Raw genomic sequence first — 60,948 nt, 5'->3', positions numbered from 1 at the left:
TGGAGAATAAAATAAAACGACCGTCATCTGCTCGTCGTTTTTACACACACGAAAAACCGGAGGAAGCGAGGCGCATGACTTCTTCTTGAACAAAAATGAATCATCATCATCATCATCTAGCAAAAGTATCTATGCAGAGAGGTACAAGCATGAGTGAGGCAACACGCAACGAAAAGAAAAAACTTTTGGAAAATGTTTTTGTTTTTTTTTTGTTTTTTGTTCTTTTCTTTTTCTTTTAATTCTTTCTCTTTTTCCAGGTTGCTGTTTCACGTTGCTCGGCTTTTTGACGGTTTGTATGTAAAGTAGAGATTTTTTTTTAATTATAAGAAACACACAGACGCAAAGGAATTTGAAAAATAAAAACCAAAGAATAATTAGAAATGACGCTGTGTAGAAGAAGAAAAAAATAAGAAATTCAATTACAATTTGAAGAAAAAAAAAAGGTGAATATAATAATTAAACGGCGATAATATTTGCATTTAAACAAGCCTGTCTCTTTTATATTATTCCTTCCATTTTTGGTTCCTTCAATCATTGGCCTGTTATTTTTTATTTGTTATGCATATGCTGGAGTGAATCGACCGTACGTGACTGGATAACTATCGCCGGAGCTATTGAGAAACGGGCCGGGCGTCTCTATGGCGACGAGACCAGCAGCATATCATGTCGTCTTTTTTGCGGTTCTGGTTTTTCATGATGGAGAGGAAAAAAGAAATCAAACTAAACGCGATTTTTTGTTTTTTCGGGTGTGTGTAGGCACTTTTTTTTTCTTTCTTTCTTATATGTATTCGTCATCATCGCCATTGATTCCTTTTTTTCCCCCATCCGTTTGAAATTCAAATAATGCGGGAGAATTTGAATTTTTAATTTCGGAAATAACCTGCAAAGACATTTTCCAATGTACTTTTTTTTTCTTCCAAGAATCTAACATAGACTCTCAAAATTCTTTTCATTCCAAAGTGAATGAGGAATGATAAAGTTAACAACTTGGGGGGAATTTCACTGGTTCACTAAAAAAATTCCTTCTTCTTCCTGTTATTGCGATGAGTAAAAACAAAATTAAAAATTCGTCAAAGTGCAGGGAATTAAAAAAACAAAAACATCAATCGATAAAAGATCTATCCTGTGAACTTTTCATCTGTGTAGTTCTTTGTATCCATCTGTGAAGAGCTTAATTCCCTTTGACTATTCTTATACGGTTCAGCGTCGCCGTTCTTATTCTCAATCATTTGAAGAAGGAGCTCATGATTATTGACAGAACAAACGAACTCGTCTTCATCTTCGTCCCATAAGAAATCAAGAAACGCTAATTCCTCAACTTCCGGTCAGACTATTTGGATGTTGCCTCTCAACCGGATGTGGAACCCCAGAGAAAAATAATCACCAAAAAGAAAATAACTTGAAAAAGAAAAAAAACACGGGCTTATTTAAGTGCAAAATATCGCTCGATTAATTACGAAACCAACTATTAATTAATTAATTATTATTATTTTATGTAGTAATTGGATGAAGGGAGACTTTTTTTTTGTTTAATAATAATATTTTTTCGGGAGGTTTGTTCTTTCAACTCGAGGAAGATGTTGTTTTTAACGGAAGTAGATGTCAGGAAGTATAGACGGAAGTTGTTGTAACGTCAAATAAGTCGAATTGCGTTTCGGTTATAAATTCGACGAATATATCTTACTCTTATCGTTTTCCAGGTTCTAAAAATTTGGCGTCGCTATTTCTCACGCGGGAGAGCGGGGTCTCAGACGTGCTGGACGAATTCGGGATTGAGGAAGGAGAATCCGAAGAACTCGTTCTGATCCAAGTTCATCATGAACAGCTTGTCGGTGGGCGTCAGGTCCAACTTCTCGGACGTGAATTGCTTGTCAAAGTTGCTGACGTCTTTGCGGTGTTTCTGCTCACGCCGGACCCCGACCGGGCATCAACACAGCACCAGCACAGCAGTAGCGGCGGCAGCCAACATAATCCCGGTGAGAGCGGATACGGACACGGGCCAAATAATCAAGATCGCAAAGCGCCAGCCAAGTCGAGTAGTCGCGAGAGAGAAAGTCAAACAGATGGATATAGTTCCAAGAGAGAGAGAAAGATAAATAGAGAACGAATTAGAACACGAGGTCCGCACAAATCAAAATCAATAAGTTAAATGGACGTCAGCGCAAAAGTAAATGGAGGGGAAATGAATAACTAAAACGGTTGGGTTGAATAAATCAAATTTTTATTCATTTTGTTATTCGAAATATAATTGTTGTGTATAGGTAGGTAAAAGGGGAAATGTTGTTTTTTTAGAGTGGGGCTAATAATGGAATATTTTTCGAAAAATCAACAAAACAAATCGAAAAAAAGGAAAGTGAATAACAAACATTTAGCAAAACCTTGAAACCGACACGCAGAAAAAAATTAGAGAAATCATTACAAATTACAAGCCAAAAAAGAAACGGAGAAAATATGGTGGTGTGTGTGTGTGGATTGCACATACTTATTCGACAGGCTGTAAAATGAAATCATAGCAGTTGCAGAGGGCAGCAGCAGCAAAATTGCGTCTGTAGAGTGCCTGTTTCTTTCCTTTTTTTATCACCAGGTGTGTAAATAATAAATTTATGGGAAAAAAAAATTACAAACAAAATGACGTGCAGCAAGCCAGCAGGGAATCCAAACACAACAAAACTGGTTAGAAAAATATTACACAGGCCAATAAACCCATAATTCTTTTTAATAGGAAATATATAAATCAGGAGGGGGAAAAAAATTAATAATAAAGGCTAATTGAAAAAATAAACAAAAAAAGGGGAAAATTATTATTAAGAATCACAAATTGGCACGATCGTACGTCATGGATTCGCACTGGTGTCATCAACGATATATAATAGGCTATAAAGACGACCGAGGGATTCCTACTACGACGTGGAAGGCACAGCAGCAGTCAACTATTTATAATATTATCTAATCATTTTTTTTTCTTTGAAATTATTGATTTTTTAAAGAGTGTAGTTTTTTTTTAAACTGGGAAGACTACCGAGGAGGAAAAAATATTTTGTCCACCTCGATGGATAGAGAATTATTATCATCAAAAAAGAGAAAAAAAAATTGTTTAGATAATCGCGGTACGCTTCGTGCAAGTCGCAATCAGCTAATCGAACCGTCAAAAAATTCGGTTGACGGTTCGATTTGCTTTTTTTTCTTTAGTTTACAACACAACATAAAAGTCGGTGATTTCTCCTGACATGGGGATTATAGTATCATCATCATCAATTTATTAGAGAGTCCTGTCAATTTTCTTGTCTTTTCTGTTGTTTTTTTTTAGCTTCTCAAAGAAAATCGTTTGGTGAAATGTCGTTCGGTTTGTCTTGGGTAGTAGCGGACGGATTCGGGTGGGGTTTGGGGGTGGGGGGAATATTTTTTTCGAGGGTGGAGTTAGTACAACTGGAATATTACGATGGCTGTTGTTCTCGTCTCTATTCATTTCTTGCTTTTGTCAAGACTGTAGGCCTTGATTGCGGCTTTGACTTCTTTCGTGATTGGGAGGGTCGAGGTGGATGTCGACGTCGGGTGTCGAGCCGAGCTAGTGCCCTGCTGGCGCAACGACGACGTGATTGAGAGTTGCTCAATGCTGAGGGGCGGGTCGACAATCGGCTCGTAGTGCGGGTTGACCCAATCAAATTCGGCGAATTCGGCCGGGTTCATGTGCTTCAGGATCATGATCGCGTTGCGGTCGGGTGGCGTCAGCTCGACCTTGGCCCGCGTGAAAATCGGATCGAAGTTCTCAGCCATCCGCGGATTTTTCTGTACGCGCAGCAGCCCATGCACATTAACAACAGCAACAACAACAACACAAAAGATAAAAAAAAAAACTAAAGAAACATAAAACAAAAATGTACCGAAATGAAAAATAAATAACAAATCAATGACGATGAATTCCACGTAATCAGAGAACAAACGACGCTGGCGCTAGCACTCGCCACCGCCGCCGCAGCTATACCGGCGAACGATAATGATAACAGACAGCTGTGGCGCTGATTTCCGCCCCTGTCGCTCCTCTTTTTTTATTTTATTTTTTTGTTCGTTCTCTTAGGCGTTCACGCGCGCTCGCTCTCTCAATCAAAGTGACGTTGATGACGAAGGATATGCCCCGAGAATTAAAAGGAAACCGTCTGCGACCGACCTGATATCGTCGCCTTATATACACACACCGCTATATATAATCGAGCTGCGTGCAGAGCCGCCGCCGCCTGTCAAACATTTTTATTTTTCTTCGCTCCCGCAAAATAAAAAACGGGAAAGAGCGGCGAGATTTTCTGATGGAGATTCATAGTCTTCTTCTTCTTCCCCCCCGAGGGCTGTCACTTACTAATAATGTGGAACTGTTTTGTGCGCTAGTTAATTAGCCGCTTGAACCACTAATCACGCCGCCACGCAAGTGCGGGCCAATGAAGCAAAAATGGGGAGAAGCTGAACTGGCTGCTGCAGAGTATTTTGGTGAACTATTAGATCTTGACATCGGCTCCTGACGATGTGGTGGGAGGTGACAGGAAATGAACTCTGGAGGAAGGATGTCAGTTGGAACTGCAAAAGAAGGTGGGGGGAGGTGGGGGAGAAGATGACTGGGAAACTCTGGGGAGAAGGTCCCAATCCAATTCGAACCAATCCAATCGGAAAAAAATAAAAAAGTCGTTCTCGTCTTCTTTTTTTTCTTTGTTTCCTTGACGTCAGACGGAGGGGGAGGGGGAATATGAACACCGAGACGTACGACAACGGCCGTCTTTTTTTTTTTTACGAATGAGCGATAATAAAACAGATTTGTCAAAATCAATGGATTTGAAAATTCGCGCGCAAAACAAACCAAATTTAATGATTTAAAAAAATATAAAAAAGAGGGAGAGAGAAACGAGCAAAATACCATTCGACTGTCAGTTGTTTTTTTTGTGAGCATGCTCTAAAACTACTCGCTACGATGCCATTCATTCGATAAAATCAAAACTGTGGAATATTATGCCGGGATTTAAAAAAAGGAAAAATTCGTTTTGGTCTGAAAAGTAAACTGAATAAGAGATGATGATGCCGGAACCAGCATTTTTTTTTGTGTCGGTTGTTATATAACAGATATATGTATCCGCCAAATAATAATTGCGCTTTGGTGTGAATGAAACGATACGTGATGCGTGTAACATCCGAGTTAAAAGAAAAACGATCGAAGCCAAAAGAAAAGAAGATAAAAGAAAATATAAAAAGGAAATGCTTGAAAACATTTCGACGTACGATTTTGGGCTTGAAGGGCGGCTGGACTTCCCTCGACTCGATCTTGAGCCAATCGATCCGCCGGAAGAACGGGTGAGTGCGGACGTCTTCTTCGCCTTTGGCAGTGCACCCCAGCCGCTTGACTGGCTGCTTGGTCAGGAGCTACACGAACGAATCGGAATAAACGGATCAGAATAAAAACAAAAAAGAACATTTTTCAATTCACATTCCCCATCTCATCCCTGGGAATCAATTGTCAAATAAAAAAGTGAACTGACTCCTTTGCAGATTTCCTTGGCCTCCTTGGACAGGGCTTTCGGGTAGGAAACATTCTGATCCGTGATGGCGGCAAAGAGTTCCTCTTCATCCTCGCCGTCGAACGGCGGCTGGCCGACCAGCATCTCGTAGAGAAGGACGCCATAGGCCCACCAGTCGACACTCTTTCCGTACGGCTGGTACAGGATGATCTGTGTAAAGACAAGGAGAGAGAGAGAGACGGAAATAAATCACAAAAAAGAAAGATGGCCGACACGGTATTATTATTAGCGAGAGAGAGAGAGGAAGGAAGGACTAATCCAGCCAACAGACACAAAAGCTTGCACACCGTATCTGCTAGCCTTTCGATCCTGCTGGGGGGGAAACGGAACAATAAAAAAGAATGAAAAACCCGGGACGCGCTAGGTTGTGTGTGTCGACTGAGAGGAGAGATAAGAGAGTGCTGCGGGTGATTATAGACAAAAGCTGGGGCGTTCAATACAAGTGGAGAGAGAGAGAGATTCAAGATTGACAGAGAGAAATCCGATTGCCGGTTACGGCGGGCAAAGACGGAAATGACCGACAAGAGGGAAGCTAAATTTACGCACAAAGAACAACCACCCCACCCCAGTTTTGGGCGTGTGTGTGTGTCGTCCATCGATCGATCTAACGACAAGACAGTCAGCAGAAATGATAGTTCTATTTCTTCTTCTCTCTCTCTCTTCCGTTTTCCAAGAAATCTACAAGATGTTGTTTTTTGGGTTCCCCTAGCTCCGTTTCCAACAAGTAAAAACTGGCGGTACATCAACTCGGGCCATTAATCCGCGGCCTTTTATAACCCCAGTCTCACTTGCACCAGCTGCTGTCGCATGTACATCCAGCCAGACGAGACTGTTGTGTGTTGTTGCTCTTTTTCTTTTATCCACGCCCCGAAAACTGATTACAAGCGCCAGTAGGACGACCAACTTTTTTGTTCTTGGATTTGTTGTCGCTTCGCTAGAGAGAGTAGAGCGTTCTAATTAGAACACATAAATCCCTCCCCGATTTATGTAGCCTGAGGGAAGCGGGGTGAGGGGAGTTAAGTTCTGTATATAGTACCAACCTCGGGAGCGATGTAGTCGGGAGTACCGCAAAATGTTTTGGTCACTTTCTCGCCGTTGATTCCTTCCTTGCACATGCCGAAATCGGCGATCTTGATGTGTCCGTCCTGGTCGAGCAGGATGTTGTCCAATTTCAAATCGCGGTAAATGATCCCGCGGCTGTGCAGGAAAAAAAGGCCCACGGCAATTTCGGCTGCGTAGAATCTGGATAAAAAAGAAGAAAATGATGTTCATCATTATTATATGGCGTCGGTAGGTCCGTAGGTGTTATGCAAATCGTAAAAAAATAATAAGGGGAAGAACGCATGTAGTTTAATAAGGTGGTGGTGGTGGTGGGGGAGATGATAGAGACATACACGGCGACTGGCTCCTTGAACTTGCCGCATTGCTGTATCTGGAACATGAGGTCGCCACCGTTGACGTACTCCATGACAAAGTAGAGCCGGTCCATCGTCTGGAAGCAGGAATGCAGCTGGACGAGGAATGGCGGCTTGCTGGCCAACGCCAGGACGTGTTTCTCCACCAGAGTGCATTCGACGTCATCGTCCTGGATAATGATATCCTTCTTGAGGATTTTGATGGCGTAGAGCTCGTCAGTTCCTTTGCGCTCGGCCAGCATCACCTAGAAAAATGAAACAAAACCAAAGAGGATTGCCTTCGTTATAGAGTCTAGCCCGGCACAACTTTGTGTGTCCGGATGAGCGGGCGGAATTGAAATGGCTGGATCGATCGATGGATGATGGATCTCACCTTGCCAAAACTGCCTTTGCCGAGGACCATGAGGAAATTGAAATCAGTGGCACGGATGATGTCCTTGCGGCTCATGTTGTGCGGAATTTCAGTGTCGAATCGCGACGGCTCCTTGGGCTTGGCAATGCTGATGACGGAGGCCTTTTGGCGGATCTGCTTGCGGAACACTTCCGTGTCGATGCCATCGGTGACGGGCACATTGTAGAACTCGCCTTCCTCCTCAGAGAGCAACTTGAACCAGCCCTCCACCGGCGATTTGATGATCTCCGAGATGCCAAACGACAGCGAGCCCATAAAATCGTTGCCAGAAAGCCGATCCCAATCCCAAACTTCCACCAGAATGCGCCTGTCCTTGTCTTCCGCTTTCAATTCACTTTAAAAATAAAAATAAGAAAATAAAAAAAAACAGATTTGAGCGTTTGCAAGGATCGTTTTCAGACTGGAATCTTTTGGGTTTCGTTTTTTTACAATGTCAGCGTTTCATTCCATTCGGGATTGAGCGACGCCTTGATGGTTTTCGTCTTCATTTTGACGTTGTCCTTGTCCGTGGTGGGGATGAGTCGAGCTTTGACGAAGGGATCTGACAGACCGTTGGGATCCATGGGCATCAAATTCTTGCCCTGGCACACTGCCAACGATATAAATACATCAGAATTTCGTCATAGAAGAAAAAAAGAAGAAGATAAGAAAAAAAGTATCAAATCATTTGATCCATCGCTAATGGAACATTACGGAAGAAAAAAAAAAAACCCTGACTGGATGGGCCTTTGGATGAGTGACGTTTAGGGATTCCGGAAATGTCTAAAAGCCGACAAAAGAATTGAATTCACTTGCGCAATCCAATTAGAGCCAACAGACGGAAATCTCCATGAACTCGATAAACTTTTGTTAGGAAAAAGAGAACCCAGCCAGGATCGATCGATACTTTTTAACAAGGTTACATTTATATCCATCCGCCTCCTTCCCCCCAGAAAAGAAGATCTCTTCTACATATGCGGAATTTATACGCCAGGCAAACTTTTGCATGGCCAACAGATAGTACAGTAGACTATACATTATGTATGTATATGTCTCGACACAAAAGGATAGTTGATACACACGGGCCGAAACAGCTGGCACAGTTGCAAACTTTTCTAACGTTCAAATATAAAAACCCAAATAAATAAAATAAAATGTATTCCCCAAGAGGGGGTTAGTAGTAGCAGTATATAGAGTTAGTTTCCGCTCTGCTTGCAACTAGTTGCCCGGGCCACCTTAATTGGGTAAGGAGCGCGGCTGTTGTATTCCCATGTCAAAGCCGGGTTGTCCCCCCCCCCCCCCCTCTTTCCCCGCTCCTGGCGGATCGATCCAGCATACATAGCCTCCGGCACGCGAAACTCTTTACTTTTCATCAAAATGGGAAAGAGAGAGATAGAGAGAAAAAGGAAATGGTGGGTGGGAGCGAGAAAACATTTGTTGTGTGCGTCTTACCTTCTAGGAGCAGCTTGTCGCGCGTGCACGAGATCTTGATCTCAATCCGCCCGCGTCTCTCCGTGTGGTCGCATCCGCACAAATGGGGGACGCTCTCGGTGCAGCGCTTGTGCACGTTCATATCACACGCTGGACAGACCAATCAATCAATCAGAAATCTCACATTAGTTTTCGTTTCAACTTTCAAATAATTTTAGGATTTATATTTTTGAAAGAAAATTCCGAATTCCGGAATTTTTATTCCGCCGGAAGAGTTCCGGCGATCGATGTGCAGGTTTTTTTTTCTCGCAAACTCAAATGGATGGAGATTGGAGACTCTTTTTATGTACATATATCTCCGCTTTTTATGTTATTTGGTGTGTGTGTGGGGGGTGCGGACGTCGGTGTTGTTGTTTCTTACCGTCACATTTCATTCCCTGATGGATGACACCGTAGAGGAGCGAGCCGCAATGGTCGCAGAAGGTCGGGCTGCTGTACGTGTACGGCTTGAATTTATGTGTCGTCCGGGAATCCTACGCACAGGAATAAAAACAGCAAAACATGTGAAATGAAATGGGCGTATTTGTGATGGGCATAGATAGACAACTACTACAATTTATTCAAATTTCTTATTATTTTATAACGACACTTGTTGGGAATTTAAATATTATTCCACGAGAAAATCTTCCGTTTTATTTGCCGTGCGCCACAGAGACCGTGTCGTCCGTCTTTTTTTAAAGACGACAGCACGTGCCCGGCAGGAAGAAAGAATAACAAAGAGGCAAAAGCCATAACAAACAGAAAAGGAGACGAGAATCTATTTCTTCCTTCCTGTGTCCGGCTCTTCAACTGCTGCTGCCCACCAGCAGTCGCAGTACACAAGCGCACAGCTTAAGGCTCATCATCATTTTCCTACGACGACGACGACGTTTTCTCATTCCTCCGCGTAGTACATTTTCGGTGGAGTATCTCATCTTCACGGTACTCATCATCATCAAGGAGAAAAGAAGAAGAAGAAGGGAGACTGTAACTCGTTCGTTCGTAAGGAGCCGGACGCTTATTTCAGATATAGACCCCCCCCACTCTTTATCTTTATCTTTTCTTTTCGTCGTTATAAAAGCCCAGCTGCGTCCAGGTCCCGGTTTCTTTTTGGTTTTTTTTACTTGTTTACGACCTGTCCATCTCTCCACGGTCACGCTCCACTAAATTGGATGTGTATAACTCGAGCAGCAGCAGTCTCAGTCTGGTTATGTACACACGAGACAACGTGCTGAAGAGCGCAAGGATATGACGCAATAAGCCAACAGCAGAGAGAGAAAAGACTTCGTTTTGATGATTAGCGCATTTAATGCGAGTGGACATGGGGGTTCCTTTTCAACATGTTAATTGGCTACTTTTGATTTCATCCGAGATGATAATAAAATTTAAATGAAATAAAATAAAATAATAAAACGGGTCGGGAATCTTTTCGGGCGTCAGCTGTTGAATTCGTGGAACGGTTTCAATCAACTATTCCCCACACAAGCGTAAAATTTATATTTCAAAAAGTTAAAAGCCCAATCCCCCCCTCCCCCATTTCCTATTTATACACGAGCAGCTTCTCCTTCTTCTCTATACGCTCCATGACATTTCCACAGCCTTTTTCTTACTCCCCTGGTGGGTAGCGGCAAAAGAAAAGTTTGTTGAGCCGTTGCGGAATCGTTTGAGCGAACGAACGAACGAACGAACGAACGAACGGTGTAGTATAAATATCAAATGCCAGAGATTCGAGACGATGCGTCGTTTGACGCAATAAGCTTCCCCCTTCTTTTTTCTCCCTTGCGTTATATTACCCCCCGTCAATTCGCTTACGTATATCATGGTTTTTTTTCTTTTCTTTTTTGAATGGAAAATTTTTATTTTATATTTGTTTCTTTATTTCCTTTCCTATTTTTTCCTTTTTAAATAAAATACAATATAATGGCAATAAAGACTTCCGCTGGCTTTTTTCAGTTATTGCCCGACTGGCGGCGTGACTTGAATATTACACATAGAAATATGGGCCGTTTTTTTTTTCTTATTTCAAAAGATAAATTTATTTTCTCGAATTTTTTCTCTCGAATCAACCGCGGCCTTTTTATTTTTGAAAAACAATTTTTTTCAATGGCGGGAAAACCGCAAACCGAGCTAGAGAAAACAGTTGCAAATATAATAAAAAAGAGAGATATGAAAAACGGGAATAATATATGTTTCAAGGCAACATGTTGATACTAAAAATATCATCAACCAGCGATTATTGCGTTGTAAGACATCAAACATTTGACCACATATCGAGATCGCCGCGCGCGTTCCCAATCGATCGAGGCCGAAAATGGCGTAATCGACAGACGAATTTTTTTTATTAGTGGTCAAACCATCATCACAGATATGATCAATAGAAGAACAAAAGCAAACGGGGCTTTACCGCAAGTGAGATATATATATAATATGGATCAAGTCCTCGACATACAAATTCCCTTCTCTCTCTTATCTGTTATCCATCGTCCTGGCAATGGGATTAAACAGCTATAATTGAATAGCCACCACGTATACATACACAGCTATAGACTGTTACTTATTTTCTTCTCCCCCTCCCCGCTTATTAGACATGCCGATATGTTGCCGAGTGAAACACAAAGAGAAATCTATTATCGCAAATCTCCAGCAAAGGATATATACAGAGTAATAATAATGGACTTTGGTTTGGAGGGGGTTGCCTTAGTAATGAACTAGATACATCACATCCCCTCCACCATTGGCGTTTTCATTAAGAGGAAACTTTGGATGGATCGGAATGCGAATGGCGACCCATCGCTTTGATTATAATAGAAAGTCCAAGGGAGACTGCAATATATTTGGCTGACCATTCCATCGATCGACGTGTAGGTTTTTAATAACCCATAATAGATAGATCCAGGGACACATTAATACAAGCCTTAAGAAGTTATTTTGATCAAATTGCGTTTGCACACAGAAACACACACAAAGAGCTGGCGAGATGATTCGTGAAAGTAGGTTGTGGCTGTTTTGTTATAGAGTTGTTGTTGTTTGGTAGAGCTCGTGAGAATTGGACAAGCCTTTCGAAATAACCAACAAAAAAAGGCAAGGGGCCAACAACAACAACAACAACTACAGCGCACTGCTACTACTATGTATGTATATGTACATGCATACGTGCCCGACGCTAGCCATTAGATCGGTGGGAACTTTCTAAAATATCTAAATTGGAACGGCGAGAAAATGGGCAGCGATCGCCGGCAATGTGTTTTTAAAAGCGCTCAACCTTGAAATGAATTAGTAACAAACAATGGACCCAACAACAACGGGGACATGGGAGAGAGCAATCAGTACATATTGTTACACAAACTGCCAATAAACCAAAAAAAAAGAGAAGGCCCTCGGCCGAAAAAGAATTTGTAAATTCAATTATGAAATTTGTTTCACATCGATTCAGGTGGGGGGGGGGAAACAAGTTTTTTTCACGCTAGACGGGAGGCAAAATGGCCAAACATCAAAAGGCTTTTCCCAACTCAATTTCATCGGGAATTCCCTCAATTTTTATTTGATGGTCAAAATTTAAAACACCTGGGGCTAAATGCCAAATAATTCCTCCAAGGTACATCAAATCTGGCCGACATGTAATAAAATAAATTGAAGATGATGCAGTAACAGATTGTCGGGTATTGATCGGCGGGCGTATCGAGGTTTTTGTCGTCTCTTTGATTTCTTTTGTTAAACGCTTTGACAATGCCTGACATTTTCCCAAGAAGCCAATTGATGTCGGGAAGGTGGGCAGAGACAAGAGTGATACATGGCGCAGGTGCTACTGGGCCAATCTTTTGATAGATGTATCGCTGAAAGCTTTTCATATCTAAAGGGCCTTTCCTCCTTCACACCGAAACTCACGAAAGAAAAAAACCAAGTACGAAAGGGACTTTGATGGATCATGGCGAAATTAGGACAGATTTTCCAGAGGAAGAAAAAAAATATAAGAAAATAAATTTGTTTCGTTTTCTTATTTTGGCCGTTTGACGTCACGAAATTCTTCTTTTCAAAATAATAATTTAATAATAAATATATACGGATCCCTTGGAGAATTTCGCCAGATGAATAACCGTAACTCAGAAAAAAGTAAATAGCGGTGTGTGGGTCTGCCCAGCAGGTGTCTATCGGCACGTGGCGTCGTTCAAAGCCCAGCAGATGTTCGTGACGCTCCGTTCGATTTGGGGAGGGAATGCCTAGTTGATTATTGCCAATTACCCAAAGAGCCCGTGTCAATCAAACGGGTTTTCAAGCATCAGAACCCGTCGTCGGAATTTTTTGATTTTTTCTACTCGACCCGTCAAATCTCATTACATTCAAGGATCATTGGGCATTGTCCTCGGCATTCCCTTTTCTCTCTCAGAAACTCTGGACGGCATTGACGCAAAGGAAACCTCCAATGGCTCCGGTTGGAAATTTGAATCTCTCAAGTTGTCGAGAGCTACAAAAGTAACCCGATTCGACTGGCGGTCGTCTCAACCGACACCTTTCGGGGCAGATCCCGTCACCTTTCGGGTTATGTGTGTGCAGGGGGGGATACAATAACAAGGTGGGCGGCAGCTTCTCTTTCGGGCCCGCTGCATCTTTGATAATATAATAACGCCATCCAGCCAGCCATATAAGACCAACCGCGTAAAGAACTATAAGACAAAGGCGCATCAATCCATCCAGGTTTTTATGGAAGATGATGCGGCCCTTGCACAAAGCATCAAACATAAATATTTTATTTTTCTATTCCACCAACGCCCGTCCAGTTGTCTGCTGTCCCAACTACCGGACTAAGGCCGGAAATATATATACGCCGAGACGGCCAGCCTAGTATGTATGCAACACTGGCCGTCTCCAAGAGAAATAAAAAATAATAAACTTTCATGGCGAAAAAATAAAAATGGAACCACGACCCGTCGTCCGTGATGTTGAAGGCGACCTTTAACGTGACGACTGATGTCCCAATTGTGTGTGTGTCTATATACGTTATAATACACGCTGCGTGAGTGACATTTGTCCACAAACAACGAAATAAGTCTCGATTACAAACGACATGCTGCCGTGTTCGTGACACACGTGTAAGGCCAACAACTATTCCCGTTGCTGTTTTTTGGACTTGCTTTCCACGATTCGGCATTGAATGATTCTATGGCAAATATAGAATAGGAAGGAGGAAATGACAAATTGGACAATGTCCATTTTTTTGGTTATTTTTCGGCCGAAAGTTTGAAACGATTGGCGCAAGCGCGTGGATGCGCTGCCTCACTAACGAAATTCGATTCGTATATACCAAAGCTCATTTCGAGGGCTGATGGGGCTCATAGGGGGGTCTTTCTCTCTCTCCCGGACACAAGGCAAAAGCAATTATCCGCAACGGCGTCCGTCCCTCGGCCAGTTCAGGACTTTAGCATCAGAATAAAGAGAGAGCCTTTTGTTTGTTTTAGAAAAAGGGAAGAGCTTTTGCATCCAGCAGCGCTAGTCAGGCAGAAGAATAACCAATTGAAGGCCAATGATTGAAAGTAATAAAAATGTGACGAGCTGCGAGTGGCAAGAGTCAAACGAATCGCCGCACGAATACAAATTAAAAAGGAGAGAGAGAGAAAAGGCCAATCGCTCAACAAGCGCAGCAAGAGAGCAGCCATTTTTGACAAGTCCATCGTCCGGGATCAATAGATTTTCATGCAGGACATTATTACAGCCAATGAAAAAAAAAAGGCCTCCCGAAAAAAAAATATTAATAAAAGTAAAATTTCAAAAGAAAAAGTTTGAATTACAAACATAGTCAAGCGGAATGATTTTCAATTTGAAAAGAAAAAGAAGTGATAAACTTTCGCAAATAAACCCGTGAGATTTTTACATTTTACTTTTCCCTCCGGATTATTAATATTGACGTAATATTGTTTTCAAACTTTCCAGTAAATTACAGAAAATTAATTTAAAAAAAAAGGATAAACTAGTCAATTTAAACCAGTCGACTTGGGGTTTTCATATCGGTGCGAAATTTGAGGATTCGCATGTCGACTTGGTAAAAATTGCGCGAAATATTTAATTTTAGCGCTACCGCACAATTGATGGCGACACAAAAGGAAGAAAGAAAAGAAAGATGTGCCATATTGCGAGCCTACTATATATATATATATTCCGCCCCTCAGATTCTTGCGGCCGTCAATTTTTTTGATATATAAAAAGGCCACGGGGGGTTGTGCTGTTAGCCGCCGCGCGGGCGTCGTCGTCGTCGTAATCAACGCGCTGTTTACAAATATCGACCGCTTGGCTCTTGGTTCGTTCCACAAGAAGGAGGAGGAGGAGGTTCTGGTGTATAAGCCTTCCTTCCTTCCTTCCTTTGTTCGACAGCTTTTCCTGCTTCCGTTCCGATTCCCCCCTCACTAGAAATCTTCTTGTTTGACGGCCTTCCAACCCAACCAAAAAGAGAAAGAAAAGAATATGTTGGGCTTACCTCGCATTCGACGCCTTTCTCGACGCCCGGGCAGGTAAATGAGACGTACTCGTGGCATCGTTTGTGAACGACGAAACTGCAAACTAGACGGTAAAGAGAAAATAAATAAATTAAAATAAATAAAATCAGAAAATATTCCAGCGATTTTTAAAAATTAGTTGGACAATGTTTGAAAAAGGAAAATTTCATTTCATCAAATGCCAGCTGAAAGTATTCACTCCGGGTCGATACCTTTGATTTGCCAGTCAGGGGGGCGCTGCGTACAATCAAAGTATTGGCTCAAGGGATACACAGACAGTCCGTGTGTGTGTGTGTATACGCAAAGGTATATATACGGAAGAAGAAAAGGAAGGAGAGGCCATTTTTAGACGAACGAGATTGTGCTCGAATGCACACACACACACACAGCAGACACGACACAAGGTGGTCTGTGCGTGTGTACCGCCTCTATCTCGGTACGACAAGCAGAGAGAAAAGAGTTGCCGTGCGGAAGACATGCCCGGGAGAAGATCCAATCTAAACAAATCCCTCCCCATCTTAGAAAAAGAAGAGGAGCTAAAGGAATGCCTCCTGATACATCCGAATAATTGGGAGCAATACAATAGTACAGTTGAATTCGTCAAAAAGCCAGAGAGAGCTACGAATTTGGGCCATTTCCTTTTGGCGCTTTTTTTAAATTTTGATTTACGACGACGGGGGAGAGAAAATTTTCTAAGTGATTGAAACTCTTAAAAGGCCATTTCGTTCGTTATTAGCCAATGGCAGTTATACATCCTTAGCTCTATGCGATGGACAGCCTTTTTTCTTCTTTCCCCCCTTTGAAGATGCAAGCAGAGTTTTATCGATTTAGGACGGGCAAATGTTGTTTTTCTTTATTTTCCTGTCGAATCAAACGAGTAAAATGCAGCCGTACATAAAAGGGGAAGTCTACCAGGAAGTCAAGAATTCCACTTGGGTCTTCCTCCCGCATTTCTAATATATTCGTCCCGATGCACGACCGCATATTGACACACACACATATCGCCCAAACAGTTTGCGGGCTTCCCGAGCTTCTACCGCCCCCATCAGCAGCAGCAGCACGTGGATGTCTATATATTTAAATAAAATGAAGTAGTCAAAAAGTGGCCAACTTACTGTGACATTGATAGCCTTGCTTGCCGAATCCCCTGCAAAATCAAATAATAAAATAAGATGAAAAATAGATTTTTAATGGATCAGAGATATCGTGACGATAAGAGACAATGGTAAAATACACACACACAAAGAGCTATTTGGAGTTTGATGTCTAAAGTGCGTCCCGTTGGTTTTGGGTTTTGTCTTTGATAAGAGACAACAACAAAAAAAAAAGGAAAGTTGCGTGACCAGTTTTCGGGAGGAGGACGCCCCCAAGCATCGTAAAAATATAAAAAAAAAACCATTTTTATTATTTTTCGAAAAAAAAAAAAATAAAATCATCTCGCTTTTTAAATATTATTTGCATCACAAGTCGAATATTGTGCAACCCCCCCCCCCCCCTCAGGGTGCTGCTCACGTCACAGTTCACATTTTCTTTTTTTCCGGCGTGACTAACAGGATTGGCAGAGTGTTGACAGATGAAAAAAAAAAGAAACAAAATTTTTTAGTTTTTCTTGTTTTTCCAAATCCTCTTCCAACTTCCAATATGCCATTCGAGAGACCACCTTTGACTCTGTGCACCACTTTTACGTTATCTCTTTCCATCACTGTCGGATAACGGAATGTTCTGTGACCCCCTCACGAACGAACGAAACAAAAAATCAATGGCGCCGGGAATGTCCAAAAAAGAACATTTTTAACAGGGTGATATTTCATTTTCCTTCTCGTTTGTGAAACATTCCTTGAGGACAGGTGTTGTATGCCCCTCCCACTCACACGAAACAAAATAACACCTTTCGTTCTTTTTATTTTTTGGTGGGAAAAAAAAAACTTCTTTTTTCCTCCCGTTGGCACACGAAAGAAAATACGTGAGCTGCTGCGCCAGCCTCCGAAATATAAACAAAGAACACAACTGGCCGTTTTTAATTTTTTTTCGTCTTTTCTTCTTAACTTGTTCATCTTCGTGTCGGAAGAGATAAACAATGTCGGTAGTACGGGACAAGACCCCTGGCAAAAACTGATGTTGGTGGACGTGGTGGGGGGAAAACTGAACTGACCAGATAAAATCTTTGCAGTGACTGCAGAATGTCGGCTGCTTGAAGAAGCGCGGAATGAACTTGTGGTCCTTGACGATGTAAATGTTCTTTTTCTTGAGAGCTCCTTTACGTCCGCGCTGTTTCATGCCAAAAACCGTGTTCAAATCGCCCGTGCCCGGGCCTTCCGTCGAGTCGGAATTGTGATTGCCATGGCCACTACCACCGCCGTTCGTTTCTTTTTCGTCCGCCATCTTTGACTGACACACGCACACTGCCGTTCGACTCGACTCGAACACACACTGAGAGCAACTGTCCCTCACTGTCCGCCGCTCCCTCCTAGACTAAGGCTCTCTCATTGCCTTTTGGCGCTTCAGGCGGTCTTAGCACCTAGTTCTTTAGTTGACCGCTAGGTGGCCGCGATGCAGACGTCACCTCAGCCAGCCAGCAGCCAGCTCAAGATTAGGTAATTCCTTTTTTCTTGTAGACTCCCGACAAAAATGACTGCACGACGTTTCAATTTTCGACGGTGAGCTTTATCGATCTTGGCGCCACCTGTTTCAGAAGATCAGTCTAATAATAATATAATAAAGCCTGTAAGATATCGGGGGAGTCTAACAGTCGTAGTGTCTTCGGTGGCAGATCATCTGGCGTGAATAATGATTTCCATGACACGTCACGTGGATCGTTATCAGTCCCATCGTTTGATTTCTTCACTTTTTGTTTTGTTTTGTCGTTGTCGTACTTCCGAGAAATTGATTCACTTATTAAAAATCCACGTCGTTCCCTGTCTCACACGTAATGCGAAAGTTACGGCACGGCGGCCATCATTTGAAACGGGATCCGCCCTGTTACGCAAATCAAGTTCTGATGTTTTGAAAGGAAAAATAATTGAAAATTTTATAGCATTTAGATCGATTCCCGTTGCGTCATTTTTTGAATTAATGACGGGTGAATTCGAGACTCTAGGATTAGTCGACTTTCCGGGTTTCAGCGGGACTTTTGAATTTTTAAATACTCAACACCTTTTAGATCATCGTTACGTGTCCGAAGGAAACACGCTGTAATTTGAGGGTCTAGTCGCCCATCAATTTACGCCCGATGTCATAAAAACAAGATTCTTCCATGGCGATAAATACCGTAATGACGGAGCCACTCTAATCTTTTGACATAATGATAACCTGTCGTGTGTGTGTGTGTGTGTTTGTCTATACGGTACAGTACAACACGCAGGTAGCTTTAGCTACACTCTACTTCACTCTATACCTCCTATGCACAATAAATTTGTTATCTTCGTGGTTATAAAAAGTGCGACTGACATTTGATTTACGAGCCCAGGAGCTCCATTGATTTTTTAAAAATATCTTTTGACAGGCAAAAACAAAAAGTGAAAACTGAAATTGTTTTATTTTTATTCTTCGATTGGATTTATAAACTGCAAGTTTGTGTTGTGTTGCTTCTTCTTTTCTCTTAGACTGGACAGCAGCACTAAAACAGTGGCATTATAAGTCTTTTGGTTAAAAGTCGAGCTGCACTTAGCAGGACTCTCGGGCCGGAATAGTTGCGCTTGACTGCCCCAGCGCGTTGCCGGCGTCGCGCGAAGCCGGAGAAAGATCAGCCAGGGGATCCGTGCAGGAACATACCACCAGGAGTCCACAACAACAAGCGAAAACGTCTTTCACAGCCCGTAAAATACTGTGCTAGAGCTCCCTCGCTATGGATGACGCGAATATGTACTGTGCTCTACTGTCTAGCTCTTTTTATTATTATATCTCTCCATCGTTTTTCTCCTGGACGGTTGCTATGCTGCCCACATCAGCTGAGGGATTTGCTGCATGATGAAACTGTGTATTGGCGATGTTGGATTCCAGTTCGTCTGGATCTCATCAATCTCAAAGGACTATATACCCGACGAAAACGACACATACCGTAGTTTTAGATGTCCATTGTTTCGACTGCTTCATAATTTAATTTATTTCTCTCTCTCTCTCTCTCTCTCCCTTTAGAAATGCGATATTGGATTAGATGTAGACTGCTGGAGTACTTCCTAACATCAATTGGTGTAGGTATATATACGAAGAATGCAATGAACAAATCGTTATAGCATTATTCTGTAACAGTAATACTCGAGGTTATGATATTCTTGAGCATCGTCCATCTTTTTGAAAAGATTTCCGCCCCCGACTATCTCCGTGATGGCACTACTACATCAACTGTTGAAAAAGAAGAAGAAGAAAAAGGGTCCCTTTCACTTCTCCTTTCTATGATGATCAATATTACGTGGGCTCGTCCCTCCTTGAATATTCTAGTCCATGAGTATATAAATATCCCGGCTAGAAAAAAGAAGAAGTCGGCTTTTTTATTATTCGGCTGTTGATATGCTAGGCGTCCGCGTGAAGATGTGCGACACAGGAGACGGGGGAAAAAATAAGAGAGGATATACTCTAGTCTCTATTACGTATACACTACATACACTAGTGAAACCTATATATACTATACAGTCGAAACTGCAGCAGCACAAAAATCACTCGGATTTCTATCTGTCGAGTGTGTAACCCCCCGGTGGTATGATACATAATTCAAGGAGAAACCAACCCGAGTTGATCCTCTGCTGTGTGTACTCTAGGATCGTATATATGAGGCTTTTTTGGAAGACTCTTGTATTATATTGAACTTTTGAATAAATAGTGTACTAAAGGCTCACGAGAGAAATGAACACATCAAACTTGGCCATATTTGAACTAGCTCTTTTATCGGCATTTTATTTATCATTATAGTAAATAACGTTACGTAGTACGTTTTCTTCTTTCCTATATGCGGCGCGGGCCTTTGAAGTTATTCAGACACAAAAACGTATTGTGCAAAATGGAATAGAGAAGCAGGAGGGGAGGGTGAATAAAATTTTCAACTTTTATTCTTGGAGATTAGCCAAATGGCGGCTTGTGTCTAAGACGTACTGACTATACTACACACAATAGATATATATACTTTAGACATCTATTTATCGACCGGTCTATGTGTTATTCGGTGGTAGTATATTTCTTTTATATTTTTCCTTGTGTATTATATATATTCACATAGGACAGACAGACTCTCCAGTCCAGCCAGGGCAGCCAAACGCGGACAATGTTAAAGGCTTGGTGGCTGGAACCCAGTCAAGTTTTATCGATCAGCAGCTTTCCACGGGAGGAGGAGGAAACACACAACATAGAGAGAGAGAAGAAGAAGAAAAAGTACCTATATGTGTAAGAACAAGAAGCGAATTCAAAGCTGAAAACAGTATACACACACGCTCAGCACATCGCTCGTCTGTGTAGAAAATACATTCATTTCCAAAGGCTTCTTCTTCCGTGTAATATAGGACTCTGTAAACCAGACATTATAAAGGCTGCCCTATGCTGCTGTGTTCTTCTACCACCCGGTAGAATATTTGAAAATTATGCAGCCAGACGTTCTGTGTGTATACAACCGGTCGTTAATCAAAGGAAAATTATTCACAGATTTGAATAAATTGTATACCTTTCGAGCAAGGAGGAGGTGGTGGGAGTGGCCGCAATGGTATATAATCCAATTGTTGCAAACTGAAAGAGGCGCAGCCGCTAGAAAAAAATTTATATTTCCAACTTGACATCGGGGAAAAAAGCAATTTGACCTTTTTAACGAAGCGCATCCGCAGGATTTATTTTTATTTTTTTGCATTTATCGACCGACCTGTTGACTGGAAGGGGATGGATACAAGAAAAAACATCCAGCGATAGAAGGAGGGAATATAAGCGTGTATATGTAGTTTGTTTCTCCGTTCAAAATGAATCAAGTCGTATATGAACCCATTTTCTTCTTGTTTATTGCGATCCCTTTAGTGCCGTCAAGTTATTCCAGCAGCAGCAGCGCCCGATCGATTTTTTCTTCTACCCACCCGGATTCTATGACTATAGTGGTGTGTGTGGCGGGTAATCAAATATTTGTTGGAGATTCCCTTGATGTTGTTCGCTTGTCGCTTTGCACTTTGTTTTGTGATGCCCAGCAGCTCGCACCTCCGACGGAAAGAGATGGGAGGCCATAAACGAGTGAGAAAATGTAACAAAAATAATAACGTCAGCCGCCGCCGCTATTGTTAACAGTTAAATTTGGGGCTCATTTCTCCGGCGAATACAGTTTAAATCTTTTCTGATGCCCTGAAATAATCCGTACGGCAAACGTGAATAACAGTCCAAATGAGTTTTTAATGGACTTGACATCAACTGATTTGCATATTTTGAATACGCGTGGAAATAATAAGCTTAATATACACGGCGCCGAGCGGCGCATCAGCGACGGGCGAAAATAAGGGCGAAAATTTCATGCCCCAAATACGATTTTGTTTTGTTTTTGTATTCAAACGTCCCTGATTACCAATTTTCTTTTCTTTTTCCAGGCGCGTGAGCTCCGTCTTAACGTTTCATATCTCTCGCCAATGCCACGAAATTGGAAGTTACAGTCTAATTGAGTAAACATGACCAAGAAACTTTCATTTGGTATTTTTTTCTTCTGGAAAAAGAGAAAGTTGGACACATAATTTTCTTATAGGCAAATGTGGGTTTTACTAGAAATTCATCAAGGCCTACCGACACCGATCTGTTTTTCATTTTTCTTCTTCCCAAATTTTTGTGTTCCCAAAAAGTGTCGTTCACTTAACAAAAGAAAAGAAGAAATTATTAAGTCATTTACCTCAAAACTTTCTACTGCCCAGCCACCACCTCATCACGACACTAAATAAATTTGACAAGTTCAAAACTTCCGTTCGAAATGAAGGTACTGGAACAAAAAAAAAATTTTAAACCAGGACAATCAAATTCCAACTCAAACCAACACCACGTGTCGGCAAGTGTGTATTTCACGGAGGTAAATCTTTCGACAAAACTCGTGTTCCACAAACTCAAAACGACAGAATGACAAAAAAAAAGTATGAACAATGTTCAGTGAAGAAGATTTTGTTTGTTTGTTTTTCTTGAAAGGAATAGTTAAAAAATACGCAAGTGTTGATGCAGCAAAAGAAAACTATGGATGGAGAATTGAAACACGAGCGTCCCCCCATTAATTTTTCATTTTTGTTTTATCGAAGTGACTTGTTTCAGATTCTAGGTAGGAAAACCCAGACGTCACTCGACGAGGAACGATGAAAGACGATCCCCGCTTGTGTTTGTGTGTGAATAAACCAGCAAACATAAATTCATTTCATATAAAGTTCTTGAAATTGCGGTAGTCAATTCATATTTCCCTACCGAGAAAAAAAAATTTCAAAAAAAAAATATGACAATCGCATAATTTCACCTAAGATTTCCCCTCCAGTCCAATGTAAAAATAGAAAAGAAAAAAAAATAGAAGAGGAATTGATGCACTCTTGATGATTTCTTCCACATTTTTCCCGCTCCGATTGAACAGGAAAAACAAGTTCGTTGCAGCGTTCAAGTTGGAAAGAAAAAAGTAACAGCTGAACGCAATCGACGGGTGTCATATGCAGGGAAAAAAACTTTATTTTATCCGTTGGATGCGTGATAAATGGTCCGAAACCGTTGATGATAATCCTAGAGGGTGTCTTAATAATCGTCCAAATCGTAGACTTGATCGTCCAGGGGGCCGTCGCCTTGTAAACTTTGCATATCCACCTTGTAGCGTAAAATGCCTGTTTCATTCAAAGAAAAGAATATTAATAAACAGGATCATGTAAAGGGTAGTGCAATTCAAAAGTCTGACCTCCAATGCCACCAAACCCTCTGACGAACTGGGAGCCTTCTTGGGATTTATCGGTGATGATTTCAAGCGTCGCACCAAACGATTTATAATTGTTTGCCAGCCACTCCAGTAGCGGCTGACTTTCTATCAATTCCATTTCGGTACCGCTCTAATGATAATAAAATTCCATGTTAAGACATTTTCTAAAATAATTATAAATAACAAATAGTTAATTACATCCTTGTCCGTGAAATGCGTGTTGTCTTTTTGCTGTTCGGGCGTTAAGTGCAGAACTTTGGTCGCTTCCGTACCGGGAATCTTGAGCATGTAGCGCATAATGTCCAAATTCTCCCAACAAATGAGAATTTCAACAGCGCCAAGTTCCAGTGCTTTCAGCGTATCGTCGACACCAAAGCAGTACTTGCCCGTATCCTGGCTGATTTCATCAAAGTATCGACCTACGGGAGCAGAAACATAACACCACCGTTAGGTTAACACATAAAAGGTAATTTAATAATAAAAAACAAACAACTAACCAATCAGCTTCTTTTCCTGGATAAACTTCACATTGGCAAGACTCTCTGCTGCAAGCTCGATTGCCTGGTTGAAGCCGTTTTCACCACCGTAAGAGATGTCGACCATCTTGATAATTTTGACTTGCAATCTCTATCAAAAGAAAGAAACCAGTTACAACTAGCGGGAATGAGAAAGGTAATACCAATCATGGAACTGAAATACGAGATTCTAGTCAGAGATTAAAGTCCAGATGATTTCGGTTTATGAAATGTAATAACTGCTTGCTTACCGGATCGAACATATCCGATTGAGAGAGCTCCGTCTTGAAGTCAGCACTTCCTGCTAAGATGAGGCCTGCAGCCGTCACCTTATCGTTGGATATGAACATTTGAGTGGCTACCTCGGCCACTTTACGGACGTAATTGTGTCGCTTTTCCATACGTAAACGGGCGAAACGCAAGGCAGACTGACCACCACGTCCTACATAAACAGCGTCACATGAAATTATAGAATTCACCAATAAAATAGCACCAATAATTAGAAATGATGCTTACCGTGCTTTTTGGGTAATTCGACAGTAAATTTATGTAAAACTTCTCTCGTGTTTCCTTGGAGTGTTCCAAACAACGCCCCGTTACCATCCATAATAATGAAACCAAATTTGTTATCGTCAGCTAACAATGCTGTCAAGGCTTCTGTATGGAACTGAATTCACTCATGATTTATCTTTGAAAACCTTAAAAATAACAAAAAAAAAAACCATACCTTGTTGTCACACAAATAAAGTGATGTATTGATGGGCTTGAAAGGCTCAAAATCAATGTTCACTTTCTTCTCTTTACCCTCTTCTGTGACAATTGTTCCACAATATATGACCAAACCATTAGGGGGTACTGGCAAATCAAAGAAAATTATTAAGGTTAATCAAGAAACGAGCATAAATAATAACACATACCTTTGGCATACAGTTTTAATCTCTGTTGGACAGATGTGATGGCACCCAGGACAGAGAGCCTGTTTACTCGAGATTTAATATTGGAGGCAGTACCGAATTCATCAGCCAACATTTTGCTGATCCGAGCAATCTGATCTTTAGGAGGGATGATGAGCGAAATCATGCTTGTACCATTTCTAAAGAAGAAAGTGTTTCATTAAACTTTATTCACTTGTTGAGCAGTTGTTAAGCAACAGCTTGACATGCCCTGTCAATTACTGCCATAATTCTCAGACATGTTATCTCATGAGGCAAATTACCCTCTTGCAAGTTCCAAGCTTTTGATGAGTTTTTTGATCTTCCAGATCTCAACATTCCTATCTGCAGAGTTCTCCTCCATGACACTGGTTTAGGGGCTATAGGAAAGCAGCAAATAGATGAAACCTGAGTAAACCAATTAAAGTGTAAATGAAAAGGTATAGTTTGTTAAGGTGGTCTTTATAGACGGTCGGCATGACAGAAAAATAGGAATTTGTCTATGACAGACGTGGTCACATCGAAAAACATGGCGACGACAGCTTTCTCTCAATATGAAATTCTTCATTTGCTCTTAAACAAGAAAGACAAATAGATAATTACCTCACTATAAAAAACAAGTGGGAATCTTTGTCGTGGACGAAAAAAAGGGTTTATAAAAATTACACGAGTTGCTCACGTAAAACACTTTCTCAGAACACCGCTTCACACCAGCACATGGGTCGTGGATTCCGTGATTTCGATATCGAAATAATTACAAGTAGGCTACGAAATCGATTTGATATTGGTCAACCAATTTGTCAAAATTTACCCAATTTTAAGTTTGCTATAAATTATTTGTCAATAAGAAACTATGAAAAGTATTATTATCGGCAGTATTTTTTAGTTTTTTATTATAAATGTCAAGGTTTCAGTTTACAAGTTGATGCTACGAGCTATTGGCAACGTCTAAATCCAGACGACGCGAAAGTCAAGAGCTAGGGCTAAAAAATCGACGAGCTTGAAAACCACACGTGTTCATACTACCGTAGCTACTGCATTTAAGTTAACAGTTTAAATTTAAAACAAAAAGAAAAATGGCCAAGAAATCAAAGCAGGTTATCAAGGAAGAAGAAACCGATGCCATGGAAACATCACAGGTCGAGGGAAAATCAGACAAGAGTAGCTATGATGAGTTGATGAATCATGTCAGCATCATTGCTAAACCAATGGCTAGCAGGAAGCTCACTAAACGGATCTATAAACTTCTTAAGAAAGGTTAGTTAATTTTTTGGTTATATTTTCATTCAGTAAGTTCAAATATTTTTCTTGCTTCTAGCTGCCCCACACAAGGGATATGTGAGAAACGGCCTCAAGGATGTACAGAGAAGAATTCGACTAGGTGAAAAAGGGTAAATACAAAAAACAAAATCTTGTGATATTCTTAATGTGTTGACAAATTATTTTTCTTTTTTCAGGTTGGTCATTTTTGCTGGTGATGTTACTCCTGTAGATATTATGTGCCACATGCCTGCAGTGTGTGAAGAAAAGAATATTCCTTACATCTACACTCCATCAAGACTTGAACTTGGTCATTCTCTGGGACTGAAGCGAACATCTTTGATGGTGCTTATCAAAGAACATCCTGACTATCAAACTTCTTTTGATGAACTTGCTGCTGAACTTAAAACCATCCCTCCTCAATGTTAATGAATTCCTCTTTCATCCAAGCTCCTTCATCAGTCATACTAATTTGACATTGAAAATGATTACACTTTTTCAGAATTTGGATGCTTTTTTTTCAGAATTCACATTTTTACTCCATACATCACTGTCGACTCATTTCCTCATCTTGGTTACACAGAAAGTAAAGCAAAAAAAAAGTGACTTGGGTGGATGTGATACAAAATTAGCCTTGTTGCAAGCAAAAAACAACAAAAAGGTGGAGCATACGAAAGTGGGTTCAATACTTTCATGCAACACTGATACGCCTGTGAAACATTCCATGATGATAACTTGGTGTGGACTCTTCACTAATTGATGAAAAAGATAATAAACGAACGTCATCCGCGAAGGAACAAGAAGTTCGATTGAATGAGGTTTGCTAAGTCATCATGTCGTTGTTGGATATCAATGGGTTATTCACTGGTCCTTTCAGCGATTCGTTAACATCTCGCCGGAAGAGTGATAGGTTTTGCGTAAATCTGAAATTTGTTGAATGAAGAAATATAGAATAATAACTTTTAAAAGGAAACAAAATTTACAAGTTTACCTGTCTCGGTTTTTGGCGGTGACATTCCTCTCGATTCCGTCCATCAAGTTGTCGAACCACTGAGCCATAAGGCTCTGCTTGTCGACTGGCTGACTGCGAATGATGGATTGACGCAATTGGCCAAAATAGTCTTCGTTCAACAAAATGAGGCCAAGCAAAGGACGGGACATGGAATACTGATTTCGGCATTCTTCAAACATAACGATGTTCAAGATACAACTCAGCATCTGTTGCAGTAGTTCTGGTCGGATTTCCATCAAGCGAATGAGTTGCGCACCCTGCTGCTGTTCTACAACCTTTCGAGCCTTTTTGCCTTTAGCCGTCAACTGGCGAAAGACGTAGGTTACGATATGATCTAGCGTATTGCAGCAGCCCGTGCAGATCATGGTATCTATTGGTGGAATTTTCTCGTTACATTGAGTTCGATTACCATTCATTAAAATATTTACTGTTCAAATATACCTAGTGCAGTGAGGCCTTCTTGGACAGTCGAGAGAATGTATAGGAAAACATGCGGCTCTAACGAGCTGAGAAACACCATGTGATCTTGAGCAAGACACTCCAACAACACATAGTAGGTCTGACTCAACTTTGGATAAGCCTATTTACAGAAGTAATATTTAGATACTGTAATGTTAAACCAATAGGGACTTTACTTACTAAGAGATCACTTTGTGGTATAGACATGAGCATTTTGACGAAAGTGCCAAGAGCGTCGTCTAGGGCAGTATCGCCATAGAGACGGAAGACTCCGAAGTTAACATATCCGCCACACAAAGCTGCCTGTAATGCAGGTTTACATACGTTAGAAAAAAAAAGTTTCTTTTGTGAGACAGAATAAATTATTGTTCACCTTAAGCAGAGAAAAACACACTGAGATGCCTTTAAATTTTGCAGCGTAAATTTGTTCTTTGGGCACTTCAACACTCAAAATTCGACCACCTAAATGAAGGAATGAAACCGCAATTAATTTAGCTCGATCGAAATCCCCCCCCCCCCCCCCAAAAAAAAAAAAAAATTTTATACCGTATGAGCAGAGAACTTTTGAGGCCTCACGGAATAGTAGGACACCGTTCGGGGAAGTGGAATCAAATTGCAACCGTTGACTCCGATTTTGCACCAACTCGGCAAAAAGCTTCAGCAATGGACTTGTCACCTGTTCGGATTTGCAAAATTTACAGAATTAGATAATGAATCAAAAAGCAACTTTGCAATTTTCTACCTGTGGCTGATGGTACCACAGCTGCAATGCTCTGAGATACACAGCCGCATAATCAGGATATAACCAATCAAAGAGCATCATGTAAGATTGCTTGGTATTAAAGGCGAATGCCAGGCCTCGCAGATCTCTAGCCAATCCAATAACACATTTTTGCGCCTCCTCGACTTGACTAAACATGGGGGAGTCCGCCTGTGTCAATAGAGCTCCTAGGGAATCAAATGCACCTATAGGAAAACGAGTTAAATTTAAAGAAAATGCACAGATTGTATATTAATGAATAAATATTACTGGCTAACGGTAACATGAACTGCTCAAAACGATCTTCGTCTTCACCCAAATCCACCAATAATAAGCGGCCCATCGATGTATAAAATGTTGTTCGACACTTCATTTCGCTAACGTCAACGTTTGGACCCAGGAATGGAAAATGTTCACTCTGAAAAAAGAAGAGCAATAGTAAGCGAAAGAAGTTAACCGGGAAGGATAACTTGTACTACCGTGTGGTTTTGTAAAATGAACTGGATCTCTTCAAGTTTAACCAGCTTACGTACACTGCTGTAACCAACGCATAGTTCATTAAGAAGCAAGAGAGTTTTGGCTACTATAGGTTCCCGATGACTCCAATATTTCAAATTCGTAATAATCTTTCGCACAAACACACTCAAGACCATAGACTCGTCGCGAAGACCTAATACATCGGAAAGCCCTCTATAGACTTTTGACGTCATCTGTACCTAGGACAAAGTAATTAAAAATAAAATTTTATGCTCATTATTTTTTGTTTTTTTTCCGACAGCAGGATTACTTGATCGCCAACGTAAATCTTGCGGAACTGTTCAAAGAAGGAAAGCATAGCTAATTCCAATTTTTCACATCCACCAGTAACTTGCAATCGACTATCGGTCAAGTTCATCAACTGTAAAACGCTGCAATACAAAATTTGATGTAAATCAAGACAAAAGTCTCAAGTCTGAAAACAAAATCAACAAACCGGCAAACTAATTCTCCATCCATCGAATCATGTTCATCACTCGAAGTGAAGGACACGCGACCGCCAATGGCAGCACCGATTATGTAAACTAGCCACGTTAATCGACCTACACAAAAAAGCGTGTGTTATTCAGACAATATCTCAATTAAACTGAAAATTCTTGAATCCTAACAAACCTTCCTGTATGGCCAAATCCACAGTAGTCGCAATAGGGGACCTGACAAGTTCTTGGAATGACTGCGCGGATTGTTCGAAGAGGCTAATGAGCAAAGAGCATGTCTTGGCATAATCCATTCGCATAATGACACTTATTTGTTCAAGCTGCTGTTGCACGAGACCCATATCATCGAGTGGATCTTCTAGACCTTCCCTCATAACCATGGCAACTGCTTCAAGTCGCGACTGAACATACGCTGAGGTCACTTCAGGCGTGTAGGTCTCAAGGTAATGCGGTTCGGTTGCTATTCAAGGGAAAACGTCCATCAATTTATTCAAATTTCAATTCAAATTTAATGTTACCTTTTACGTATGGTACTGAAGCAACCATTCGTTGCCAAAGTGACAGCAAATAATGTACTGAATTGGGTGCAAATTGCCACATCTAGATCAGAGAGAAATCGTCGCTTAAAATTTACGTGTAATAAATTTAAAGAAACACACGAACCTGTAAACTTTCCACCGTGAATTTTGCTATTAGCTGAATTACATCCCTATAGTGATCAACCATGACTAATTCTCCAAGTTGATAGTTAGTCTTAAGTCGGGCTAACAGACGACAGAATTCATGATAATTATTAGGTTCGCTCAAGCTCTAAATAACATACAAGACTCAATTAAATTGTTAATGACAATTAAACAATGAAAAATTCTTGCCTGTGCATTTTGCTGCAAAATTCGTTTAACTCCCGTCACAACATGGTTCAAGAATTTGGCTCTTTCGGCATTATCAAATAAAGATCGACGGACGGCAGCCATTTGTACGAGACACGATAAAGCCTAGAAAACCAAAATAATGGTTCTAGCTTCAGAATGAATAAATTGGTTTAAGATGAATACCATTGGTGAAAGAGATGAAGGCAGAGCATCGTACAAATCAAAAAAGAGCTGAAGTGTTGCTGGATCAAGTAGAGCGGGCCGCCATTGAGTGGGCATTTGAACAGTGGTCAAATCGTCCGACGATTCGTCAGTGGAAGTGCCAATGAAATCGTAGGTGAGGCAATTATGGGCCAAGCGCAGCAATTGGTTTAACAAATTATGCTAAGTTAAGTTAAAAAGAAAAAAAATTAATTAAAGATGATGTAGGGTGTACATGTGAAAAAAGAACTCACTTGTCCTTGATCCTCAAAATTCATGTTTCGGAAATTTTCTAATGTGTTTCGCAAAAGAGTACAGCTGAGTTGAAAGATTTCATATAAATGAACATCGCGAAAACTAGATGCGATTTTCCGGTGCTTGGTTAATGTCAGTGTAGCATCAGATTCACTCAGTTGGTTCATTTCTGATACCAACTGCCATAGCAATTGAACCCCAATCCCAGCATGTTCCACTACAGAGCTCTGAAAAAAAAAAAAAAAAAAAATTAAAATGGAATAATTTTTAAGATTGAATTATGTTTACCTGTAAAAATTGGGAAACATCACCAATGACATTCCGAAACACATAATCATTTTCCTTGTCAGGGGAAAACTCAAACCAGCCAAGTTTAGTAATGCGAGCATAGAGGGTAATGAGTGCTTGTGTGACGAAAGGAGCTAGCTTTGGTCTGGCCATCAAGTAACTCAAAATGTAATTCCTTATATCCAACCGTTGTTGTAAAGTCAAAACAGGTGATGGTCTGGAACATAGCCTTGTGAGTGTTGTTGCAGCTAGCAATTGGCTGTAGGAGGAGTCTCCTCGTTCAAGAAGTAACTGACATTTATTGAGGCTAGTTGGTGAATTCTAATTTTGTTAAAGAGGGAAAGATTAGCACATTTCATTTATAAAGTGAAAGAAAACCTTAGTTGAAGCATGGTTGCTACAGACCTGAAATCCAACCAAAGCCTTCTCAGCATCTGCTCTTTCAGAAGCATTAGTAGATTCATAAAGATTCTTGCAAAGAATTTCAAGCTGGCGGACTTCCTAAATTGTAGAAAAAAATTTTAAAGACACCCATTAAAACAGAATTATTTGTCATCTATAAGAGAGAAGAAGATCAAAATATGTTGCTAAGAATATTTAATGTAGATATATCCCTACAATATCCCCTTTGATAAATAATAGAAAATCAACAATAGACTGTGTAGTGGAAGTTGTCTTGTGAAATACAAGCAAATTGGTGGAGGGATACAATTGTGAGTCCAAATGAAAGAAGAAATAATGAAGTGCAAAACATAGAAGGAATTTTTTAATAAAATGGATTTTCTAAGCAAATCTAATTCATTCAAAACAGTTTGTTTATACCAGTGCCTCTTCGGCCATGATGCTTCGAAAATTTTACACTTTTCGTTCTCTACTGGTTGGATGGTTGATACTACGCCGGTAGATGGCTTACTTTAACAAAAAATAACGATGAAATTGGTAATTTCATGTTATGAACAAAAGAAAAAAAAATAGGTAGAATAAATTATTTTTGTCAGTCTAATAGCTAATAACTGAATTCTAATTTATTTTCATTGGATATTCCATCAATCTTCTTAACGTGTTATGAGACAATGCTGTTGGCGCAAATAATATGAAATTTTAAAATTCCTAGATCTGCTCAATTCAAGTAAAAATTTATCAAAAGTGTAGCTGTAGGCTGTAGCCTACTTAAAAAATACTACGAGCTTAATTAAAAAATTAGAGGTAACGTGATTTTATGACATCATGTTTCGAAAATGTCAAATTTTAATCTTAAATACTCTTTTTCCATGGAATTGATTTTTATCTACACTGTCTTCATTAGTTTTGTTCTGTGAGGAATTTTTATTCTCAAATGTTTATGTTAATTTAATTTACAACGCAATTCATAGCTGAAATAACCTACAATTCCGACACTTTATATTCGTGAAACATTGAGAACCATATTTTTTCCTATGTAACAATTTTTTGCGGGATGAATTCCGAACGAACATTTTTACAAAATTAAATCAACCGGATTGTAGAAAAACAACGTTGAGTTGGCGAGAAAACACTTTGACAAACATTTGAACTTTGAATTAGATAAAATGGCAAAGTTGGAAGGTGATCCTTTAACGCAGGGCGATACCTTTTTCTTCAACAATTGCACAGGTCGTTGTTTCCAGTTTCTGACACGGAGATTTATGTTAGCCATTCGAAGAGGGTTCCTGTCAGAATAATCAAAGACATCAAAGAGATCGATAGGTACTGGCGGATCGTGAGGTTTTCCGTTGAGGTTGTATCGCCATTTGGACTGAGGTACAGGCTTATGCCGTGTCTTTAAAGTCCAGTAGAGTTCATCACAGGAATCACCAACTTTCTCGGCACGATCTCTCTGAACTTGCTGGCAAAGTGATAATGGAAAATGACCGATGCGAAGTACCGATGAGCCCATCAGTTCACTGGTTAGTCGATAAATTTCCCATCCCTTATTCCATAACTGCTCTGGCATCAAACTGCTTTTATCTGCGTCTGCGGTTTCCTCCAATATTCTCATCTTGTAGCGCAGGACATCAATGACAGCACTCTAAATTTTTTAAGAGTGGAAAAGAAACATAAATAAACATTGTAAAATGATATGCACACTAAAAATAACAATACAATTAAAGCATCTTCCAGGTAGAGGACATCCTTGTCACTTTCGGCCATTCCATAAAGTTTATTTAATAAGGCATTCCAATGTTGCGCAGTGGCAATATCCAGATAATTACTGCTTAGGCACCTTAAGGCCATCAATGCCCTACATTGCACACTGATGTGACGATCAGCGTCAGCAATGACACGTTTCAAGTTTTGAACAACGTCTTGGACTGAGCCATCGATTGACAACTGAATAATCACAAAGAATTTTAAGCATTCAGAACTTTTGTTAAAGGTATTAAAATAAATACTTTGGCTAGAATGTGTAAAATGCTAGAGATCAGCTGGAAGATGCTGTCGTCTAATTTCTCTCCTCCATGATTCAAAATAAGATCTTGTATCAACTGAAGGAAACATTCCTGCTGAATAAGTAAAAAAGTTTTTTTTTTTTTTTTTTTTTTTTTTTTTTTTTTTTAAATTCCAACAGTATAGATATTTTAATGGATTGTGTGTTGTGACTACCTCTGATCCAATGTGAAGATGAGGATTGTTCAACAGTGCATTGAAAATTCTGGGAATCCTTCTGACAACATGAGAATTTTCACTGGTGAACCCAACTAAATTTCTTAAAAACCCAGAAAGGGTAGGCATCAAGGGCTGCAGTTTGGGATTCTCACGCAAGTTGGCCAAAGCCACCTACAGTTTGATACAAATTTCAGTTAATAAAGCATACCATTAAGTAAACCTGTAAGAACACAATCTGCTGTTCACCTTAACAACATATTCTGAAGTGCTAAGTAAAGACTGAGAAATTTTCTCAAAGTATTGAAAATAAATCTCTGGTTGTAGTTTGTCTTCAGAATCTAAAGCAAGATACTGGATTGTCAATTTCATAGGAGAGTAAACTTCTACATCTGTTTCAATGGGATATTCCTGTGTGAGTTCCACTACTCTGTCTAAAGAACTGTAAATATCAAACTCTGGTAAATACAAAAAATCCTCTGGAGTAGAATTGGGTCCATGAACTTGTGGAACATCACTCCAACGAAGGGCAAGGTTAACATCATCCTTGGTTAGTTTAGATCGTTTGCTGTGACGTAAAATCTGACTGCAGCTCTAAGAAGCATTCAATCAATTGAAATTGATAAGTTATGATAAAAGAAGAAAAATATCTATACCTGTATTAATTCCCTCAATCTATACGAAGTATCTTCAGCAAGACTTTTTGAAAGAATTGATGGTACATTTGGATACCCAGCTGAATCAGCAATGAGCTGAATGGACTCAGGAGAAATTTGGATGAACTTCTTTTCAGACCCTGCTTTGTCAGAATTCTTCTCATTATTCACATCATTGTTCATCTTTCTTGTCACACAAAGAGATGGTTTCTCTTGTATTGAAAAGCAGTGCAATTGATACAAACATTAAACAGATAATCTCATGAGGCAAACTAGTAAACTGGGAGACTTCACGCCGGAGATTTCAAACTGAGCCGTCTGCAAACAACCTCCATTCCACCGCCAATATTTAGTTATTTTGTTAACAGTAGATGGCTCTGAGTGCTTGTATGACTATGTGCCCGCCAAAAATGCTTATTTGATTATTCAAACTTCTTGCGGGGCAAAATTTTTTTCACAATCACTACCTCAAAAGCTCAAATCAGACTAAAAACTCTTGGAGCTGCAAGTATACAAAAGAATTGAAATTCATGTTGATTTTAAAATTTTATTCTTTGCATGACAAATCAAACAGAAAAGATTAATTTGATCAATCTTCCAAGGAAATAAGGAAATTAATCTTTTCTCGTTTCCTGATGACTGATATTTTAATTTGACTTTCATTTTCTTCAAGATTTTTGTAAATATCCTGAGAATTTATCGTAGGTTTATCGTTTATCGACACAACGACATCACCTGGCTGAAGTCCTCCCCTATATTAAAATCTTTATATCAATCCATCTTTGAAAAAAACAATACAATTTTAGCGTAGTCTTACCAATGTGCCGGACTTCCAAGAACAACTTTCCATACCAACACACCATGTTTTACATTAGGTGGAAGTTCAGTACCCCTCAATTGTAGTTCGGTTATCAGTTCGGTAGTAAGAGTCAACAATGTAACACCCATATAACGACGTTTAAACTCCTTCTCAGTATTTTCTAACAGCAACAACAAAAATATATGGAAAAACATAATCACATACAACACTGAGGATCTTGGATATAAATATCTTTGTAACACATAAAATTAATAAAGAATAATACCTTTTTCTACTCCTTTATTTGAAGAACAATTCTTGAGAATGGAGAGAAAATCTTTTACATGATCGATGGGAATTGCGAAAGAAATGCCTGCAGTAACTTTCATTGCGTTGACACCAACTACTTCTCCGTCGAGATTAATGAGTGGGCCCCCCGAATTACCAAACTGAAAATAAGACCATATGTTATTGTGTTTTTAAAAATACAAGAACAATGACTATTGCTAAATTTACAGTGATTGATGCATCAGTCTGAATATATTCCATTTCTTTTCCTTTATTTAATCCAAGCTCTGAGCTTCCCCTAGAAAGAGATTTACAGAATTATAGGCTATACCTTTTAGCTTTTTAAACATAGGCTACACTATTTTATTTACCTGTTAATAGAGGATACCACTCCAGCAGTGATGGTGTTTGTTAGAGATAAAGGACTGCCAACTGCAACTACCCATTCTCCTGGTCTGACAGTAGATGAGGAACCAAGCTTCAGAGTTGGTAATCCTTTCTACAGGAACCAATAAGATGTTATTTTTGTGAGATAATCATCTTTAACAGATGCTGCTGTTTTTCTTACACATTGAATTCTCACAGTAGCAAGATCAGTTACTGTGTCAATATTTTCAATAATCCCTTGGAACATTCTTCCATCATGAAGCTTAACCTAAAGATACAAATTTCCCTATTATTGAGGGCATAATTTTTTCCTTGCCTACTCATTGTGTTTAATACTTCACCATCAATTTTATACAGTATTTACTCTATCATTTCATCCATAATGATTTACCTGTACCGAACTATTTGGTTGTCCAAGGACAACATGTGCATTTGTTACAATTAATCCATCACCTTCAATAATAAAACCTGACCCATGAGACACAGTCTGCTGTGGAGCACTAAAATTGTAAAAAGAATTCCTGCAAAACATAATGTGAAATTTAGATTTTGTTTAATGTGAGTATTAAGTTGGTTGAATGTGATTCAAAAGAAAATTAGATTTTAATAACTGCATGAAACCTTAAATTTGATTTGATTTCAATAAAAACAACTCCAGGAGCCACTTTTTCAACAACATCAGCAATGAAATTACACTTTTTTCTTGGACTTTCATCATTAAGTTCACCACCTTAAAATCCAATAATCAAATGAAAATGGATAATGACCCAAATAATAAAATAAGTTATTATGAAATGAATCCAAACTTTTAGAAGTGGCAAACAACTTATTATTGTGTAAATGGAACTCGAACAGGAGAGCTCCTAAGGCAACTCCTGCTAACTTCCACGATATATTACACCAACAGTATTTCTGCAAAAATTCATTTCGACTTTTAAGGGAATTATAACGAAGGACGGCAAACTTTCGGTTTATAAAAGTAAGTTTTTTTATCATACGATAAATCGAAGACATTTGTACTGTTTATGAATTGTAGCTACTGTTATGGTTCAAGGCAGGGTTGCCACTCTTAATTTTGTTCATCCCAAAATACGGTCAGACTCAGAGCAGAGCTCTGGTCAGAGCTATAGAATACTGGTAACTAGCGCCACTGCCATGTTAACTCCTCTCGGAAATTTTCTCTGGGGTTGAAGCAGAGTTATAGATGTATAACCATAGTGGAGTAAAGTTATATTTTAACCTAGAACAAACTGCAAGAATTGATTTTCTTAATGAACTTTATTACTATCAAGGTAATAAATACTTGTTCAAAACCCTACGAAGAAATAATTATATTTACTATTAAAAATATTGAATTTAAATAAAAAATTTCATTTAACTATAAATTAAATACCGAATTTAAAATATTAAAAATAAAAGAAAGTCATGAAATTATACCTTGTGATAGGCTACATCATATCACCAAATATGAATGTTTTCTGTCGAATGGCATTCTAGTTGTATAATTTAGAAGTTGTTACATTTTTAAAAATTTACAGTGCCGCCAAAAAGGTTTAACACGGGCTCTTATGCCCGATAGTCCCTAAGTAAAGTGACGATAACTTATAAACTATAGGACCTAAGTTTTTTCTATTTTTATTAAAAAATAAAGAACATCCTAGCGTATAAGAATTGATCGTTGAATTATGGTGTTAATAGGACTTTTTATTTAGTTATTCATACTTAAACTTAGTCTATGATTTTGTCTTATTAAATACAACAATTCCCACCACGAGTGTTGTCATCGTTTTCCTGTCAAGCAAGCAAAAAATTAACAAAGTTTCAGTAGATGGCCGCTGTTGGCGCTGACAATTAGGTCTAAATCGATACTTAAGCTCATTTTCCCACTTTCGATTCGCGATATTGGCTGCAACTTTAGGAAAAATTTCCGAGAGGAAAATTTTACAGGCAGTGGTTCTACTATCATCATAGCTCTGGGTTGAAGCCAATTTTAGCAATCGATAGTGAAAATCGGAGCTAAGATATCCATCTCGACTCTTACTACTCCTCCACTTTTGCCTCCATTCCTATACTATTCCTATACCCTATTTCCCCACACACCCGCCGTGGCGCTTATAGCTACGGGACAGGGCAGGCAAGCAGCAGGCTTCACTTCCAGAGAAAAAAAGCAATGGAAGGGCTCGCCATATGAGTGGCGGTACCAGTATTCTATAGCTCTAATACGGTGTACCGGAGCAGGGCCCAGGGCTGTGTCCGGGGTAGGGCTGTGGCCCGGGCGATGAAAACCCGGGCCACCGCCCGGGCTGAACGAAAAAAAACCCAACCCGACTCGACCCACCGAGGCATTTTTTTTAACGGGGCGGGCGACGGGTTGAACCCCCGAGTCCGCGGGCCAACCCGAGCGGTGGCGCCATCTAGTAGTCACATAGAGAAGCTCGTTATTCTCTATGCCTGCGGCCTCAAAATATTGCCGCCAAATGCTCTACGATAATTTCGTAGCATGAAAAGTAGGATAAGTGGTAGAAAAGGGCGTTCAGGGGTGTTCAGAAGACAGAATTGACATGTCACTGTTGGAAGAAGACGATAATTAAGAAATTTAGGGAATTTTTTTAAGTTTGTAAAAAAAAAAGTGTGTTTGACCCGATTTTTTACCCGGGCCGTTACCCGACCGGTAAAATTTTTTTGACCCATGGGTTGGCCCGGGCCAAACCCGGTCACTCAGTTGGCCCAACCCGCTACGACCCGCGGAAGAAGAAAAACCCGTCTAAAAAAACCATTAAAAAAAACCCCGCTAAAAACGTCCCGGGCCACAGCCCTAGTCCGGGGCCATGAAAACCCGGGCCACAGCCCGGGGTAAAGAAAAAAAAACCCAAAATATATCAACCCACCCAGGCATTTTTGTACGGGGCGGACGGGTTGAACCACCGGGTCCACGGGCCAACCCGAGGGGTGGCGCCATCTAGTACTCACATAGGGAATCTCGTTATTCAATATGCCTGCGGCCCCAAGAAAGACTAAAAATATTGCCGCAACTCCGCGAGAATTTCGTAGCATGAAAATTAGGATAAATGGTAGAAAAGGGCGTTCAGGGGTGTTCAGAAGACAGCGTTGACGTGTCGCTGTTGGAAAAAGAAGATAATTTAGAAATTTAGGGAATTTTTTAAAATTTGTAAAAAAAAAAGTCTTTTTACCCGATTTTTACCCGGGCCGTGACCCAGACGGTAAATTGTTTGTGACCCGTTGGGCGACACGGGGCGGACCCATTTACGCCATTGACCCAACCAAGGGTGGACCCATTTACGCTATTGACCCAACCCGCTCAAACCCGTGTTAAAAAAAAAAACCATCTGGGCAACCCATGAAAAAAAAACACGCCCAAATACCTCCGGGCCACAGCCCTAAGCAGGGGTATGAAGAGATGGTTGCCAATGACAATGTGTCATTCATGATGGCACTCTTTCCAAATTCGACATGTTGCACCCAGTTAACATGGAAAATCGGCCCGAGGGAAGAAAAGGGATAGTAGAATTCTTCCCTCGGTGCGAATCTCCATGGTTACTAACTGGGTGCCAACATGGAGGATTTTGAAAGAGTGCGTTCACAAAACAGGGGGGGGGTAGCGTCAGTCACTTCCTCTATTTCTCATTCTAATAAATTGATCAAAAAAGAAAAATTAATTCGATATACAGTACGCCAGGTACTGGATCACCCCGGTCCAAAGTAGTGTTTTACCTGCGTGAGATAGGCCTAACGATGTTTCGCGCGGGAATTTTTTTAGTAGACAAATTGGAGCTACAAGTTTCCTTTTTTTTTCATGACAAGAATACTAACCAATTCAGGTTTTCCACCAATTTCTGCAAGAAAGGTGCCTTTAAAGGGTGGCTGAGAGCCTGCAAAACATTCTCCCAGTTCTGTAGGCAGTTTGGACAGTCCCGCTCCTTGTTGTGTAATACCTTACATTTAAATGCTACTGCACCCTTGCACCGAACATATTCATCTGAAATGTGAACTGCATTTTTGTCTAATTGCGGCTTGACACGTAGTGACTGCCTTGCCACCAATCTCTTTCTCCGTTCTATAAGCAGTAGCGGTAGAAAGAGAAAAAGGGAAACAATTTGCATCAAACCGTTATGCATTTACCACTGGAGAAAGATAGCGGAGTTTCACCCACAGTGTCGACACACAATCTACAGATTTCGTTGAATTAGACTTGTCTTTGTACGTGCTATCAATTTGTGATTCGGACTACACGCATCAAAAACATTTTGACGCTTAACGGCATTGCTAGTGGAATACCTTCCAGTCTAAGGTTGGACAATAAACAACATTAGAATGATTGCCGATTACAGTGCTTTTGTATTCCCTAATCGACGTCTCATGATTTTTTTCAGTTTTATTTTAGTCGGTTTCGGTTTTGGAGTGTTTTCAGCGAGTTTCCCTGGCGTGCTCACGTTTGGGTACTGGTTGGCATCACTCACATTGGCTTTTTAAATGACTGAGCCCCACTTAACCAAAGGAGGACACTCTGCCGACGCGACGCTGGGTTGAGCGACGACACAATCGTTCGATGATTCCACCAGAATTCCGGCAGCCACGTTTTCTGCCAATTTTGTAGCTTCGTCGTATTGCTTGAGGTTGTTGAATAATCTGATGTCGACAGCGGGATCGAAGAACTTCATAAGGTGCGCCTGTAATTTTGGTTTTGTGCGCTCTATGTTACCGTTCTTCCTGAAACGAAGAAATTTACACAAATTACATACACATTATAGGAAAGCATACGAAAAATGATTTTTTATAATAAAATTTTGTTTCGACGGATCGCATGGATCAAATGCATCCAAAGTTCATTAACGTTTGGTTGATATTGGAGACAAACAATAACCCAGTTTCATGAAATCTAGCATTGGATTTTGGACGCTACGGAAGCCCGGTAAACCAAAAACTTTAAAGTCGATTTACTCAGGGATGCGTTCATTTGCACAAACTTTCCCATACACCATTCGAATCGGCTTAACGAGCTCTATCGAATGGCGTTAAGTTTGATTAGATTGGAGATTCCGTGCCACTCTAGGCCACTGCCGAAATACGTATTATTGGAATATACATGATAATAATTGTAATGATGATTTTCTCCTGACAACTTTGAAGTACCCTCTTCCCTATATTTTTGTTCCCCGCCCTTTATACTTCTTGGTAAAATTGTCATCCCTTTTTTCTTCATGAAATCCACGATCGTGTAATTCTTACAAACAATTCGGTTTTATAGTAAGCAGTAAATAATACCAACGTAATGCAATTTTAAAAATAAAAATCACAAGATCGTTACTCTTAAGCAATCGATTTTTTTCTTCTCTTCTCCCGAACACAATACGAAATTAATTCATTATCATCATCATCACACAATAAAAAAAACGAAGAACACGACAAAAAAATTAATACAAGAAAAAAAACCCGGATTAATCTCGGATCCTCATCGGAGTGGTTGATGAACTGATTCTTACAACGGCCATTGAACTACGTACTTACCGTCCACATTTTTTGGACTAAGGGGATCATTTAGTTTTTAAATTTGTTCCTACATTCCACCTTGAAGTCGGAGGATATGTATTTTAGGTAGACGCCAAATGGTGTGATTATGTCAATTTCCTCTCGTTTCAAGAACCGTTCTGTTTCGTTCAATTCTTTAGGGTTACGCCATGCCATTTTCACTGATGCTATGACACGTAGAAAATGTGTGTCTCGCGGTGGAATTTTTTTTACTAGACTAAAATTGAAGCTACTAGTTTCATTTTTTTTCCTCGTAAAGACCAATGAATACTCTATATCAATGATGTTTTATTTAAAAAAAGGTAAAAGGGATCTGTATTTTATTGTATCGTTTTTAAATATTGTATTACCCCAAAAATGTGCCGCATGGCCTGTCCCTATACCCACGGCATGGCCTATGGATATGGGGGTGACAAAACGGGAGGAAATCCTTTGTCTTCGAATACTCCCCCGTGCCACTCTTTTAGGGGTGTACAAATACACCAGTTCAAGGAATACTAAACTTTTTGGCTAGGACGAGTTTCAAATTATCTAAGAAGTAAGTCATTTTTATTTTCACTTGTTGATTTTATTTTAAAAACTTCAAATTTCTTAAAATGTTATATGGATGTTGCAAATTTGTTTCGAGAATTTGAAGTAATGGTCAAATGTGGCAATGATATACCCAAACGTGATCAAATTTATGGAATTTGTAAACAAATGCATAAAAACCAATTCATATAATGAATGATGGCGATGACGATGACGGATTTAGCGACTGCGACGCTAATTAAATTACTGCGTGATGTACGGAAAACATACATCATGTTCCCAAACCAAATGCTCTATAAGTACATGAGTATTATTACCGTAAAACTATTTTTAACTATTTTATTATAACATATTTAAACATCGTCAATTGTCTTTTGTTGAAATGTTGGAATTACTTAATTTGTTTAATTATTGTCAACATATTTATCAATGTGTCATATTCTAATGTATTCCAACTTTCATGAAGTATTCAACACAACTATATATATTTGATTTTCATTTAATTACAAAGCAGGTTTTGACATGGAGGCTACGCGTCAGTTGCCATCTTCTCGGAAAAGATCTTATGGAGAAATTATTGATAAACTTAGTGTTCCGAAAACTGACCTTGCATTATTTTTTGAAACAAAAGAACAAAAAAGCAAGAATTTGTAGATACATGGAATAAACATAGGTTTACGGTAAAAAATCTGATAAACACTGACCAGATCACCGTTTGGTCAATCAAAACTTAACATTCGGGGTACTTTTGTGACACAAAATAAAGGAGGAGACTGGATTTATAGAACACCAGAAAACTACTATAATATGGGGAACAGAAATTGTAGAAAACATCTTGTTGAATATTAGAACAACAGCACTGACTTTATAAATGGACCCAAAATGTGTTGAAAGTCTTTATGCTAATAGTTCTTGGTATCTGTTATTGCAACTCAAGCTACAGTAAATGGAGTAGTTCAAACATTTGGTAAAGTGTTAGGTTTGTTAGATAGTTAATATAGCTGGAGGTCTAAGTGAAAAATGAGAAAGATTTATCGGGAAAATAGATATTCCTGGGACAGGACGTTGCATGGATACCACATTTGACCCACCTTTTTCGTATAACCCACACGCATCTGGAGAAACAGTAACTTATCATCCTGATCTTGGTCATGTTTACTATAAAATTAATTTGGAAAATAATGGTGGGTATCAAGATGCACAAAGCAATGAGAATAGAGAAAGTAGGCTTCTGGGAAAAGTATTGCGAATCAAGGTTGCTAAAATGGAAGATAATCTCACAGCTTTTAAAAAATGGTTGAAATATTAAAAAAACAACAAAAAATTACACATGTATAATTATGTAATATATGGTAATACGTAACGATACTGGAGAATACGACTTTTCCTTCGGATTTCCCAGAAGAAAAATTTAAACGCCATATGCAAAATATAAAAGACATTTTGTTTTCTAGAACATATTATGGTATCCGCCAGTTTCGGCACTTTTTTTTTGGCCCAGCAGTTTCGTCGGGTTCAGCACCCTATATAAATACACATCCTTTCCATATTAATTAAAGCGTCAGTTTCGGCACAAACTTTATCCCTGTTCGACACCAATAAAAAATTCTTTTTTTATTGTTTTTTTTTATCTTGTGCAATTTAATTTCTTTTATATTTTTTATCACTATATTTGCTGTATAACTTGGAAAAAAATGTTTAACGTTTATATATTTCGGTTTAAGTCATTATGTTCAAATAGACAATGCAATCAATCCCGGCGAAAAGTGTTATAGGCTCCTAGGTCCCTTTTTTCGTTTCCTAAACATGGTAGAACGATGTCTCTTTGAGCGTTGGCCCTTTTCAGGCCTTGGTTCACATCATTCTCCCACCTCGTTTCCATCTTCAAAATCCGCATGATCGGTGCCCCATTCGTCATCAAATGGCATGTTTAAATCTATAGCAATGTTGTGTAGGAAATAGCATGCTTAGGTTAATCATATATAAAACATATTTTAGTTGGATGATCGGCAATACTTTTGTTACCTGTAGTTACGCAACAAGACGCTTTAACTGGCATCATACGAATTTCCGAATCCAAAACAATTATTCTTTTCTTTCAAATGCCAAAAGTTCGTTGAATTACACAGCGTGTAGTTTTATGAGCTGCATTGAATCTAGTCTAGAGAAGTTATTTACAGTAAATTTAGTCGAAACATTTCAACGTGTTAATTAATAGGACTACCTTGTATGCTTCAGTTCATTTTAAGGAATAATTAGGTAGGAAGTGTTGGGATGGCCACTATCACCCAACATTATAATAGTTCCAAAATCTCTTGCCTCCAATTTGTTTATATGGTGCTACACTTAAAAATTGATGAATCATGGCAAAATCCGGGTTTTTTGCACAAAAACTATTAAGAATTTATGATTTGCATCACAAATACCCTTTTGATATGGAAATGTCCTGAATGAATTTTCATTATATTACTTGTAGTATACGTACTTGGACGTTAATGGAATAATAATTTTTACGATTTACGTATGCCTTCTCGTGCATTGTTGGTCGCTGCAGCCTAATATTTATTCCATCGATACAACTAATTATATTCTGGGAATGCGAGCTATCTCAGCAAACTGGGTCTTAAGCTTGTTTAAATTTTTATAGATTATGACAAAGGGATATATTTACTCAGGTTTAGATGAACACCTCGTCGCCATCGAAATGCGAAAAGGGAACATAACACCGCCAGACCAGGCTGCCGTTGAATCCCTGAGGATTTTAACTAATAGCATTTGGCCTAGGATTTTCCTTACCACCCCGACCCCATTAAATGCTATTTTCACGTCAGGCTGATGCTGAAATAGCGACGACCTAATCATTTTCGCCAGTGCTGTGCTGTACTTTGTAGTCTGTGGCAGTAATATACTATGAAAATTTTTAAAAACTAATTTTGTTTGGAAAACATCTAGTGATCTTCCATAAATTCCTGAAAAGTTGGCAAAAGTTGGCGAGTTGAACAAAATGGGACAAAAAAATTGAAAACCTGGAAAACACATCGTCAGTTGGAATATGTGCAGGAAAGTCTAAGCGGAAAATTGTCTTTTTTCCCCAAGCAACAAATCCAGACAAGAGCTACGAAGTATCTGAACATGGGCTATTTCAACGTTTACTAAAGGAAACAACAGCAAAAGAGATCGGAAATGCACAAGCCAATGAAACGTCAACAATCCTCAAAGAAATGGACCTGAAGTCTAAGATTACAAAAATTGAAACAACAAATGGTTTCCTGTTAGTTCTATTGAAAAGGACTACATTTTCGTCGTATTAGAAAAAAATTATAATACAAGATGATTGTCATCGTTAATGTATTTTTTCCATAAATATGACTATCATTATGTATGTTACTATTAGTTAAGTACAACACTTTGTTCGACGAAATAAATGAAAAAGTCACTCCCAATTTTGTCTAATGTATCATTTAAAAAATGGAAAAATTGATCAAAATATTAAACAAAATTTTGACGAAAACTACAATACAGACAATACAGAATGTCAAAAGTGGAGGAAGTTACAGGAACTAGTGAATCAAATTAAATGATTAAATATTATATTTTATATTATTAAATATTATTGATTAAATATATTGAATTAGTGATTAAATATTTTGTGTGCACATTATAATAATAAACAGCTGGAAGTTAGCAACATACAAAGTCATTTGATTACGAAATAACATGAAAAAGCGGGAATTATTCAAGTTATTATGCTGGAATATTGGGACGGAGACGATGCATGTATTTTCAACGGTTCAATACAGTGAACTGTATGTAGTTAATGAATCATTAGTACCTGTAATAGGAACTGGATGTGTAAATCTTGATGATTAATATCAATACAAAGGAGATTACATAGGCTTCTCAGTAATGAATTCTCTTTTGGAAGAAAACCAGGAAGATTTTCACGAGGAAATACATATATTGCGAAAGAAAATCAATTCAGATTGAAATGAATTGGCCTCAAGGAAAAATGGGATATTTGGGGCTGTATGTACTAGGTGAATAATTAAAACAAATAGATGGACGAGTATGAAAAAATACCGTTGAGTGGCCGTTGACAGACAATGCAAGATACAATACAGGTGATTGAAATTAAAATAACTATAAAAATAATTGCTTAAGAGTTAAAATTGGAGACTGAAGTCTATGTAATGTCATCGTTTTCTAATTGGATGAATTGAAAAAAATCAGAATTTTGAACTGAATGCACAGTTATGGTAGCAATGGTAAATCTTGTTTCACCTGGAAATTATGATTTAACTTTTTCAGAAGCTTGTAAACCGTTCACTGAAAAATTAAAGGCCTAGTAAGCAAAGCAAGCCAACACATTAAATATATGTATAACAGTAACTTTTTCCTGTGCAATCACACGTGTAGATCACACTATGTAACTTTTGCAAATTTCGCTTAAACTTTGTGCATTTTATACTTAAAATTTGCATATTTAAGTAAAAATTTGCTAAAATTAACCTCTTTCTGGCAAAATCTTTTCGTTGGTGAACCCTTCGGCTTTCTCTTCCGACCTTTTGGAGGATCACAATTACCGAGAACTGGGATATACTTCTTGACCACAAACAGAAGAATTCTATTGCCAGTTGAAACAATTTTTTTTCAGTTTTTAACTTTTAAATCTCATTTCTTCCAGTGTCTGTGCTTCGCCGGTTGTTTGGAAACAACACACTTTCCGCCTTTAGAGAGGCGTTATCCATTTAGACAGCCTTAATTACCTTGGGTGAAATAAAAAGGTGTTTGAAAAAACTGAAGTGGTTCACCATCCCATTTAATTTAATATTCTTTATATGCATTTGTCTAGATAGGTACATTCCACGAAGCATCACCTCCATCCCCATCATCTCCTTTGAATGAAGTCCATCTTTCTCAACAGTGTGATGGAAATCTTTGTATTCTGGGGATTTTCCGAATAAGTAAATGTCTCTATTTGGGGTAACAAGATTTAACAATTATAACTGTGAAAGGCTTTCTCATACCGCAAAGTCCTAAACTTGACATTAACGAACGCCATGTTTCGAGGTTCGCAAACTCCAGTTTCTGACATGTAGATTACTCTTGTGAAGGGCAAATTCTTTTGTCACTCCAAAACTGTAACATGGACTTTCCTCCCACTGTGAACGAGACGACTTGTGTGATGACACAAAATATAATTACGGCATCTTCATCTGCACCACAACATTCAAGTAACGCTCTAGTCGTGTTAAGGTTTTCTCGTTTACGGGGATCTCTAAAGCTAAAGTTGAGTTAACGTGAAACCATTTTCCATAGAGTTACTGACATCACCAGAAAAGAGATTGATTTACTTTAAGTTGAAGATGGTAATCTGATTGTCGGCTACTTTTCGCAAATCCCTTTCTGCGTCGTATTGGAGATCGCTACAGCATACTAACAACAAACAGCCTTCTTACAGCCATGCAAGTGGTTAATTTAGATTTTCCAGCCGCAGTTCATCTCCGGCCAGCTTCATCTCCAACAAGTTATTCTCCTTTGGAAACATCTGGTGTCTTTTGCTCGTGCCTCTGACATATTTGACATACACGGCTTTCAATGGTGACTTCAGGAAGATCTAGTTGATACTCTAGTTGATATCTTGAAGATCTACTTGATCTACTTGATACTTGGAACGGAAACGATGCCGAGAACGAGTAATTAATTTGACAAGAGGCTTGTATACGTTCACCTTCCATGGTCGTTGTTTGAAGTCGTTTTAAAAACTGTTCCTCTCCATCTAACTTGATTAATGGTCACACTGTCACAAGGAGTGCCTATCTATTCAACACATAATAGACGTTTTTGCAACTATAACAAAATTTATTAAAAATATTATTTAGTTTTCTAGGATAAAAAGCTGGTATAGGCTGTTCATTTCACCTTACTCATTCCTTTTGCATAAACATCAAGGTAATGGGACTTGACCTTTCGTAAAGAAGGGAAAGCCAGACGCACAAAGGCTGTCGGGAGTTTCTTAGTCTATACCTGCTGCATGATGCAGAGGAAATTCGGAAGAATCCAGAGCAATGCCACTAGGCTACTATTATGCTTATGTGCATAGATCGAAAATAAGTACAAAAACAGCACTGTTTGGCCCCCTTCCTATCGGTCCATGTTTATGCAGAACGTTCGTACAACAACGTAGACAGAACACCCGATCACCTCAAAGCTGCTGCTGGTAAGCTTAATCAACTTTCTTATCTACCTTATTATAATTTGTTTTGGTGGATAATAATTCTCATGTCGATGAGTGGGAGGACTTTGATAGATTTAGTGACTTTTTACCACTCCCTAGTGATTCAGAGGAAATTAGCGAAGATGAGATGGAAAATGAATACGCAGAAAATGGCGGGTCAAGTGACAGCGACAGTGATATTGACGGTGGTGCTGATGAGTTTAAATTTCGAAATTTTTCGCCCTATGGGCTTTAACTTGGGGAATCAAACAAAATGCCGTCGATGCTTTGCTCAAAATATTTCGTCTTTTTGAGTGGGGATTATCTCTACCGAAGACGACCCAAACTTTATTAAAAACACCTCGAAAGGTCACTGGGATCAAATCGGTTCCTCCAGGGAAATATTTTCATTTCGGTATCTTAAGTAGTCTTTTGAGAGTCATTGGTTCGATGCGAGAAAGAGACATTCCCTCATCTGTTGAAATATTAATAAACGTCGATGGGATTCCCATATCGAAGAGTGAGTGATCAGTTCTGGTCGTTTCTTGGATGCATACTCATCTAACTGGAATCGAAGGCAAAGATGGAAGAAACATCGTGCGCTCTATTGCGAAGCGCTTAATTTCGAATGAACTGTATAAAAATATTTCCTGGTTCGGCCAAAAGGGCAACCGTAATCTCTCTGTAACCAACATCGGGAAGGCGATCATGAGTAAATTTTTATTTGTTATAATTCTTAAAAGTTGTAACTCAATTTGAAAATTAACTTTGATTAGGAGCAGCAAAGCGTGAAAAGCCTGCCATCAGTGAAAGGGATGTGGTCGATGTTATGATAGACTTTCTAAGACAAGGATAAACCAAGGAGAGTTGTGCAACAGCAAAATGATTAAATTCTATGATTTATGAACATCTCGTTTATATTTTCAGTCCTCCTTTTATTTGTGTTTTCAGCTCTTTGTTTTGCAATGCTTAATTTTGTTGTTTCCATTCATCCGCTAAATTTTTTGTTCCGTGCATTCGCTTGATGTTACCAAGACTGACGCATTCATCGTTTCAATAAAAAAGTTTTGCAACGTGAACGATGGAGGTTTTTTTTTATTTATTATGTGTTTTTTTATAATAAAACAACAATGAGTAGATGCAGATCTAAACGCGAAATCAAAGCCCAGGAACGTCATATTAATATCCGGAGTAATGAATCTGGGATGTCCGTCGGCACCAATTTGAGTAGGTCATATAACGTTTTTCAAATCTCCGAACGCCCTCCTGTTCGGATGTCTGGCGGTCCAGTGGTCCAAAGTCTCTGATCGGCTAATATTCGATCTTCTTGGCTATCCAGAATGGCAAAATAAGTCCTGGCCAGGATGCTGGAGAGTCCTATGCTCAAACAGTTACCCCTGCCCCGTCAACCCCTACACATTCAGTTGACTTTACTACCCCTACCCTGTAAAACACAACATTTACAGTTGATTTTTCTGCCATCCTCTTTACTAGCCGCTCTCTCAATCCCTTCAATCGAAGGACTTTAATACAGACATCATTCAGGAGTTTATCTAATTCAAATTCGTCATCTCGTCGTCGTCTTGACTTTCCTCCAGTGGTGATTCAATCCCCTGATAGATTTGGTAATCGTCGTTGGTAAGCTTCATACGACGACCGAATAGTATTAGACTCTTTAAAGGGGTGAATTTGAGATAAAGCACGAAAAGATTCTCCTAGAATGATCGATATAACGCCTCTAAAACGGATTGCTGCCACATTTACTGGTTCCTGATAAATTATTTTGCATTCCTAAAAGCGAATGCGCGTTAAAGATTTTTTTCTAAAGCTGGACAGTGCACAACTAAAGAATTCGAATTGGGTTAACGTCTGAAGACCCTAACGTTCTATGTTGGCCAATCTTCATTCACAGATTGTAAATCAATGAATGAATATTAAGCATACTGACTAACGGTAAAATATGAACTGCTCAAAAATCAAAACGATCTTCGTCTGTTGTATAATTGTAGAAATGAAAATGGGTATAAGGCTTATTAAACTTCAAAGGTATCCGCAGAGCAAATAGTCGTGCGGCTTGTCGACTAGTACGCACCGTATAGTGGTGGTTAGTGGAACTGCTGCTGCAAGTTTTTCTTGATTCACAGTTTGATTGGTATTTTATTGTCGAGTTAAAATTTTTTTAAAGGTCGGCTAGTTACCTGTTATGGCAGACCCTTTAAATGAAATCATCCCGATTGTAAGAAGCCCAAATACCAGAAATTGCATGCTGTTAACACTCTGCATTTAGACTTTATTTTTTTCAAAATTATTAAGCTAACCAGCGCAGCAGCCTTGAGGTGATTTCAAAAGGACTGAATCAGGTGGAATGGAAATCAGCCAACCTGCTTGACTGCCAGGAATACTTCTTTGCACGCCTAAAACAGAATTACAAATTACTGTACGATATACTTGTTAAATTTGTGGTAAATAAACACAACATACCTGCCACATGGCCGCTTCACAATTCATCAGAAATTCCTTTAACTTCGGAAAATTGTTAGCCTATCACCGTCCGGATAAGGAAGCTAAATTGAAGGTTGTTTTTTTTAGGGGGGGGGGGAAATTGCTACCTTAGGATTACTGTAAATTATCCGGGTTAGTTTTAAGACTCGATAATTAACATGATTATTAGTAAAACTGTCACAGGGAGTGCTTATCTATTCAACACATAATACCATTTTTGCAACTTTTTTTAGTTTTTCTAGGATGGAGCACTATTGAAATAATGACATTTAGATTGTCTCAATTTTAAGGCTAAAATCAACTTGTGTAACATTGACAAATCAATATCGAAGCATTCTTTAAACAAGTATAGCTTGGGTTAGCCAATCTCGAAGAACAACAACTAACCGAGATTAGAATTAGATGGGGAAGACCAGTAGGGAACTTAGGAATGAAAAATGTTGATCTTCAAATCAAAAGTCAAATGATTTTTCAAATGGCATGGGGGCGAAAATTATGCATGAGATTACAAGGCTAACGATGCTCTTTTTTTAGCCCAAATAGACCCACCTAGCCCTATTTTCCCTTCCCGTAAAAAAAAGCCAAAGTAGTACGAATAACTTTTGGCCCTCTCGACTGTGCGAAAACTTTTACTCCCAAATTAAAAGGGTCCTTGCCCGTGAACAAAAAATATCCCCCTAAAATATACAGTACCTACCAGCAGAAGATTGGAAACGCCCGAGAGAAGCTTGTGTAAAAAGCCGATTTTCGCGGCGTTCCTCCAAATCGGGTGTTTGACGGAGGGCATTGAAATTGTTTTTGGAAGTAGCCATAATAGTTGGCTTCTTCCTGAATTTTTCAAATATTTTCATATTTAAGGGGAGGGCAGCTAAAATGGATGTTCAATTCTGGAAACACGCTGTAGGGGTTTATTAAAAAGGGGCTACTTTGCCCAATCTCTAAATAGGGAAAAAATATAACCCTACAGAGACGCAAAAAAATGCAAAGTAAAGAACTTTGTTAGATCTTTAACAAGTGCTATTTTCAATATTTTCGATAAACATTTAATATAATGAATTTCGATTTGAAAATGAGATTTTTTATTTTGGACCATTTTCCCCCTTCTATCCCTCCCCGCGGTGTTGTCGTGATTTCTCTGTTGTTTAATTTTCGTAGGAAGGGTAAATGTCGCCTACTAGATGAGCAAAGGCGAAATTTTCCCACTTCCGAAAATTAAACAATGGGCTTGATTTTTTGGTTTTAGGGAAAGTGTTGAAATTGGGCACCCCAAATATATTTTCTAATAAGGGTGGTTTTGTAAACCCACTTGGTTGCCAAACCGAAGAATGCCGTTGAGCAACACCCTTCTTAATGCTTTCTCTCTCTCTCGCGTTTCTTTTCAGCCTCCTTGCTGTCAGGAGGTGTTTTTTCTCACTCACTGAACTTTTATCTTTTATACTTAATTCTATATCATTTAAGAGTTGTTGGGAATTAGTGACTTTACTGGTGGCCACGTTGAGTTCTCTGATGAATCGATTCCAAATCAACGTCTTTGGCAAAACATCGGTCCTCCAGAAAGCTAAAGCGAACGAAAACGATGACCTGTTTCTGTTAGACATCCACTTCTTTACCTTGGCCGATTTATGGACGCTACTATTGGGTACAATAGCTTTCCTTCCTGGAGAACCAAAGGGCGCAGTGCGTTCAAATGCTTTTCAGCATTCAAGAAACCATTTTGATGGCAAATAGCCTTTGGCCAGTTAATACAAATATTCGTCAGTTTCCTAGCAAGACAGGTTTTGGGACTACCATCGACAGAGTTAGTCCTAGTTGTACCATCAGTATTGACTTACCTCATCCTACACTTTTTGATTCATTACAATAAAAAATAAAATAGACGAATGCTTGAAATTTGAACAAAGGGCTGTAGCTTTCTTGAATGTTAAAGAGCTGTTGATGAGTAGAGACGAAGTATAAACGTGAGTAGAGACAATAAGATTACATACAAGAAGGCAATAGGCGCATTAAGAAACTAGATATAAGTGAAGCATTTTCGATGATAATGGCAAGAAATAAATTGGAAAAAAGTATTTGGAATAGAGAGAAAAAAATGATGTTGATGCTTCGGGTAATACGTTTTTAGCAAAACTTCGTCGTGTTTTTCGGGAACAATTGCCTTTCCAATTGAGCTTGCGTATATGGCGATACATATATGTGTATGTATGTGTATCTCCTTTAGATAATATTGGAAGAGTAAGCCGATTTGTCAGGAATAGCTTCATTAGAAAATAGTAGGTAATCGCGTTAGAGGATACACTTTGTGTTTTGCAATAAGACAAGCCGTGGATATCGTGCTGCCAAACTTAAAATTTACTGCTCTTATTGCATTTATCAGCTCGTCTCCCTTCGATTCTAGAGTTTTTTTTGTGTCACCGAACATTTTTTGATTTTTGGCTTAATCCATAAATTCTCCAAGTTTCTTTTGTAATTTGGAATTGGCTTCTTCAGTGCCTACGACGTTTCTAGCTGCTACTTCATCTTTAAATGGTACACTAATATTTATATAGTCATGGCAATTACTAATTTATAAAAAGGTTTAATTTCAATTTGATAAAAGAGCTTTTGATGAGTAGAGAAAAAGTATAAACGTGAGTAGAGACAATAAAATTACATACAAGAAGGCAATAGACACATTAAGAAACTAGATATAAGTGAAGCATTTTCGATGATAACGGCAAGAAATAAATTGGAAAACATTATTTGGAATGCAGATAAAAAAATGATGGAGATGCTTCGGGTAATACGTAATTAGCAAAACTTCGTTTGGTTTTTCGCGAACAATTGCCTTACCAATTGAGCTTGTGAACATGGCGATATATGTATATCTTCTTTTGATAATATTTAAAGACTCAGCCGATTTGTCAGGAATAGCTTTATTAGCAAATAGTAGTTAATCGCGTTAGAGGATACATTTTGTGTTTTGCAATAAGACAAGCCGCGGATATCTTGCTGCCACACTTAACATTTACTGCTCTTATTGCATTTATTAGCTCGTCTCCCTTCGATTCTACAGATTTTTTTGTGACACCGAACATTCCTTGTTTTTCGGCTAAATCCATAAATACTTCAAGTTCCTTTTGTAATTTGCAATTGGCTTCTTCAGTGCCTACGACGTTTCTAGCTGCTACTTCATCTTTAAATGATACGCCAATATTTATATAGTCATGGCAATTACTAATTTAGCAAAATTTTTAATTTCAATTTTATTTTTCGAAAACTTATCTAAATAATTTGCTGTAATGGTTTGGAACAGGGATTTCTATGGTTTGGAACAGAGATTTCTATAATTCAAGCAAATGAGGTTCATAGAAAAGCATTCTTTTTTTGCCATTAGTTAAAGGGTAAAAAATGATCTTGACTCCACTTGTCCTATCCTATTGGTTAGACCGAAAGGGAAAAAAATACTAGTGATTGTTTTTGTAAAATCAATCTGAAAAGATTCCATGGCTTACAATTTTATTGAGAAATAGCAAAGAAAATCCATAGTGTGTTAATTCTTGATTTCAATTCAGTTAAAGCTCCCGTTTTGTCCCAACTAGTTTTCCGTCCGGAAAATGCCATTGGTAAAACCAAAAATATTTTGAAAAAAGCTCCAGTGTAGCCCAGGCTGTTCGTGGAAATGCAGTAGTCTTTGAATGGACGGCTTGCAATCTATTTAATAGCACAAAGTAGCTGTGCTTTCCGGATATTTGGATATTTGTAGGGTAAAAAAATTCGAAACATTCTTTTGATAATATTTAAAGAGTCAGCCGATTTTTCAGGAATAGCTTTATTAGCAAATAGTAGTTAATCGCGTTAGAGGATACACTTTGTGTTCTGCAATAAGACAATTCGCGGATATCTTGCTGCCAATCTTAACTTTTACTGCTCTTATTGCATTTATCAGCTCGTCTCCCTTCAATTCTACAGCTTTTTTTGTGACACCGAACATTCCTTGTTTTTCGGCTAAATCCATAAATACTTCAAGTTCCTTTTGTAATTTGTAATTGGCTTCTTCAGTGCCTACGAAGTTTCTAGCTGCTACTTCATCTTTAAATGATACACCAATAATACACCACCACCACCAATAATGATAAACACAAATATTTTGAAAAAAGCTTAAGTGTAGCCCAGGCTTTTCGTGGAAATGCAGTAGTCTTTGAATGGGCGGCTTGCAATCTATTTAATTGCACAAAGTAGCTGTGCTTTCCGGATATTTTGATATTTGTAGGGTAAAAAAATTCGAAAAAAGAAAAGGTGGGAGAAGGTTCAAAGAAAGAATTCGCTTATAGATTTTTACGAGTCTAATTTTCTTGAGGTTCGACGGCTGGCACCATTGAAATGCAAAGCAGAACATCCAAACATTCAAACATTACAATGTTTTTCAAAAAATTCCCGGTATTCTTTCTTTGTACCTCCCAACATTAAAACCGGGCAAAGTGGATCCTGTTTTAAGTTTCAATTTTTCTTAGATTAACCACGAATGGAAAATTGTTGAGTCAAAGGTTTGCCTGTAATTTTTAAAGTCCACCCACATGTATCCAACTGTACTTTTCAAACACTTCATTTATTCATCTGTCATGAAACTTGTAAGTAACGAAAACGAAAGACCAGCTTTCCTCGTTAACATCCCGATCGATTTTATGGAATCTTGTCATCCTCAACAACAATTAAAAAAAGGTTTTAGGTTGCGAAGCATTCTAACAATTTTTACCTTAGCAACACACCGGGATCTTCTGGATTCCATGCAGGCCCCCTAAGATTTTTTAAAGGAAATTTCAATTGAGCACAATTACACGAGAAAATATTTCCCTAGCAACTTCCCTAACAAACACACTACTCGATACCAGAAATACGATACCAGATATTAGCCAATGGATTTTCCAAGCAAAGGTCGAACACTTTTGGTTCAATTTCAAAGGATACTTTTTGAAGGGAATTTCTTCTGCTCTTTCTATTCTAAATCTACAGCCCTATCTTTCTTTGACATCGGATAAGGAATGTTTTATCTATTACATGAGATTAGCTGCTGGTGGACTTTACAAAAAGGATCTCTTCTTTAATTGAACTATATAAACATTCACAAGTGAAATTTTTCTTTTCCTTTGTGTGTGCAACACATAACACAGAATTCTAAACTTGTTTACTTAGTAAACACTGTGAGTATCGTACGAAAGTGACAATATTTGTGCTGACCTGTTCCGACCGAAGATGGTAAGTTCATTCATGCTGATAAGTATCTATTAATACGAATTTTCCGCTTAATCAACAGGGGTTTCTAGCTTTAATAGGTCAAGTTTGAATTTATCATCAGCGTTGAAATAGTTGTTTAGGTGAGCGATCCCTAAAAAGTGAGAAAAATAGCAGACGAGTCAACAAAGAATCTCGTAATTCTGTGAAATATTTTGAGAAATTGCTGAATCGTCAGCTATTTTCCACTTTTTTTAGGGGTCGCCCAATAAAACATTTTGGTGGGGAGAGGGGCTTTTACAATTCATGGAGCTAATATAAACTGTAATAATTAATAACTCATATAGCTATGATAACTTAAACAATTAAAACAAATGTACCACTGAAATCAGCGTGAAAAAATCTATTGAATGGTTTTAATTTAACACTGAGTCCACCACTCAATGAGGCCAAAATTGGGGGTTTTGGGGGTTTACATTTTTCGGAAAAGGGTGACGGAGGCATCGAGTCAGTCCCCGTATAAACCATATTGTGCAGAATTTTACGGAAAACACAATGGTTAAATCCGTAATGTTCTAGCTAGCATAGTTTATAAGTTATTAAATGAAAACTAAGGGACCCCCCTGAAATTGTAGCGTTTTGACTGATTTTTGACATCAGTTTTCGGGCAAACGAGACCTTAAATTAAATATCTAATTTTTTAGAATGAAAGATTTTGCCCCCCTCCAGATACATCTCGCCCCGTTTTTATTTTAAACGGTTGTTAGCAGAGATATTGGCAATTGAAAATCTTGAAAATTTTTCGTCATTTTCTGAAGATTTTCGCCATTGACAGACGTCATTTCGCCATGCCATCTAGCGGCCGATTTTCAAAAAAGCAAGGGAGATCTATTCTTCTGGCCATTAATTTTTGATTGATTGAATGATTGAATAATTGAGAAAAGAATGGAATCGATGTAAAAAGCTGGGCTTGGTTGGCTATCGATAGTTGGAGTTCGAAAAAAAAAATTAATGGCCAGAAGAATGGTAGATCTCCCTTGCTTTTTTTTACAATTTTACAAGTCAAAAGTGTTAAAAAATTGTTTTTCCCGTTTTCATCCTACCACCGTACTTCAGTTCGAATTTTGTTCGCAAAAGATAAGCGAATAAACAACCAAGCAGGTGAGAAAAAAAGAATATTGGTTTTTGAAATTAGGTATATTATTAAAGTGTATTTCAATTTCAGGGTGGTTCATACAAAAATATTTGAATTACGCAACACACAAACATTAAATTTTATAATTTTAATAAGCGCTGGATTTGTTGCCATTGCCATTTGGCTTTGCTCCATTTCCACTGCCATATCCACTGTTTCCATTTCCGCTGCTGCCGTAGTTGTTTCCACCGTTTCCAGCTCCAGCTGAAACTCCAGCTCCGTAGTTGTTGCCACCGTTTCCAGCTCCAGCTGAAGCTCCAGCTCCGTAGTTGTTGCCACCGTTTCCAGCTCCAGCTGATGCTCCAGCCCCGTAGTTGTTGCCACCGTTTCCAGCTGCAGATGAAGCTCCAGCTCCGTAATTGTTGCCGCCATTTCCAGCTGATGCTCCAGCTCCGTAGTTGCCATTGCCTCCGGATGGTGCGGGGAATTGAGCTTCACCTTCGTACTTGACGTCAGCGACGTAGCCGTTTTCGTCAGCGCGATAGGAAACGATCTGAGTGCGGCCATCGGGGAGAAGAACGCGGTAAGATCCGATCACAACTTTGCCGTCACTTTTGGCTTCATGGGCGTAGTCGTTCTTGGTTGGCTCGTCCTTAACTTCCCAGGCGAATTCGTAGGGCATCGGGGGTTGCTATTTAACGAATTTAATCAAACATACAAAATTGAATTAGCATTGCGATAGAAAATTATTGTAGAATTTTTTAACCTCTTGTTCGTAGGATGAAGCGGATGTAGAAGGTTTAGAGTTTCCGTTTCCGTTGTAAGTATTGGTTGGTTTTTGCTGACCGTTTGATGCACTGCCATATCCTTGTCCAGCTCCAGCGCTAGCTGAGGCCTGAACCCCACCGTAGCCCTGTTGCTGCTGGGCAGCTCCTCCTTGAGCACCATAACCTTGTCCAGCTCCAGCGGCACCTCCAGCCGGAGCAGCACCATACCCTTGTTGCTGTTGTGCGGCAGCGGCTCCTCCTTGAGTGCCGTAACCTTGTCCAGCTCCTGCGCTAGCTGAAGCCTGAGCACCACCATAACCCTGTTGAGAGGCACCGGACTGAGCTTCGTAACCCTGCTGTTGCAGTTGTTGTTGTCCAGCTTGGCCACCGTAACCCTGCTGTTTTTGACCGGCTACTGAACCATAGCCTTGCGGGTTTGCCACAGCCACTGCAATGAACGCGGCTAATACTATGTACTGTTTCAATTAAAAAGTAAAAGAAAAAATTTGAAATTAGTTGAAAGTTAGATTGATTTATTAATAAACTGATTTACTTCTTTTTTAGGAAAAAAAAATATTTAAAATGATTTTGAAAATGATTTTGTTTGAGATAATACAATTTAGCAACAAGCTGACCATTTCGTGCTAACTTACTTTGCTCATTTTGTTGAGAGAAGATTATTTGAACACTTCAGAGAAGGAACTGATGATTTCATGTGAACGTAAGCCATTCTTTATATACTGAATTCGAAGCTCACCAACAGGCAACAACGACACCCTGAGCCGGTTTCTAATAGATGGCAGCAATCAAGTAGTTCGTGCGCGCACAGAAAAGGAGTCGACTTTTGCCTTTCCCTTTATGTCCCTCCCTTGTAGGATGGTCGATTTTTGCGTAACCATAACCAACTTGATGATCAGGACTTTTCTTCCTTACTTCATAATTCAACCATATCAACTCTCCTCCTTTCACTTTCAAAAGCTGAAATTATCTAAACGAAACAAATTTAAAAAATGACTTTGTGGCAAACAACAAAAAATCGGATGAAAGGGAAATTATTCATGTAAACACTATTATACGGTAGGGTTAATTAACATTTGGTAAAGTAAACGTTATATGCTTTTAGTAACTTGGAATAAATTTTCATCCTATTTTGACGAATTTCAAATAAAATTGTTTTATGTGAAATTTAATATTCTTTCAAAACTTAGGTCTATAGTATCAGATAGAAGCCAATAGTTCCACAAGAAAATAGAATGCAGTAAATGCAGGATATAATTATTCGACCACTGAGCTTTATTTTCGTACAAAATTAAGCCACTAGAATTCAAAATCTCACAATGTTATTACGATTCGTTACCTAATGCTGAAACAAAACTAAAGACATTAAGCATATTATTTAATTTCCGCTGAATAAGCTTAATTTTAATCCAGAAGATGAATCTAAACATCTATTAATGGTTACCGAATGTTACGATACTAATCACAGATAATTTCAGAACAGAACAGTTTATCAAAAACAAAATTAATTAAGGTGAATGATTTTCCGTTTGAAAGTATGAATCGCAAATTGCAACACCAATTTTTTTTTCTGTTACTAAAATAAAATTCACAAATTACAAATGATCTGAACATGGCATAAGTAATATTTACAATCGTAGTATTCAGATAGATATCGTTCATGTAAAAGCAGCATTTCACTGATACGTGAGTTTTACTAATTTAATAGGAAATACTCTAGAAGTCTCAAGACGGAATGAAAATATTTTTGACAAAATTAAGTAGATTTAAAATTTATTTAATATACAAATATTTTGAATTGCGCAACACACAAACATTTAATTTCGTAGAACTAATAGGAGTTGGGTTTGTTTCCATTTGGTTTTGCGCTTCCATTTCCGTTGCCACTGCTTGCGTAGTTGTTGCCACCGTTTCCAGTTCCGGCTCCGTAGTTATTACTGCCATTTCCAGCTCCAGCTGATGCTCCAGCTCCATAGTTGCCGTTGCCTCCGGATGGTGCGGGGAATTGGGCTTCGCCTTCGTATTTCACATCAGCGACGTAGCCGTTTTCATCAGCGCGGTAAGAAACAATTTGAGTGCGGCCATCAGGGAGAAGAACGCGGTAAGAACCAGTCACAACTTTACCGTCGCTCTTGGCTTCATGGGCGTAGTCATTCTTAGTTGGCTCGTCCTTAACTTCCCAGGCGAATTCATAGGGCATCGGGGGTTGCTGTTTAATAGAATAAATTAAACATTTGAAATTAGGATATAGATGGGGAAAAACGTAAAACACATTTTCCAACCTCTTGTTCGTAAGATGAAGCGGACGCAGAAGGTTTTGAGTTTCCGTTGCCATTTCCGTTGTAGGTGTTGGTTGGTTTCTGCTGTCCACTTGATGCACCGCCATATGATGCAGCTCCACCAGCACCTCCAGACTGAGCGCCACCGTATCCCTGTTGCTGCTGAGTGGATCCTCCTTGAGCACCATAACCCTGACCAGCTCCGGTGCTAGCTGATGCCTGAGCCCCATAACCTTGTTGAGAGGCACCAGACTGGCCTCCGTAACCCTGTTGTTGCTGTTGCTGTTGACCAGCTTGTCCACCGTAGCCCTGTTGTTGTTGCCCGGCTCCTGAACCATAGCCTTGTGGCTTTGCCACCACCACGACAATCAAAGCGGCTAAAACGACGAACTGTTTAAAATAAGATAGTTAATTAAAATGCGTTTCAAAATAATTTAAAAAATAAAATTTAGACACGAAATGAATGATCAAACTAGCTAGCGATTCTAACTTACTTTATTCATGCTGCAGAGAGAAGATGATTTGAACACTTCAGAAAAGGAACTGATGATTTTGTGTGGAACCAAGTCGCCTTTATATACCGAAGAAGCTCACCATCAACCAACACCTCTAGCAAGTTTCCCAAAAGATGGCAGTAATCAAGTAGCTCGTGCACACATATGAAAGGAGTAGGCATTTTCCTTTCCCTTGTCATGTCCCGGCCTCCCTACCAGGTGGGGGGTGGTCGATTCTTGCATAGCCAACCGGGTGATCTTCTTCTTCTGTACTTCACATACCAACCAATTCAACTATATAAGCTCTTCTCCTTTCACTTTTTTTAAAAAGAAATTACCTCAATGGAACAAATAAAAAAAGGAATAACGTTTCGGCAAAGCAATAGAAACTTATTAGAAAATGGAAATTATTCACTTATTATTAACTATGGTAGCTATACGGTAGATTAAACCAAGATAAGCTTTAGTAAATAAATGAATGCTATAGATTTTATTCTATTGTATTACGACAAATTACAAAAAAGACTTGTAAACATAAAAAAAAATAAGTGCCCTGATGTCGGAAATTTATAAAAAGTACATACGAAGTTTTTTTTTTAAAGTGCCGAATTATTCAAAATTATAGAATATAGAAAACATTTTAACTTCTTAATATTGTACGTTTATTTATACAAAATCCTAAGAAAAATTTAAAAAAAATCATTTTCGGCTTGATAATCTTTTTTAATCGATCACATGAGAATCAATTGATGTTTCTCTTTGAGTGTGAATCGCA

At 38.9% G+C, this 60,948-nt stretch overlaps 8 protein-coding genes and 1 long non-coding RNA gene across 13 annotated transcripts; 2 read left to right on the top strand and 7 right to left on the bottom strand.

Moving 5' to 3' along the window:
• Positions 1-222: 222 nt before the first annotated feature.
• LOC124337868 (protein kinase C, brain isozyme-like) lies at positions 223-17,786 on the bottom strand. 2 transcript variants are annotated; one of them, XM_046791881.1, is made up of 12 exons: positions 17,469-17,786; positions 16,432-16,463; positions 15,298-15,380; positions 9,214-9,325; positions 8,814-8,942; positions 7,812-7,971; positions 7,344-7,716; positions 6,950-7,215; positions 6,596-6,797; positions 5,517-5,705; positions 5,260-5,400; positions 223-1,900 (listed from the first exon to the last, which is right to left on the bottom strand). In XM_046791881.1, exons 1-12 carry the CDS (start codon positions 17,696-17,698, stop codon positions 1,748-1,750), a joined length of 2,070 nt encoding a protein of 689 aa, XP_046647837.1. In that variant the 5' UTR covers positions 17,699-17,786; the 3' UTR covers positions 223-1,747. The 2 variants fall into 2 exon arrangements, with proteins under 2 accessions (XP_046647837.1, XP_046647836.1); XM_046791880.1 differs by lacking the exon at positions 223-1,900 and adding an exon at positions 2,989-3,786 and having other exon boundaries at positions 17,469-17,785.
• Positions 17,787-17,837: 51 nt separating this feature from the next.
• LOC124337869 lies at positions 17,838-19,678 on the top strand. The gene is made up of 3 exons (XR_006917548.1): positions 17,838-17,910; positions 18,919-19,373; positions 19,451-19,678. It is a non-coding gene; the product is annotated as an uncharacterized LOC124337869 (long non-coding RNA).
• Positions 19,679-22,271: 2,593 nt separating this feature from the next.
• LOC124337874 (eukaryotic peptide chain release factor subunit 1) lies at positions 22,272-25,394 on the bottom strand. The gene is made up of 10 exons (XM_046791888.1): positions 25,246-25,394; positions 24,927-25,050; positions 24,628-24,803; positions 24,438-24,565; positions 24,227-24,377; positions 23,962-24,152; positions 23,693-23,822; positions 23,394-23,614; positions 23,178-23,325; positions 22,272-23,106 (listed from the first exon to the last, which is right to left on the bottom strand). The coding sequence occupies exons 2-10, from the start codon at positions 25,004-25,006 to the stop codon at positions 23,021-23,023; spliced, it is 1,311 nt and encodes a 436-aa protein (XP_046647844.1). The 5' UTR covers positions 25,007-25,050; positions 25,246-25,394; the 3' UTR covers positions 22,272-23,020.
• A 199-nt stretch (positions 25,395-25,593) lies between these two features.
• LOC124337875 (H/ACA ribonucleoprotein complex subunit 2-like protein) lies at positions 25,594-26,410 on the top strand. Its single transcript, XM_046791889.1, has 3 exons — positions 25,594-25,899; positions 25,961-26,033; positions 26,100-26,410. The coding sequence occupies exons 1-3, from the start codon at positions 25,719-25,721 to the stop codon at positions 26,329-26,331; spliced, it is 486 nt and encodes a 161-aa protein (XP_046647845.1). The 5' UTR covers positions 25,594-25,718; the 3' UTR covers positions 26,332-26,410.
• Positions 26,411-26,518: 108 nt separating this feature from the next.
• On the bottom strand, positions 26,519-31,634 carry LOC124337873 (exportin-7-like). 2 transcript variants are annotated; one of them, XM_046791886.1, is made up of 20 exons: positions 31,546-31,634; positions 31,129-31,224; positions 30,724-31,044; positions 30,435-30,662; positions 30,163-30,363; positions 29,980-30,102; positions 29,771-29,917; positions 29,626-29,707; positions 29,283-29,567; positions 29,107-29,212; positions 28,921-29,041; positions 28,613-28,849; positions 28,404-28,551; positions 28,116-28,339; positions 27,920-28,049; positions 27,747-27,835; positions 27,554-27,676; positions 27,356-27,494; positions 26,894-27,284; positions 26,519-26,825 (listed from the first exon to the last, which is right to left on the bottom strand). In XM_046791886.1, the coding sequence occupies exons 1-20, from the start codon at positions 31,561-31,563 to the stop codon at positions 26,726-26,728; spliced, it is 3,309 nt and encodes a 1,102-aa protein (XP_046647842.1). In that variant the 5' UTR covers positions 31,564-31,634; the 3' UTR covers positions 26,519-26,725. The 2 variants fall into 2 exon arrangements, with proteins under 2 accessions (XP_046647842.1, XP_046647843.1); XM_046791887.1 differs by having other exon boundaries at positions 28,613-28,843.
• A 391-nt stretch (positions 31,635-32,025) lies between these two features.
• LOC124335796 (TAF6-like RNA polymerase II p300/CBP-associated factor-associated factor 65 kDa subunit 6L) lies at positions 32,026-34,403 on the bottom strand. Of its 2 annotated transcripts, none has more exons than XM_046789255.1 (6): positions 34,002-34,403; positions 33,595-33,939; positions 33,346-33,519; positions 33,135-33,242; positions 32,845-33,072; positions 32,026-32,770 (listed from the first exon to the last, which is right to left on the bottom strand). In XM_046789255.1, the coding sequence occupies exons 1-6, from the start codon at positions 34,182-34,184 to the stop codon at positions 32,201-32,203; spliced, it is 1,608 nt and encodes a 535-aa protein (XP_046645211.1). In that variant the 5' UTR covers positions 34,185-34,403; the 3' UTR covers positions 32,026-32,200. The 2 variants fall into 2 exon arrangements, with proteins under 2 accessions (XP_046645211.1, XP_046645210.1); XM_046789254.1 differs by having other exon boundaries at positions 33,135-33,245; positions 34,002-34,371.
• A 131-nt stretch (positions 34,404-34,534) lies between these two features.
• LOC124335797 (serine protease HTRA2, mitochondrial-like) lies at positions 34,535-36,539 on the bottom strand. The gene is made up of 9 exons (XM_046789256.1): positions 36,282-36,539; positions 36,097-36,205; positions 35,867-35,996; positions 35,657-35,743; positions 35,460-35,587; positions 35,317-35,386; positions 35,087-35,249; positions 34,819-34,981; positions 34,535-34,753 (listed from the first exon to the last, which is right to left on the bottom strand). The coding sequence occupies exons 1-9, from the start codon at positions 36,487-36,489 to the stop codon at positions 34,591-34,593; spliced, it is 1,221 nt and encodes a 406-aa protein (XP_046645212.1). The 5' UTR covers positions 36,490-36,539; the 3' UTR covers positions 34,535-34,590.
• Positions 36,540-56,671: 20,132 nt separating this feature from the next.
• Positions 56,672-58,106, bottom strand: LOC124338187 (glycine-rich cell wall structural protein 1.0-like). 2 transcript variants are annotated; one of them, XM_046792262.1, is made up of 3 exons: positions 58,036-58,106; positions 57,382-57,867; positions 56,672-57,306 (listed from the first exon to the last, which is right to left on the bottom strand). In XM_046792262.1, the coding sequence occupies exons 1-3, from the start codon at positions 58,042-58,044 to the stop codon at positions 56,764-56,766; spliced, it is 1,038 nt and encodes a 345-aa protein (XP_046648218.1). In that variant the 5' UTR covers positions 58,045-58,106; the 3' UTR covers positions 56,672-56,763. The 2 variants fall into 2 exon arrangements, with proteins under 2 accessions (XP_046648218.1, XP_046648219.1); XM_046792263.1 differs by having other exon boundaries at positions 57,382-57,858; positions 58,036-58,087.
• Positions 58,107-59,156: 1,050 nt separating this feature from the next.
• LOC124338149 (pro-resilin-like) lies at positions 59,157-60,264 on the bottom strand. Its single transcript, XM_046792224.1, has 3 exons — positions 60,174-60,264; positions 59,683-60,069; positions 59,157-59,609 (listed from the first exon to the last, which is right to left on the bottom strand). The coding sequence occupies exons 1-3, from the start codon at positions 60,180-60,182 to the stop codon at positions 59,232-59,234; spliced, it is 774 nt and encodes a 257-aa protein (XP_046648180.1). The 5' UTR covers positions 60,183-60,264; the 3' UTR covers positions 59,157-59,231.
• Between the last annotated feature and the right edge of the window lie 684 nt (positions 60,265-60,948).

The sequence above is a fragment of the Daphnia pulicaria genome, chromosome 4 (genome assembly GCF_021234035.1).
Source record: "Daphnia pulicaria isolate SC F1-1A chromosome 4, SC_F0-13Bv2, whole genome shotgun sequence".
Classification (NCBI taxonomy): Eukaryota; Metazoa; Arthropoda; class Branchiopoda; order Diplostraca; family Daphniidae; genus Daphnia; species Daphnia pulicaria.
The sequence above is the reverse complement of the archived record's forward strand: the minus strand, read 5'-3'. Positions and strand labels throughout refer to the sequence as shown.

What these genes read in the sequence shown, in the direction of transcription:
- LOC124337868 (XM_046791880.1), bottom strand. Translation starts at nt 17,698, where the DNA reads ATGGCGGACGAAAAAGAAACGAACGGCGGTGGTAGTGGCCATGGCAAT. An exon ending in CACTGCAAAGATTTTATCTG is followed by an intron (nt 16,464 to 17,468) that starts GTCAGTTCAGTT and finishes TTGATTTTGCAG; the next exon opens with GGGATTCGGCAAGCAAGGCT. An exon ending in GCAAAGGCAGTTTTGGCAAG is followed by an intron (nt 7,216 to 7,343) that starts GTGAGATCCATC and finishes TCATTTTTCTAG; the next exon opens with GTGATGCTGGCCGAGCGCAA.
- LOC124337874 (XM_046791888.1), bottom strand. Translation starts at nt 25,006, where the DNA reads ATGGAGGAGAACTCTGCAGATAGGAATGTTGAGATCTGGAAGATCAAA. An exon ending in AATCGGATATGTTCGATCCG is followed by an intron (nt 23,823 to 23,961) that starts GTAAGCAAGCAG and finishes TTCTTTTGATAG; the next exon opens with AGATTGCAAGTCAAAATTAT. An exon ending in CGCATTTCACGGACAAGGAT is followed by an intron (nt 23,326 to 23,393) that starts GTAATTAACTAT and finishes TATTATCATTAG; the next exon opens with AGCGGTACCGAAATGGAATT.
- LOC124337875 (XM_046791889.1), top strand. Translation starts at nt 25,719, where the DNA reads ATGGCCAAGAAATCAAAGCAGGTTATCAAGGAAGAAGAAACCGATGCC. An exon ending in CTATAAACTTCTTAAGAAAG is followed by an intron (nt 25,900 to 25,960) that starts GTTAGTTAATTT and finishes TCTTGCTTCTAG; the next exon opens with CTGCCCCACACAAGGGATAT. An exon ending in ATTCGACTAGGTGAAAAAGG is followed by an intron (nt 26,034 to 26,099) that starts GTAAATACAAAA and finishes TTCTTTTTTCAG; the next exon opens with GTTGGTCATTTTTGCTGGTG.
- LOC124337873 (XM_046791886.1), bottom strand. An exon ending in TACCACAAAGTGATCTCTTA is followed by an intron (nt 27,495 to 27,553) that starts GTAAGTAAAGTC and finishes TTCTGTAAATAG; the next exon opens with GCTTATCCAAAGTTGAGTCA. An exon ending in ACCGCCAAAAACCGAGACAG is followed by an intron (nt 26,826 to 26,893) that starts GTAAACTTGTAA and finishes AACAAATTTCAG; the next exon opens with ATTTACGCAAAACCTATCAC.
- LOC124335796 (XM_046789254.1), bottom strand. Translation starts at nt 34,184, where the DNA reads ATGAACAATGATGTGAATAATGAGAAGAATTCTGACAAAGCAGGGTCT. An exon ending in CTTCAGAATATGTTGTTAAG is followed by an intron (nt 33,520 to 33,594) that starts GTGAACAGCAGA and finishes ATCAAACTGTAG; the next exon opens with GTGGCTTTGGCCAACTTGCG. An exon ending in ACCTGGAAGATGCTTTAATT is followed by an intron (nt 32,771 to 32,844) that starts GTATTGTTATTT and finishes TAAAAAATTTAG; the next exon opens with AGTGCTGTCATTGATGTCCT.
- LOC124335797 (XM_046789256.1), bottom strand. Translation starts at nt 36,489, where the DNA reads ATGTCTTCGATTTATCGTATGATAAAAAAACTTACTTTTATAAACCGA. An exon ending in GTTGTTTGCCACTTCTAAAA is followed by an intron (nt 36,206 to 36,281) that starts GTTTGGATTCAT and finishes TTGGATTTTAAG; the next exon opens with GTGGTGAACTTAATGATGAA. An exon ending in AAATAAAGGAGTAGAAAAAG is followed by an intron (nt 34,982 to 35,086) that starts GTATTATTCTTT and finishes TGTTGCTGTTAG; the next exon opens with AAAATACTGAGAAGGAGTTT.
- LOC124338187 (XM_046792262.1), bottom strand. An exon ending in CTTCATCCTACGAACAAGAG is followed by an intron (nt 57,307 to 57,381) that starts GTTAAAAAATTC and finishes TTCGTTAAATAG; the next exon opens with CAACCCCCGATGCCCTACGA.
- LOC124338149 (XM_046792224.1), bottom strand. An exon ending in CTTCATCTTACGAACAAGAG is followed by an intron (nt 59,610 to 59,682) that starts GTTGGAAAATGT and finishes TCTATTAAACAG; the next exon opens with CAACCCCCGATGCCCTATGA.